This window comes from Erinaceus europaeus, chromosome 7, assembly GCF_950295315.1.
Source record: "Erinaceus europaeus chromosome 7, mEriEur2.1, whole genome shotgun sequence".
Classification (NCBI taxonomy): Eukaryota; Metazoa; Chordata; class Mammalia; order Eulipotyphla; family Erinaceidae; genus Erinaceus; species Erinaceus europaeus.
Window position 1 is genome coordinate 103,390,340 of NC_080168.1, and position 72,089 is coordinate 103,462,428.

A 72,089-nucleotide genomic window follows, 5' to 3' on the forward strand; every position below is an offset into this window, starting at 1 on the left:
CTGTTTAAAATCAGTAGGGCTGTTTTAAATCTCAAGTTCAAATTAAAAAAGAGAGAAAGAGTGAAAGAGATAAAACATAAACTCAGAATTTCTGATACTGTCTACTTTCACTAATCATCTTTCATTAATCTATATAAGGATAAATATGAAATCTTAAATATTTCAGGAAATGTTTTGCCTTTTTCTGTCACTTATACAATCCTGTACCATAAAACACATTTTAAAAGAGATACTTCTTCTTCTAGCGTTTGCCCTTCTTCCATAGCCAGTTAACAGAGTCAGGTTGAAAGCTGTCAGGAGCTGCTTGTTGCTGGCTTTGAAAGTGACTGGGGTCCATGTGGATTCAGTCGGCTAGGAAGGATCGTCAGTTTCCCCAATGAATGGGTACTCACGGGATGCACCACGAGAAGGTCGATCCAATGCATCCCAAAGAGATACTAATATAGACATGCACTACTTTGCCTTTGTTTTAATAAATTATAGCAATTCTGAATGTCAAATGATTGGCAACCATAAGAATATAAAATTATTAATTTTTATTCTTCTCAATCTACTAGGTATCTTAAAACATAATTTGCTTCTTTATTCTTATTTTTTTCTAATTTATTTAATGTATTTATCCCCTTTTGTTGCCCTTGATATTTCATTGTTGTAGTTATTATTGTTGTTCTTATTGATGCCGCTGTTGTTAGATAGGACAGAGGTAAATTGAGAGAAGAGGGGAAGACAGAGGGGGAGGAGAAAGATAGACACCTGCAGACCTGCTTCAATGCTTGTGAAGCAACTCCCCTGCAGGTGGGGAGCCGGGGGCTCGAACCAGGATCCTTACACCCGTCCTTGCACTTTTTGCCACCTGCCTGTGCTTAACCTGCTGCCCTACCACCCAATTCCCTCTTATTGTTTTCAGGCAATGTCCATGCCTGTACAGTCCCATTTCCCTAGGTCAATTTTTCATGCTTTACTGTATAAGAGGGGGAGAGAATTGAGAAGCAAAGATGAAAAGAGAAGAATCACTTCAGCACCAACCATCTCATCATCCTTAGGGCTGCCCTGGTGCTTCCATGGTGCTGGCATGTGGTATCGGGGCTCATACCCAGGGCCTCATGGAGGTAAAATATGCACTATACCAGGTGACTTATCTCCTGGTTAACATATTTCCCTTAAAACATATTTTAATAAAGATTACTTTAGCAGCTAAGGAGGTGGCACAGCAGTAAAGCACAGTACAAAACTCAGTACAAGACCCCAAGTTCAATTCCTGGCGCTATAAATGCCAGACTGATGCTCTAGTTTTCACTCTACTTCTCTCTGTTATTTCTCTTTCTCACTAACAAATAAATAAAATTTTTTTTTAATTTTATTTGATAAATAGAAAACCAGAGCATGACTCAAACATATATGATGACGGGGATTGAATTCAAACCTTAAATTTGTGCTTCTAACCATGGGCCACTGTTTTATGTATTTTTGTATTATTCCTATTAAGTACAGATGATGAGGTTAAACCTCTACATGAGCTCAGGTATTTTTAATGTTGAGATGAAGTAATATTTCTAGTACACAACTCTAATTTCACAGACTTTTAAGTTATTAATTAATCCTTTTGCCTTTTGTTCAATCCAAATGCTAGTTTGGTTCATTTTATTTCAAAAGACATTAAGATACTGGAGGCTCCGGGAGGGTGGCTCAACAGTCTCACATGCATGAGGATATATATATATATATATATATATATATATATATATATATATATTTATAGCAAACTAGATGCCCTCAAATGACAGCTATCTAGGTGACTCCTGAGAAAATATTTCCTATGCACCTGGTCTATATGAAATTTTCTAGACATTGAAATAGGAAAGCTCCCAGTTTTCCCATTTGACTTATATTTATAAATGGAAGTTGAATAATAGTCAAATTAATAATACTAATAATTTCAGAGTGTGTCAGGCATCATGTGCTGAATCATAAAGATTGATAAGTTAAGTTGATTAAATTATTCCGGTTTATGTAACCTTATATGTTATAGCTGGCTTAGTGACTTTGCCCTCGAGACTTTAGTGGGCGTACCAAGGTTTGTGAAAACAATATTAACAATTTTATTATGCTTCTGATACATATATCCTTGAATTAGAATAAATATTTATACTGGCATTTAAGTAGGTAAGTTATATTTTGGTATAAGCACTATTTTACATCAAGAAGATATTTCCTCCCAATGTCATTCTTTGAAATGGTTTGTGAGAACTAATTTTGTTTTATATTATTTATGTTGTATGGTTTTTCACTCAAGAAAGTTGTTGAACTTCTAAGTTTACTAGAGGACACTTTTTGCTAGAAACATAGAAAGTTATTTTTGCATTTAAAGTTATTGGAGTTCAACATAGTATTAGTGAGCACCTATTTTTTTCTTAACAACTATACTTTTCAAAATATTTCACTCCAGTGCACTTAGCTTGCAATATTTATAATTTGAATGACTTTAACTATCTAGTGTAACGAATGCTATTTAAGAATTAAAGATGGAACTTCTATTTGGCATTAGTACAAAATCAAATAGTGAACTACTAATGGTGAACTACTAATGGCGAAGTATCTTCCACCTGTAAAATTTTTCTTGGCTATAGGTAGATATACTCATTTTGCTCAGTAGATATACTCATTCTGCTCACTAGTCTTGACAAGAATGCACTGTATTTCTAAGTATTGTTTTTAACTATGAGATAATGCAACTTTATACTTTGGAGTCAAAGTAATAAATTTAAAAATGTAAAACCAGACTTTGGGGTAATTTAAAATGTTATTTTTTCTCTGTACTGGTTTAGCTGAAACAATAAACTCAGATATTACTATACATTTCTTCTATAATCTAACTTATTCAGACATGATCAATATATTTTATACCTTTAACTTAATAATCACTTTCTGATAGTCCTTTTCTTCTTGCTAATTTTTATCTTCTATACCTTTCTCCCTGCTTTAAGTTTGTCATTCAAACCTTCTTATCAGTCAGTCTTAACTAATTAATATCATAACATTTGTAGAATTAAAAACACAAACAGATAAAGGAAATTTAAATGTCCAGAAACAAGAAATTAGGGGATCTATTCAATGGGAAGTTTTTATTTTTCCTTCCATTTTTTAGGTTCATTCTTTTTTTTTTATTGATTTAATAAAGATCTACTAGACCACAAGATAAGAGGGGTACAATTGCACATAATTTCTTTTCTTATTCCTCAGCTTCTGTCTATGAGTGAGATCATCCTAAATTCATCCTTTTCTTTCTGGTTGATTTCGCTTAACATTATTTCTTCAAGCTCCACCCAAGATGAGGTGAAGAAGGCAATTCAACATTCTTAATAGCTGAGTAATATTCCATTGTATATATGTATGTATATATATATACCACAACTTGCTCAGCCACTCATCTGTTGTTGCACATGTGGGTTGCTTCCAGGTTCTGGATATTAGAAATTGTGTTGCTATGAGCATAGGTATACACAGATGTTTTTGGATGGGTTTGTGTAGTTCCTTAGGATATATCCCTTGGAGAGGAATTGCAAAAATCATAAGGTAGGTCCACTTACCTTCTAGCCTTTTGAGGGTTCTCTGGGCTGCTCTCCACAGGGATTGGACTAATTTACATTCCCACCAACAGTGCAGAAAGGTTCCTTTGTCTCCACAACCTGTCCAGCATTTGTTGCTACCTTTTCTGATGTATGTCATTCTCACAGGGGTAAAGTATTACCTCGTTATTCTCTTTATTTTCATTTCTCTGATAATCAGTGACTTGGAGCATTTTTTCATATGTTTGTTGGCCTTTTGTATCTCTTCTTTGGTGAATATTCTATTAAAATCCTCTTCCCATTCTTGGATGGAATAATTGGTTTTCTTGTTGCTGAGTCTGGTGAGTTATTTTTATATTTTGGTTAATAGCCTCTTGTCTGATGTATGGCATGTAAAGATCTTATCCCATTATGGAAGGGGTCTCTTTTCTTGGTTGGTGATTTCTTAGTCTGTGCAGAAGCATTTTAATTTGATGTAGTCTCATTGGTTTATTTTTGTTTTAGTCTTCTTTGTAATTGGATTCATTTCATTAAAGATGTCTTTAAAATTTATATGAAAAAGAGTTCTGCCAGTATTTTCCTCTAAGTATTTGATAGTTTCTGGTCCAACATCCAAGTCCTTGATCCATTTGGAATTTACTTTTGTGTTTGGTGACATGTAGTGGTTCAACTCCACTCTTTTATATGTTCCAACCTAATTTTTTCAGTATTATTTGTTGAAGAGACTCTCTTTTACCCATTTAACAGTCTGGGCACCTTTGACAAACATTAGATGTCCATAGATGTGGGGCTTACTTCTGGGCTCTCAGTTCTATTCTATTGGGCAATGTGTTTATTTATGTTCCAGTACCAAGCAGAATTGATTACAGTCAATCAATACTTACTGTGTCCCAAATATTTTGACGGTTTGCATCTTCATTTTCACTGGATTCTTGAAACATTTTAATTTCTTTCTTAATTTCCTCTTTGACCCAGTAATTGTTAAGTAGTGTACTGTTGAGTTTCCATATTTGGGGACTTTTACTAATTTTCTGTTTTTAATTGTTAATTTAATTCCACTGTGGTCTGGGGAGATGCTTGGGATGATTTCAATGTTCTTGAATTTGTTGACACTCTCTTTGTGGTCTAACATATGGTCTATTCTTGAGAATGTGTCGATTTTTTTTATTTATTTGTTGGTGGAATGGATTTTCTTTGTCTACCCACTTTATCTGTCCAACAAGTTTCAGATTACCCAGAGGTCTCTGAGATGAGCTAGCAATGTCTGAGGTGTGCCACACCAAGAGAAGATTGCCACACCAAGAGAAGATTGTCACACCAAGAGAAGCTTGTTAGTCACAAAATGCTCCCTGAAGTGGTTAGAGTGCTTGACGTTATTCATTAGTATACTTAGTGGGTTCTTGGTCTAGAGAGGTTGTAGAGATAGCCTTGGAACTTTCAGTGGCACAGCATCCTATCTTGGAATGAATGCTACCTGAGTGTCTCTGGGTGGGGTCCATGAGGTTTGTCAGATGCACATGAAGGCCCATCAGTTCCCAGGAGTCTTAATGCAGAAGCAGCATAACCTGGCATTCTCTGAATGAGTTTTGTGGCATCCAGGGTGGTTTCAGGGACAGTGCGGATGCACTAAGTAGTTGGGATTTGTGCTTCCCAGATCACAGTGGATCCTGGACAGTGGGGCCCAGTTCTGGCTCTGAAGGGATGCACGTGGGAATTGGGATGAGCACTCTTCAGATCACAGTGAAGCCTGTGTGGGGGGTGGGGTGGGGTGGGGGCAGTTCTGGCTCTTCTAAGATGTACATAAGTGTTTGGATTTGTGCACTCTAGATTACAATGGATGTTGGGTATGGGGGCCCCAGCTCTGGCTCTGTGGACTTCTGACTTTCAAGGGTTATTTCTATATTTGTTAGTTCCTGTATTTCCTGTAGTTGCTGCTTCTGTTGTTTCTGTTTTGCAGAAAGTAATACTGGAGCTGTTAGACTGTCACCAACTTGGATATTTTTCAGACTTCTTTTTCTAAAACATATTTCTTAATATTATTCTCAGTAGTAAACAGAATTGATTTATTTTCCTTGTCCATCCAAAAATACTTAATATTCTTATGTTAATTATGTTATAGCTAGATACTTTTTAAAATTTCAGTAGTCAAATAGTTAATTGGATTTCATTGTTTACAACATTGACTGAAGATTTTGGAAAATTTCCTCCATAAGTATATTCAATTGTGATTATCTGAAATCTCTAGTTCTTTTATAATTTGCTAATCCAAGTGTTTTTCTTGGAAATCACAACAGTTAACATATATGACATAGTTAATATCTATAATACATAATAAATATAACAGCCAATTACTCTAATTCTCAAAGTGTTCTGTCAGTTTGATATAGCAGTTTATGTTTTATAGATTAAATGATAAGTAACTTTTCAAAGTTTATAAATTAATAAAGGATAAAATAGAAAGTTAATTCCATTTATCAGTTTGTAGAGTCAGTGTTCATGTACCATAAACAATACACTCTGATTTGTATTGATTTATCTCCATAAATCGCCTGTGTTCCGTTTTTCACTGAAAAAAAAAAAAGCACATTTTTTTTTTTCACTGACCTAGTGTGGAATTACTAAAGTCCTCAGCTGGGCCTGCTTTTGAGATATTTTTTTTTTTGCCACTAGGCTTTTCCTTTGGGCTTGGTGCCTGAACAAAAAATCCATTGTTCCTGGCTGCCATATAATTTTCTCCCTTTCTTCTTTATTATATAGGATAGAAAGTAATTGAGAGGGGAGATAGAGAAAGTGAGAGAAAAACAGAGATACCTGTAGACCGGTTTTATTTGTGAAACTCCCTGCCCCCTGCAGATGGGAGCTGAGGCTTGAACCCTGATCCTTGTGTATAGTAAGGTATATGCTCTACTGGGTATGTTACTACCTGGTGCTCTTTTTTTTTTTCTTCTTTTTTGATTGATAGTTAGAGACAGAGGGAGAGGGAGATAGAGAGCCAGAGAAGAGGCACTTGCAGCACTGCTCCACTGCTTTGAAGTGTTCTCCATGCAGTTGGGGATGAGGGGCTTGGACCTGGACCTGCCAGCTCCTTAAGCATGATAGCATGTATGCTCTCCTGTGTCACCACCCAACTGGCTTTTTGAGATCTTGTAGGTAGTGTGGGTGGACAAATAGAAGAAGAGGACATTTGTCCTCAGGATTTATAGCTTCTTCAGGGAAAATCCATTTCTGGTTTGAAGCACAGAGGTAACAAAAGTATGTATTTAGAAGTAGAAAGATGGAAGGACTTCTCCATACATACTACGTTGATTCCAATCTTGGCAGCATTGGTAGGAATAGTATAGGACTATAAAAATGATCAAGCTGTCAAGTCTTGGATATAACTATAGACATCTGAGTAATTCTTCTGAATCATGGTTGTAACAGTGAGATTATTATTTTACTTACCAAGTTCCAGCCTGACTCTGTATTTATGTTAATATGATTTATTTCTCCCCTCTGGCCTCTTCTACACATTTCTCCTCCATAGTAGCAATACATCAACCAAAGAATAAAAATGGGAACACTTTCATTGATTTCTTCCATTTTCCACCAACAGCCTTTCCTATAGTTTTATGCCTCTAGCAAGAAAAGGAAAGAGAAATATTTAGGTTGTTGCATCCCACCTTTCCAAGCACACGCCACTCATAGTCTTTTTCAGATAGAAAGGTGAGACAGAAAGAAAGGGAAACACACACACACACACACATACAACACACACAACACACACACACATGTCATAGCATAGAAGCTTCCTTCAATGCAGTGGGGGTCAAGCTTAAACCTGGATCATGCACATGCCAAAGAGCCACACATTCCAAGTGAGCTCTCTTGCCTTCTTCTAGCGTTTGCCCTTCTTCCATAGCCAGTCAACAGCGTCAGGTTTAAAGCTGTCAGGAGCTGCTTGTTGCTGGCTTTGAAAGTGACTGGGATCCATGTGGATTCAGTCGGCTAGGAAGGATCGTCAGTTTCCCCAATGAAAGGGTACTCACGGGATGCACCACGAGAAGGTCGATCCAATGCATCCCCTCTCTTACCTTAATTATGATTTAATCACAGTACTGTTCAGCTGTGACTTATGGTAGGGACAATAATGGCACCTCTGATGCCACAGACATGAAAATCTCTTGCAGTACTATTGTTGCTATCTCCTTGCTCCCACCTCTCATTTTTTTTAATGAAAGTTTATATCTTCATAATGAATTTGTTAAAAGTTGAATTTAGCTGCATGTTATGATTATATTGTTAAGTAATAATTCCTCATAATATTAAAAATGGTTTTTTATTAATAAATCTGCTAGTTAATTGACATATTTGTGTATCAATGTAGTAACTGAACATCAAAGGATATTTTGGAAATGATCTACCTTATTCTACAATCTACTAAGTATAAATGCACAATTTAAGCATACAGCTATGTGATACTAATAAATATCACTGCTCCTTTAACATAAATGGGAGCAGTTACAGCCTAAAGCTCTATGTGTCTCATAATAAACTCAACTTGCACGCACTTTTAAGTATCTGTCTATTCTATTAGAGAAAGTTGCTTTTACCCATAATTACAGTAGTATTCTATTTGAGAAAAAAAGTTTTATTGGAAATTAAGTTGATAGATTCATTGAGAAGAACCTAAGAAAATGGTGATGCATTCCATATAATAGGACTGTTAGATAACCCATTCATCTTCAATCAGTTATTTTTCTTGCTTATCTATTTCTGTTTTGTATCATTTGTTGAATGTTGTATCACTATGGAAATCTATTTGAAATCAAATTAATCTTACTTTTTCCTCTTCTATAGTTTGCAAATTGACACTACAATGGATGTTCAGTAGCTGCTAACATTGATGTGCTACAACATAGTAATGTCCAAATTTTAAGATAGCCACAGTAATTAGACCAGATTTCTAACTTTTTTCTTTTTGATAGAGACAGAAAGAAATTGAGAGGGAAGGAAGAAATAAAGATATCTGTAGCACTGCTTCACTGCTTGTGAAGACGTTATCCCCCCCACCCCGCAGATTGAGACCTGATGTTTGAACCTGGATACTTGGGCATAGTATGGTGTGTATTCCACTACCCAGTTTCCAAATTTTCAGCTTTAGAATTAAAAAAAATTGTACAGGTATCTTAACAACAGTGTTCATACTATAGAAGCATAAATAGTCAAATGTATGGGAGTCAGGTGGTAGCACAGTGGGTTAAGAGCACATGGTGTGAAGTGCAAGCACCAGCTTAAGGATCCTAGTTCGAGTCCCTGCTCCCCATCTGCAGGGGAGTCGCTTCACAAGTGGTGAAGCAGGTCTGCAGGTGTCTATCTTTCTCTCTCCATCTCTGTCTTCCCCTCCTCTCTCCATTTCTCTCTGTCCTATCTAACAATGACATCAACAACAATAATAACTATGACAATAAAAAATAAGGGCAACAAAAACGAAACTAAATATAATTTAAAAAGTCAAATGTTATCTGTGGACTGAAAAGAAAAGGCAATGAATAAGGTGTAAAGAAATTTTTGTTCAGGGTCAGGTGGTGGCACACCTGGTTGAGTGCATATATTGTAGTGCACAAGGACCCAGGTTCGAGTTCCCTGTCCCCACTTGCAGGGGGAAAGCTTCATGAGTGGTGAAGCAGTACTAAAGGTGTGTCTCTGTCTCTCTCCCTCTCTATATACTTCTTCCCTCTCAGTTTCTGGCCTTGTTGTATTTTATAAAATGTATTGGATCAGTGAGATAGCTCACTTTGTTGGTGTGCTGCTTTGCAATGCATATGACCCAGGTTTGAGCCTGACCCCTGCTGCCCTGAAGGAAGCTTCAGTGCCATGGTCTCTCTGCCTCTATGTGTCCCTGTGTCTAACTGCCAAAAAAAAAAAAATTCTTCTATCATTTGGCCCTTTTTAATAAAATGCATGAGTCTAGCAAACTACTTTTCTGAAATGCTTAAGCTGTTGCTTTTTTTCTACAACTCTTGCATGCTAAGTGTCCCTACAAAATGTTGTTATTGTGCAGTAAAGTACTACATTTTAGAATTATCCCTTTAATTCAGAATTAGAGAGCTTTTCCCTCTATTCTGGCAGGATAGCCGCTTCAGGATGTCCAATGGAAAATTGTAGTCATTTATCAATGAAGGCAAGGGAGTCATCTTTTATTGTAAATTCTTAAGTATTTGAGTGATTGTAAACTATTGCAGAAAGAAAAACTCCCCATTGTAATCCTCAGGGGCTTCTTGCTTCTCAGAAAAAACAAACAGAGCTAGTAAAGTTTTTTTCTTAACCACTGTCTACCTAAACAATACAAAAATGTCCTTGTTTCAGTCTTCTAGACTTGAGGTCCTTCTGTCTCAGTGGTATTAAATTGTAGACTTCAAAGAAGTATGACTTATAATGTCACTCAGTCTGCTGTGCTCCTGGAAGCTACTAATAAATAGACTTAGTGGTTTGCTGTTGGGATACTAAAGAGAAAAAAATAAACTTTTGTTTTTATATTTTACATTTTTCTCCTTTAAGTTGTTGGACTTCTTTAGGACAACTCACCTTCTTAGCTACCTAAGAACTATACTAAAATGCATTATTTCCTCCACTTGTATAAAAGAAGATATTCACCATTTTAAGGCATTATTGTATAACAACCTGTCGTTTGGTTTCTTTAATTTGGCTGGTAAAGTAGAGAGGAATGTTATAGGTGCAGTAAGATAGTTTATCTTGATAGTGTGCCTGCTTTTTCATGCATGTTTTTCTTTAGTGTCCATATTTGTTTACGTTCTATCATCAACTCTTATGAAGTACTATAATCCCAGAATCATAAATGACCTTTCTGTTCATGAATCTGTAATCTTATTATAGAATAAAATGCTAACGGAAAGTGTGAACCTAAATTCTACCAGAAAAAGCCATTGTAATGATTTATCATGCACATGATTCATTATATCATCACTAAGATTGGAGCAGCAACCTGTATTACAAGGGCTACATGGCCTGTACTTCTCACACCATATTTTAGAAACCTTAAACTTAAATTTTGACAGGTATGTGTAAAAGCAATTGATTTAAACTCCTTTAAAATGCAAATACATTCATAACTTTAGTCTGCACAAATATTCTGCTACTGACTGGGACTTCTAAACAGTTTCAATTTTCTTCCAAACCTTTTTTTATGTAATGTTCTTACTTAATTTATACAAAGGATTCAGTTTTTCGTTGGAGACACAAATGCATCCTTGGAAAACTTAAGTATATAGCAGGAAAGATTAATATGTCACCTGTGACATATAATGAGATCCTAACAGAATGGCAATGAAAGGACAGGATATCAACATACTTTTTTTGTTTTAATCTCCTTTACATCTTTGATAAGTAATCCAAGTGCATGACTAGTTCTTTGCTTCAATTAATACATAATATGCTTACTGGAAAAACTAGGACATGGAATTCCAAAGGATTCTTGAATTTCATCATTATCCCATTACGGTATTTATATGTCACAATACCTGGTTGTAATCTAGCTATAAATTACTTCTACTTTTATAATGCTAATACTTGTTTTGAGATAATTGAACCAGGGGAAAATTTAATTGTAATTAACATTCAAAATCTTTGTTTTAGTAGTCAAAATCACTGTAATTAGTATGTATGATTATCTCCCTCTTAGTACCTTTACTTGAAAAGAGAACTTGTTGAATGTTTTTATTATTTTTTAATTTCTTTATTGGGTTTACAGTTGACATCAAAATACAATAGTTTATAAATGAACAACCAGTTTTCCCCATAGCAATTCAACCTTCATTGAATGTTTTTTAATAATCATAGGGATGTTGTGAATCATAATGAAATTAAATTAGTGACTTTATAATAGCACTTTATACTTTGTATTTAAAAAATTGGGCAATAAGTCAAATATTCTTGGATAAATGTATAGTTCTTAGGGTCACGCTATATTAAAATATACTTTAGAACATATTTACTCCTCCATTTTTCATTAAGAAACTAATTGCCAAACTTTTTTTTCATGAAAGAGGAGGTATGGAGGGAGAAAGACAATCTAACTATTCCAAAAGAACTAGATCATTAATATTTGATTGAATAAATGGATATAAAAACAATTTTAAATCTGAGAAACTTTTATATTCTCATGATTGTATGGCCATTTAATGATGATGACAATAATTAAAGCAATAATAATATCAGATTTTATCTGTTATAGTTTTAGCCAAATTATTCATACTTTATTACACTTAATAGAGAATTCAGCAGTGGCAAAATATAGCATAAAGGAATGATATTGTTGAGCTAAAAATAGAGAAAGGAATATGTAAGGTGATTTTTTTTTTTGGCTCCAAGGTTATCCCTCGGGCTTGGTGCTGTCACTATGAATCCACTGCTCCTGGTGGCCTTTTTTTTTACTGGATAGGACAGAGAGAAATTGAGAGAGGAGGAGGAGGAGACAGACACCTGTAGACCAACTTTACTGCATGGTGAAGTGTTCTCCCCTGGGCTTAAACCCATATCCTTACTTGGGTCCTTGCACTTAGTACTATATGCACTTAGCCGGTGTGTCACTGCTTCTCCCTCTGCAAGGTGACTTCCATTTTCACTTTTACTCTCTATAGAAGTCACTGATCTAAACAAGAACAGAGAACTAACTAGAAAATGTGTGAACTAGGGGTTTGAAGATTGGGGCTAATGAATCAGCTTGAATTTGCAAGATAGCCTATTACGTAGGAATTGAATAGCTAAGAACGATGGCTTGTAAAATAGCTCACTTGAATAGTGTGCTGCATTGCCATGTGTTCCACCCAGGTCCAATCCCACTCCTTACTGCATTGAAGGAAACTTTGGTTCTGTAACCTCTCTTACCTCCCTTCCTCTCCCTCTCCCTCTCTCTCTCCCTCTCCCCCCTCCTCTCCTTCTCTCTCTCTCATTTTCCATCTCTCTCTGTCTTTCTATCTGCCCCCTTGTATTAAAAAAGTAATAATAAAAGAGTATTATATACAGCCCCTTTTGAGGCTTTTCCTATATACTAACTTGTGTAAACTGAGAATGAATCTTTAAGATTTATTTATTTGTTTGTTTGTTTGTTGTAAGGGAGAGAAAAGAGGGAAGGAGAGAGAACCAGAGTATTAATCCAGTACATGTGGTTGATTCATACCCCCAGCATGTTTCTATTGTTCCCTAGTGGGGTGGCTTGGAAGTGACCAAGAAGGCCATTAAGTGAGTCTATTGTCCATAACCAACTTTTGTAGACTCTTTTTTTTTTTTTTATTTATTTATAAAAAGGAAACACTGACAAAAACCATAGGATAAGACTCTTTTCTTACCAGAAAAGCTTATACTTTTTCTATGTTGTTAAAGTATTGAGTATTATTTCTTGTATTCAAACCATTTGTAGGTTTATGGGATCAGGCTTCAAGTTAGGGAGGAAATACACCTAGGATTTTAGTGGGGTCTAAGTTAACTTTAAGTTTTACTGCATTTACTTGTTTTGTGATTGTAATAAAGGTTGTCATAGAGACAATTATTGTCCTTTAGTTAATAAATATTTTTTTTTGCCAGTGTATCTCTTGGCCAGCTATAGCAGTGTTTCTTCTAAAGATTTTCGGAGGGTGATAATTCTGATGCTGTAATTAGCTGAGTAGATAAAGTGATTGAGGGAGTGAAATAAGGAGTAGGAGAGGAGAATGGCTAAATCTAAGTAATAAATATTTAATTAGAAAAAATATATTGCCTTCTTCAGGCCTTTGAAGAATATTTTTTAAAAGAAGAACAATATAGCTCAAGTTATGAATAGATTGATCATGTTTAATGCCTAAAACCCAAGTCTAACTGGCATAATTGAGTTGCCTGTTTGACAGAAGAAAACTCAATACAATTGAGATGGATGCATCAAAATGAAAATATACTAAAAGACACAATTAAATTCATTGTACATTGACCTTGGTGAAAATAGATGCCAACATAAGAGATCCAGAAGCACTCACATGCCTCTTTTATTTTTTTTCTTCTGGGGGAGGTTAATGGTCTATAATATAGTCATTAACACATAGGCATGGCCTCTCATGTCCCCTTGATAGGTGTTTAGGAGACACACCAGGAACCCCATGTCTTCACTTTATCCCTTACTCTCCTTCCCCAGAGTCCTTTGCTTTGGTGCAATATACCACACCCAATAAAGAATTAGCCAAACTCAAAAGGACAAGCTACCCTACTGAAAAAGAAGGGGAATTATATGAGCAAAATCCTCTTCCAAGATGAGCTCTAAAGGGCCAACAGACATATGAAAAATTGTCATTTTTTGAAAAATAGAGGTGTGGAAAATGTATCATGCACCATTAGGAGAATCATTATAAGGAAATCTTTATACACTCATACATGTAAGCACACACATACACACATTAAATCACTAGCTATTTTCGGTCAGTTACACTAGAATTTTTACCGTTGGTTAAAAGAAATATGCAATTGACAACATCTTTCTTGCTCTTATGTCTAAATTTATAATGACTTAAAACAGAGACTTTGATTTTTTTTTTTCCCAACCAGGGCTTTGTGCCTGCGTGATTCCACTCTTCTGGCATACTCTCCTTTTTTTTTTTTTTTCCCCTTCCGTATAAAAGGTGACAGGGAGGGAGAGGGAGAAGGAGAAAGAAATGAGACACTGCAGTACTGTTACACCACGTATGAAGCTTCCCTTTTGGCATGGTGCTCTTATGTGATGACCAGGGGCTCAAACCTGAGTCTTTGCACTCTATAAAGTATGTATTATACCAGGAAAGCTATTGCCCTGACCCCTAAAATTTGAACTTTTTAATTTATTTTTTATTTAAGAAAGGATTAATGAACAAAAACATAAGGTAGGAGGGGTACAACTCCACATAATTCCCACAACCCAATCTCCATAGCCCACCCCCTCCCATGATAGCTTTCCCATTCTCTAGCCCTCTGGGAGCATGGACCCAGGGTCATTGAGGGTTGCAGAAGGTAGAAGGTCTGGCTTCTATAATTGCTTCCCCGCTGAACATGGGCGTTGACTGGTCGGTCCATACTCCCAGTCTGCCTCTCTCTTTCCCTAGTAAGGTGTGTCTCTGGGGAAGCTGAGCTCCAGGACACATTGGTGGAGTCATGCTTCACCTCAGACTGTGTCCAGAGACTTCACGTGTGGAATGACAACCCTTCAACTTCATTACTCGGGTGAGACCTTTCCTTTTATAGTACACTCTAATTTCATCTCAGGTAGTTCACTTTCTAACAAAGTCCCATAACCTAGATATACACCAGTTTCTGTGAGAGAGAGCTTATGTGCACACGTATCCATAAACTACTGCAAAATATATACCTGAAAGCAGTAGTACACTAGAGTTTGCAGTGAGTACCTCCCTAACACTTCCTCTCCACTATTCCAAGCTTGGGATCCATGATTGCTCAACAAATTGTTTGGCTTTGTATGTTAACTCTCTTTTCAATCACCAGGTTCCAGATGCCACCAAAATTTGAACTTTTAAATCTCTCCTTTTTTTTTTTCCAAAAGGAGTGCAGCTAAATAATAAAGAGCATTTTGTCGAAAAATGAGTGGGAAAGTTTTCAAATACATTCTTTGGGGGGTATTCTGTTTTCTTGCCTTGATATTTTGTGATAAACTATCTTATATATGTTCATTTTCTCAAGTATCTGTATTCAAACTAAAAATAAAGACCTGATAATACAATCTGTTTAACACCAATTTAAGTATACTTGGAATTTTGACATAAAATGGTGTATGTAAAAAGATACATGACCACTACTTTCAGTAGGGTCAGTCAGAAATGACTAGATAGTGCTTCTTGTGTTCTTAACTGACTGTCCTGAAGATTAGAACAAAAAAAAAATAATAATAAAGTATAGTATTTAAATATGATATTGTTCAAAAGAAAGTATTAAGCTCTATTATTTCTGATATCTTGTTTTGAAGATATGTTCAGAAAATATCAAGACCTTTGTTTGTGTTGTTCTAATTTTCATTTGTGATTTAATAATGGTTTGTAAGATTACAGGGGTATAGCTCCATACCCTAAGTGGTGGTGTCTTTAAAACATCACTGAAATTTTCTTCTTTGAACTGAAAATAATGAAGTTTAAATGAACTATCAAAGTTACTATGAACCAAGGTTTTTTTTTTTTTTTTTTACCAGAGCACTGTTCAGCTCTGGTTTATGGTGGTACTGGGGATTAAACCTGGGACTTGAGGCCTCAGGCATGAGAGTCTTGTTTGTATAACCATTATGCTATTTACCCTCCGCCCATGAACCAACTTAAAAAAAAAAACTATATTCCATTGCTCCCAGGAGACTAGGGAATATCAAACAATTCAATGTGTGTGTGTGTGTGTGTGTGTGTGTGTGTGATTTTTGTAGCTGTAAGTTTGAGTGCATGTTTGAATTTGCATTAAAGTTTAAAAAATTAGAAGAATGTATATTGGCATTGGTAAGAACTACTCTACACATAAATAGGCAAATATTACTTGCCAAGATATCTTCTTAGTCTCTTTATTCGAAGTTCTTAACTTCATAAAAAGATTGCACTTTCAGAGAATTCATTAATTAAAGATTTTAGCTCACCAGGAAGGTGCCAGCTTTGTCGCTGCAGATGTGCTAGCTTCAAGTTCAACCCCTACCTCAGCGGAGGAAACTTCTATGTTGTAGTGTTTCTCTCTCTCCTCTCTCTCTCTATCACTCCATCTCTCCTCTTTCCTCTCCCCCTTCCATATATATCTGAAAAAGTAAGCTTGGAGCATTAAAACAAACACACCAAATACATAACATGAAAGGGAACATACTATGGTGCTGATCTAAAAAAAAATATTAAAACAAACTTAGTAAGGCCCTATTATCTGTTACATATATTTTGTTTAAACAGATTTGCCTACTGGGAACAAATAAAATTTACCATAAAGTGGCTAGGGAGGTGACTCAGAGGGCAGACTACTCAGAGGTTGGGGTCCCCCAGTTGGATACCTGACACAAAATATGCCAAAGTTTATCAGTACTTTGGCCATTACCTCTTTCTCCTTTTCACTCTTTTCCTCATAAAGTGAAATTTAAAATGATTTACTGGATATAAGGTGAATATATGTTGGTGAAAAGGAAAAAGAAAAATATGATCACTGGCAGCTGTGTATTCATAATGCAGGCACTGAGCCACAGCGATAACCCTGGAAGCAAAAAAAAAATATATATATATATCCAGTATCTACCACTTATGAGATATTATGGAAAATAAAATAAATCCAGCAAACAATATAACTGACAGATTTTATAGGTATAGAGAAATTATCTTTAAATTGCTCCAAATAACATTTCCAATATTAGATTAATAATGCTAATTTGTACTCAAGTACATATTTTACTTAAAATATATAGAAGACATATGCAATATGTTTTATAGTTGTTTTATGTGAAAGTCCAAGAAATTCAATTGAAGAATTAAATTGAAGTATGTTTTGATTTATTGATAACTTTGGCTTGTAAAGTTTCACAGTGTCAAGTAAAATGCATCACAGTCTTTGCTGACTAAAAGGTGATTAATATAAAATATTTTTACAATGCTGATTAACAGTATGAGACAGTATTACTTGACGGTTACTCAAATATTTTCAAAGATGGATTTTGATCTTATTTTCTTCTTTAGTAAGTGGTCCATGTGATGGTTGTTACTAGAATTGTCTTAATTAGAGGAAATATTGTTCAAACAAATTGTAGAATATTCATGGAGAAATGAAAACAACATAGTAAATTTGTGAAAATGAGGAAATTGCGTTACTTGGATATTGATCATTCATACTTAACCTAACATGATTGTATGCCATATGCCAAATAACTAACCTAGAGATGTCAAAAATTACCATTGATCAATAGCCTGAAATTACAGCATTTGAACTGTAACCTTTAATTCTGCTGTGCTCTACATTGTGTTCCATCATTAGTTTTGTGGAATTATTCATTCTGGCAGCAGACCAATATTTTCATACCCCTGTAGAATTTTAAAAGTGAATACTTTAAGGGCTGAAGTAGAAGGTAATTACAATTTGAATTATAGTTAACATTTCTTTAATTGATGGACATTCAAGAACAAAAAAAAATGTAAAGCATATATTCATTTGTTGCATTCAGATCCTTGGATATTCAATATCCAAGAGAGTAAAAAACAAACTAAGACCCTACAGCAAATAGTTGATAGTTCTCAGCAGTGGGAAATCTCTTAAAGTGCAATGTTAAAATTAGTAAGAGAGTGGCCTGGGAGATTACACAGTACTTAAAGCATTTGACTGTCATCATGACTGAGCTTGATGCCAAGTACCACAAATATCAGATTGATGGTCTAACCTTGCCCTGACTCTTGCTCTTCCTCTCTGTTTCTCATTTGCTAAATTATATATATGTTTGAGATTAGTAAGAGCAGGGTCAGTCAGTGGAATATCTGGTTGAGTACATACATTACAGTGCACAAGGACCTGGATTCAAGTCCCTAGTCCTACCTGCAGAGGGGAAGTTTCACCAATGGTGATGCAGGGCTACAGGTGTCTTTCTCCCTCCCTCTCTCTATCTCCCGGACCTCCTCAACTTTCCTGTCTCTATCAAAAATAAATGAATAAAATTTTTAAAAAGCACAATATTTTTTTAAAAAAAGGTTAGTCAGAGCTACTTTACCAATGTTTTCTTATACATTTTCATATCTTTGAACTGATTTTGAACTTTAATTTGCTTAATTATAAATTAAATACTGGTCTGCCTTTCTTTAAAACACTTTTGAATTTTTTTAATCTTTATTTATTGATTGAATACAGATAGTCAGAAATCAAGAGGGGAGGGAGGGATAGAGAGGGTGAGAGACAGAGAGACACCTGGAGCACTGCTTCATCACTTGTGAAGCTTTCCCCCTGCAGGTGAGGACTAGGAGCTTGAACCCAGGTCCTTGTGCATTGTAACATGTGCACTCAACCAGGTGCGCCACCACCCAACCCCTCTTTAAAACACTTTTATAACTCTCAATTAGTAATTTATCTAGAGACTTGACACTGTTGAATTACTTTTTGCAAGATAAGTAATCCTTTCAGTGCACATCATTTAACTAGCAATTTAGAACAAATGTATATAAACTTCTTAGTTAACCCAATAGTAAGTAAAGTGGTAAAATGTCCGTTCTCTGTTCCTATAGTAACACATCAGATGTTATATATTGTACATATATATAACTGATTTTTCTCAAAAGTTTATAATTAAGAGACTATGGTCTAATTTTTGGAAATATTTTGAAAATTATTAAAGATGATAGCTATTATGTTGCAGTATATCCCTTGTATCCCCCAATTAATTAAAAGTTTTTTTTAATTTTTTTATATTTATTTAGTTATTTTCCCTTTTGTTGCCCTTGTTGTTTAACATTGTTGTGGTTATTGATGTCGTTGTTGTTGGATAGAGCAGAGAGAAATGGAGAGAGGAGAGGAAGACAGAGAGGGGGAGAGACACCTACAGATCTGCTTCACTGCCTGTGAAGTGACTCCCCTGCAGGTGGGGAGCCGGGGGCTCAAACTGGGATCCTTATGCAGGTCCTTGCACCGTCTGACTCCCAAGAGGTTTTTTTTATCATACTGGAAGAGGATGGGGGAAAAGATTTTTTAAAATCATACATGAGTGCTGAATCTTGTTACGTGCATATAAATATATTGATCATTGTTAATATCTTCTTGAAGAATTGATACCTTGCTACTACTTTGTATATATCTCTGTTATTTACCAACTGTTTTTACTGGAAGTCTATTCTATTAGTCATTACACAAGATGTCCCTGCCCTTTTCCATGCATTGTTGGTATGGGGCACCTTATTTCAGTCTTTTACTTTGCTCTAATATTACTCTTTATACCATATTTTAATCTCATATGCATACTTTACGTGCAATATGTATTTTAATCCGTCACTCTGTTTGTTTTGATTGCTGAATTAAGATCATTCACATTTAGAGTGACTCATAAGGGGTTTATTTCCTATCTTGATCTTTGGCTCTTATTCTATCTATTGTATCTTTTCCCATTTATTTATTTGCCTCCAGGGTTATGTCTGGGGCTTGGTGCCTGCACTATGGATCCACTGTTCTTGTGGCCATTTTTTTCTGATTTTTTTTTTTGATAGGACAATGAGAAATTGAAAAGGGAAGGGAGATAGGGAGAGAGAAAGACCTGCTTTACAGCTTGTGAAGCAACACCCCATGCAGGTGGGAAGTAGCCCGCTCAAACCCGGATCCATGTGCAGGTCCTTGCATTTTGTCATATGTGAGTTTAACCTGGTGCACCACTGTTGCCCTCCTTTCTCCATATTTTTTAATGTGTATTATTTTCCATGGTGATTCTCTATTTTTAAATTTGTTTTCTTTTAAGTGTCTGTGTTTCATATTTCTGTTTCCTACTTACTTGGAGAGTTGTATCCAGTTGCATACATCTAAAATGGTCATTTTTTGTGCTGGTCTCAACTCATGTGCTTTGACTATACAGCTTCTGTTTGTGTCTACTTTCCTTCCTACATTTTAATGTTTTCTCTGTTTTTTATATTATTTTATTTTAGCAAGAGTGCTTAAGAGAGATACCAGATCACTGCTTTTCTAGCTTATGGTGTTACTTGAGGATTGAACCTTGCACCTTATAACATCAGGCATGAAAGTCTTTTTGAATAACCATTATAATGTCTCCACAGCACTTTATTGCTTTCTTATGTTACATTTGTATATATTCCTGGCTCTCTACTACTGTTTATCAAACTGATTAGGGATTTGCAGGTTTGTTGTTGTTCTTTTCACAATTCCTTTAATACATAATTTCATTCATTCTGGTCCATTTTTCCCTTTAGGTAGAGACACAGGGAGAGATATTACAGCACCTGAGCTTTCACAGTGCATGTCAAGTTAGACACTTTACTGGATGAGCTACCTATCACTGACTCTGACCAGAAGTATTTGTATCTATGTTCTCTGGTGACCAAGTCCAGTAGTTTTTGTTTGTCTGAAAAACTTTTGTTTATTCACATTGTTTGAGGTATATAATTCTGAAGGGTATTCATGACTATAACACTTGAGTAAGTTTCGAAAACTTAGAGTTAAGTTAATGGAAGTACATTCAAAAGCCATCAAATTACTTCTATGTTTTATGGAAACAAAAATAATAAAATAAGTCAATTAAACAGACTACTGGGTCATTAAGTTTATTAAAATGCCTTTGTAACACATTTTTGGAAGGCAATGGTGGTTTGGATTTTTTTATGTGAATGTAATTTTGTCTTCCATTCTTACCAACAATTCAAGGTTTCTTGAGAAAAGAAAAAAGATAGCATCTTCTAGTAACCTTTAAATTTCTATACCTAGCATAGTTGTCAAAGAAAGGTAACAAATAATAATGACCAAAATTTCCCGAGTGCTTCCTTATGCTAAATATTGCTCTGAGAACTGATTTACTTACAACTGTGAAATCAATAGCCTTACAGTTGCTAAAGTTGTTGTTGGTATTATTATTATTATTATTATTATTATTATTATTATTATTATTATTATTATATTCCTTCTACGCACTAAAGAAATGGAAGCTGAGGCACAGATGCAAGCAGTCCTGAAGAATATGCATATAGTGAATGACAAAATAAAAAGCAGAAGCCAGTCTTTCTACAGTCATTAACTCTTAGTGTATACAAAATATGACCACTGAAATAAGCCCACTGATAATTTAATGAGTAATATAAAACTATTTTATTAAAATATTCTTGGCTAATATTTTTTTTTGTCATTTTGAGTGTCATTTTCCCCTTCACAACACCTAAGATTTCTGATGAGAAGTATGTTGAAAGCTCTATTCTATGCGATGCCTGTATGTCATTTTCTTTTCTCTCCCTAGTATTCTGTAGTAGTTATCCTTTATCTCTGACTTTAGATGATTTTATAATGATGTGTCTTTGTGTGGGTTATTTTGCATTCAGGAAAACAGTTGTTCTCTAAGGTTCCTTGTCACCTATATTTTGATTATTCCCCCAGCTTTTAGAAAATCCTAGGCTATTCTTTCTCTCATCACCTTCTGGGATTCCCATTACCCCTAGAATTATGTCTATATAGTCTGCTATGTCCAACTGCTGAATGATTTCATTTATATGTATGATCTAGAGAACTGAGAACATAGGCTTGCAAACAAACAAAAAAACTGATGTACAAGTCCCAACCAACAACAAAATACCAGAAGCAAACAAAAATGTTCCAAGACTTTGTGAGAGGGGCTAGGCAGTGACATACCTAGTTAACTACACATGCTGCCATATGAAAAGACCCATTTTTAAGCTCCCTGCTCCCACCTGAAGGGGAAAAGTTTCAACAGTGAAACAGTGTTGCACATGTCTCTGTCTCTCCTTCTCTATCACCTTTCCTTCTCAGCCTTTCTCATACATTCATACACCTTATAACACACTATTAAAAAATGAAAAATGATTTGAAATTTAAAAAATGTCTTCTGTTTTTCATAGATTACTCCATTAGTTGTAAGTCCCTCTTCCCTCTTTCATTTGAAATTATTTTCATTCAACTTTAAATTCTGTTATCTTCTCCTTAGTGAGACTGAGTTTACTTGTTAAGCTTTCCAAATTAGCATTACATTTCATTTAATGAACAGTTCATACCAGCATATCTGTCTGGAGTTTCTTTTTAATCTGCTATCTCTGTTGAGAAATGACGTGTGCATTTATGGGTGTTTTTAATATGATGAATCTGCTTTTCTATGTTTAGTTGACAGTTTTTAGCTTTTTAAAGTGTTGGTATTATGATTCTTCTAATTTCTCTGTGACAAGTCCTCCATATCTGTGTCTTTTTGATTGTCCCCTAGGAACTTGCCCTTTTTAAGGGATCCCATATTACTCTGACATGGGTTGCATATTACTTTCTTAAACTGCTGGGTAGTTTTTCTTCTTTACTTCTGGTGGCACTGAAAGTTGACTGTTGGGGTGCTCCTTTTTAATTTTATATTTATTTATTTATTTAAGAAAGGAGACATTAACAAAACCATAGGATAGGAGGGGTACAACTCCACACAATTCCCGCCACCCAATCTCCATATCCCATCCCCTCCCCTGATAGCTTTCCCATTCTCTATCCCTCTGGGAACATGGACCCAGGGACCTTGTGGGTTGCAGAAGGTGGAAGGTCTGGCTTCTGCAATTGCTTCCCTGCTGAACATGGGCATTGACAGGTAGATCCATACTCCCAGTCTGCCACTCTCTTTCCCTAGTAGGATGGGTCTCTGGGGAAGCAGAGCTCCAGGACATATTGGTGGGGTCTTCAGTCCAGGGAAGCCTGGTTGGCATCCTGATGGCATCTGGAACCTGGTGGCGTTTCCAGCAGATGTTGTCACAGCTCAAGCCAGTAGCTGCTTCCCAGTCATCATCTTGGCTCCGCTTCCCTTTAATTTCATTTTTAAATATATTTCATTAGTGATTTAATATTGGCTTACAAGATAATAAAATTACAGGGGAATAGATCCACACTATGCCCCACCCCATCAGGTTCCCTCCCTTCTCCCCTCTCAAGGTTAACCACCATAGTTTTCACAAGGTCTTAGTGAAAGTTTGATGTTTTTTTTTTTTAAAAAAAGTTTATGCATTTCAGTTTTTTATATTGCACATATGAGTGAAACCATATAGTAGTACTTTGATACAAACACAAAATTAAAGAACCTCAAGATACATATAAGAAAGATGAGAAAAACAAGTATTTCCTAAGAAAGATTAAAAACTACTAAAGAGAAAATGACATCCTTTAACAAGACATAGAGGGTTATATGCATGTAAATGTGTTATACAAAAAGTGTTATATATATAATTTGTATATAAATACATTCATTATATATAAGCACATCTAAGAGAGTTTTTCTTTAAATGCTCTTGTCTCGGAAGTCGAGCAGTAGCGCAGCGGGTTAAACGCACATGGCGCAAAGCCCAAGGACCTGCATAAGGATCCTGGTTCAAACCCCCAGCTCCCCACCTGCAGGGGAGTCGCTTCATCAGGCGGTGAAGCAGATCTACAGGTGTCTTTCTCTCCCGCTCTCTGTCTTCCCTTCCTCTCTCCATTTTTCTCTGTCCTTTCCAACTACAAAGACCTCAATAACAACAATAACTACAACAATAAAATAACAAGGGCAACAAAAGGGAAAATAAATAAAAATTTTAAAAAAACTTCTTGTCTCACCATTCTTTGCTTGAATATCTTCTATCCATTTCTTTCTTGGATCTCATACTTAAAAGTTGTTTCCTGGTTTGTATTTCTAGGTTGCTTTTACTGTGTGTCACTTTGTTGAGAGTTAATTTTCCTTGTTTCTTTGTGGCACTCTTTCAGTAATTCTTTCAGTGAAGATCTTGTAATTGAAAACTCCTTTAATTTTTGTGTGTCTGCTATTGTTTGGTTGCTCCTTCATATTTGAATTATAGTCTTTCAGAAGGGTAAAATATGTGTGGCTGGAAGTAATGTTTTTCTAAGTTTATGAAAATGCTGCTCCACTCTTTCCTGGCCTCCATAATTACTGAAAAAAAAAATCTCATGCAAATCTGACTGTACCACCTTTCTAATCTGACTGTACCACCTTTCTAAGTCACTTTCTTCTTTTTTTTGGCAACTTGTAGAATTTTTTCTTTGTGTTTGTCTTTTGACAGTTTTATAATGTCTCTTGTTGTAGATCTATTTGGGTTTAAGAATTTGGGAGTCCTTTCTGCTTCCTGAACATCTATAGACTTATCACATCACAGATTTGGGGAAAAAATCTCCTGTTATTTCTTTGAATATGGTTTCTGCTCTTTTCTTTCTCTCCTCTCCTTCTGAGACACATGTAATTCTGATTTTTTTTTCTGATGCAGTCTTCAGTCTTCAGTTACCTCATTTTTCCTAAACTTTTTTTTTTATCTCTTTCTACTTTAAAGTCAAAATGGGTGGCTACTTTGTCTTCTATTTATGATTTCTCTTCTTCACTGGTGAATCTATATCCTTGACTTGCTATTTGATTCTGGAATATATTCAAAGTGTAGTTCATACCCTATAACTCTGTTTTCAAGTTTTCCATTATCCTATCAGGTGACTCTTTGAAGTCATGGATTTCTTTCTTAACCTATTTCTCTATACTAAATTGAGAGCTTTGTATTTCTTCAAATTTTGTGGCATTGTGTCCCCTAAATTCTTTCTTTGATACCTCTTCTGGATTTACATTATTAAGTTTCTGTCCTTCATCTTGGTTTTGCAAAACCAGTGTTTTCATAGTTTTACCAAAAGTTTGGCTTATATTGTTGTCATAGGTGGGACTGGGTTCTATTTTGTATGCAAGTTGTGGAGCTAGTGGAGGAGTTTTGAAATGACTTAGTATTATGGCATCTGATGTTCCTTAAATGGACATCTAGTTGGTGGGGGAAGGGGAGGAGTCCCAGACCTCCTTCTCTTTCCAGACTGATTCTTGAAATTAAGAACTTTGCTGTAAGGTCAAAGGCACTTTTCTTGGTTGTAGGGCAGTCTGACCCTGATCACCAGGGTCTCTGTGTCAGGTAGAACACCTTCGAGTTTGATAGGCTTCCCTGATGCCACAAGGGTGCCATGTTACATTCCTCAGTTCCTTTGAATGTTTCTCTGTATGTTGCTCAGGAGCCTGTGACTTCTGTAGCTCTAAATAAATTTTTAATATTCATTTATTCTCACTTTAGGAGTACAGTTTTATACCTCTTCAATGGTGAGGGCAGTAGTATAGAGGCTTAGGATACAAGCTTTACATATATGAGGCCCAAGCTTCACATGTTGATAGATCTTATGAATGAGTGAAGTACTGTTTTATTTCTCTACTAAAAATAAATAGCTTTTAAAATATATATTTAACCTGCCACATCAACTATCAAAGTGCCAGTAGCCTTCCTTTTTAGTTCACTCTGACATTTGTCTCCCCCTTCATTCTGTGATAACCTCAATCATTAGAATTTGGTCAGAATTCATGGGTATTTTGATTTTATTTATTCTGTTTCCCTGCATTAACTCTTTGTACCCCATATATAACTGAAATCACATCCAGTATTTTTTTCTCCTTCTGAATTACTTTGTTTAGCAGAGAGCCTTCCAGTTCTATTCTTGTTATCACAAATGACAGTTTAATTCATCTTCAGAAATAGCTTAGTAGTATTCCATTGTGTGTATATAACACATATTTATCCATCCATATTTACTTGGGGACTTAGGTGGTTCCATGAGCATTAAGTGTATTACTCTGAGTGATACAGATTTTTTAAAATTATGTTTTGCTTTTCCTCATTGACCACAGAGTTATTAAATCAAATGTTATTTAGCCTCCATTTGTTTGATTTTTTTTAGCTTTCTTTGTCACTTTATTCTATTATGATCTCAAAAGTTACTTAGTTTGATTGCCACTTACATGAAATTACAGATACTTATTATTGCTTGACATCACATTAGTCTCTCAACAAGAGTATTTTGTGCACACTTGAGAAAAATGTATGGTCAGCTTTTTTTTTTTTTTAAGGGCCAGAATTGCTGAGCCTTTTACATTAAGGCTATCTGGTTAGATCAGCTTCTTTATTTAATGTTGTTTTCTTGTTGATTTTTTTTACTGGTCGGTCTGTCCATTGAGAAGAGTAGGGTGTGGCTACTTTGTGAAAACTACTCTTTAGGTCTATTAATAACTGCTTTATATGTTTTGATATCTTTAATAGTGCACTTATATTCATAAATTAAATCCACTTGATGGATTAAAATAGATTCATAATCATGGTTAAATAGCTGTTGATTTTTAACCGTCCCGATGATATAATTATCAGTTATAATTGACAGTTGTAATGTATTGTCTTTGGGTGTTGGCCTTGAATATTTTACTTTCTTTTGATGTATATGCTGAATCTTTGTCACTACATAGGACTACTGATGCCCTAAAAGTGTTAAAGGAGGTAACCTAAGAACCAAACTGACAGGGGAGTCAAGTGCAGAGTCTATTGCTATATTACGCTAATGCATCAAGGTTCCTGGGGGTATAGCTGCTTGGGATGAGGAAGTTGGTGTACTCATTGTCTTCAAAGATAGATCCTGTTAGCCATGCTTTTTCAGATGTCCTCAGGCTATATCTGACCTTTAGTGGCAATTTTCTCCGAACTCACAGACTTGGCAGGCAGAGCTTTCTCCTTCTCCCTCTCCCTCTCCCTCTCCCTCTCCCTCTCCCTCTCCCTCTCCCTCTCCCTCTCCCTCTCCCTCTCCCTCTCCCTCTCCCTCTCCCTCTCCCTCTCCCTCTCCCTCTCCCTCTCCCTCTCCCTCTCCCTCTCCCTCTCCCTCTCCCTCTCCCTCTCCCTCTCCCTCTCCCTCTCCCTCTCTCTCCCTCTCCCTCCCCTTTTCCCCCTCCCCCACCCCTCCCTGTCTCCTCCTCCCCTCCCCATCTCCTCCTCTCCCCCTCCCCTTCTTCTTTTTCTTCTCCTTCTCCTTCTCCTTCTCCTTCTCCTTCTTCTTCTTCTTTTTCTTCTCCTCCTCCTCCTCCTTCTTCTTCTTCCTCCTCCTCCTCTTCCTCCTCCTCCTCCTCTTCATCCTCCTCCGCCTTCTTTTTTGACTCAGGAAAGAGCTGGACAAGCAGGTACCAAAGAAGTTGTTAATTTTGTATTCAATGTGCTGTAATTCCCTAGAAGCCTCATGAACCCTGGCACTGATGAAGCAGGCATTTTGCAAGACACACGTTGAATATTTCCATTTGTCTCCATAAACATAATGCCTGGAATCTGAAACCCCATTATCTGGACAAACAAAATCTTGGAAACTTTAGGAGCCACATAGGGGAAAGTGCAAGAGTTTCTTGGGACCACTTGATGTTAGCAACAAATTAGTTTCCCATTAAACCTATATGTGGGATTGGCTTGGTAGGCATCTGTGGGCCACTAGTGTAATGAACCTGTCTGGTATGTATGGGATTTGGTTGCCCAGGTCTGTGTGGTAGCTGGAAAGGATGGGTCTCATGCTTATGCGTTATTGTGTGGTGATTTGAAATTAGTAGACATAAAGTAGGTATGCTGGATAGCAGAGTGTTCATGACTGCACAGTGGGCCAGTATAATGGCTGTAGAACCATGGTTATACAGGCCTGAGTGGTGACTATGAGTCAGGGTTACGGTGGCCAGTCCTAGAAGACTGATAGGGCTTCATGTCCATCAGGTTTTTAAGAAATTATGCCTAACTTCAGGACATGAGAGGGAAAGGAATCTGGCTAACTGTGGGCCAGTTTGGGAAGCACATCAGAAAATGGGGAGATCTTGCTGGTCGGCCTGCTTTGGGTGGTCTGTGGGATGCTTATTTATTCTAGTGGCGCATTTTGCTTCCTGGAAAGCATATAGGGACTAACAAGGACCTATGCCTGGCAGATATATTAAACACTCTTAATAGTTGCCTTTAAACCTCCACTTTGCTCAGATATTTTCCATGGTGATTGCAGTTCTCAATAGAGATTTGTCTAAAAGTACAGACTGCCAGTTTCTAGATGGCTCCCACTCTGCAATTGCAGGGTTGTAGAGAGGTCACCAGGATAGTGCAGTGCTGCCGTCTCTGGCCCCACTGTATTTTATTTCCTAAAGTTCTTATCTCCCAGGTTAATTTTGTAAGTTGAAACTGTGATTCCTTCTGTGAATTGGGATCTGTTTAGACTAGTGTTAATGTCTTGATCCCTACAATAAGTAAGGGAAATATATTTTCAACCACACTATCACAGGCTTAAAAATGATAACTATATGAATTATTCCATTACTTACAGTTAGAGTTCTCTGTAGATAATTATGATAAATCAGAAACTGTAATAAGATTTATAAAAAGGCTTATGTCCAAGGAAGCTATCAGTATCGAGAAAATAGTTTATTGTAGGTGTGACATCCACCTCTGTGATTTTTTGGTTTGAGCAGTATTTCAGAATTATCGATGCCATGATACTTTTCATAATAGTAATTGTGTCCTAAGAGATGGTATAATTTTTAAAGAGTGCTGTCTTCCACAGAAATGCACATGATACTATAAAAAAAAAGAAGTAATAAATTACATAACATGTTAAATGTGTAAAGTTTTATATATGAAAATTTAAATAGGTTCCATCTTATAATATACACAATACTTATACCTAGCTTAAAAGTGACATATAATATCTTGTATTTCCTACAAATGAAAATAGGAAAATAATTTATTTTACCTGTAAGGAGGTAGTTCTTCAGTAAATGATGAGAGTACCTCAGGTGAATTCATCACCAAATGCAAAAGGCTTAGTGTCTTTTACTTTTTATTACTGTTGATCTCACTCAGTTGTAGTTATCATGTAATGTGTTTAATATTCATTGTGGGATAGGCACATGCTATCATTTATATCCATCCATATGTCTTCTTCATATATAAGAAGTAAGTAGAGGATCACAGTGACAAAAATAGAGCTCTAACTCCTATAGTGACTTTTTCTAGACAAATTGTAACAGAAGAACCACAAGGATTCGTTTCAACCAGTCTGAAAACTAAGGATTCACTTCACACACATCCCGGAAGTGTTTAACCCTATTTATTATATTTAATGTTATTGTTATTATTTGTTATATGTTGGAACACACTGCCTTGCAAGTATATAATACTATTTTCAGAAAACCATAATATGATAGAGGTTAGGCAGAAGGAAATAAAATAAGAATATCTCAGGAAGAATTCTCTTAGGAAATGAATGAGGTCCCTTTATATGTATTCTTTCATTTTTATTCAGTAAAGTTCAGTATTTACAGTGGGTTGGAAGAGTTCCCAACAGAATGACTGTACCCTTGCAAAAATTTGTATCTAACTATTATAAACAACCAACCAACACTCAAGGCAGTGCTCATAAAAACAATTTATTTTTCCTTCTGTTCTCTAAGCCCCCTCATTTATGTAGTTTCCTACTTTCATAATAATAAAAATAGTCCAAGAATTTTCTGATTTCTTTTGCTTAAAAAAAGAGTTTGAATAAAGTCTTTAAATATCAAAGCAGTCTACATTTAATATTTGCTGAATTCATACCAATACTAATCAAAATTACAACATTAGGACCCAGAAATAGCTGTTCTTGTAGAGCACGCATATTACCACGCATAAGGTACTAGTCCCAGTAGCACACTGTGCCACATGGGTAGTAGAATGGTGCTCTGGTGTGTCTTCCTCTTCTCGCTCTCTCTTTAAATTAAAAAAAAAATTGGGGAGGGGATGCTGATTTACAGGACTATTTTTATTCTCATTAGACCCTCCATGGTATTCTGTTATAGCAATGTTATGTGAAGGTCCTGGGCTAGTTAAATGTGCATAGTACTAAGTGCAAGGACCCACACAAGGATCTGGCTTTGAGCCCCAGCTTCCCAGCACAGGTGGGAAGTTCACAAGCAGTGAAGCAGATCTGCAGGTGTCTATCTTTTTATCTCTCCCTCTCTATCTTCCCCTCCTCTCTCAGTTTCTCACTGTTTTATTCAATGAGAAAAAGAAAAAGAAAAAAAAAAACTGGCCACCAGGAGCAGTGGATTCCTAATGCAGGCACCAAACCCCAGTGATAACCCTAGAGGGAAAAAACAAACAAGCAAAATAACGTGAAAGCTGTCTAAATGAGACTGACCTCTTAATGGTATTTTTCCGTGTTATTATTTTTGATTTCTATATATCAGGAAGGCACCTGTACTTTCCCAAAAGGGAACGTCAAAAATAAAATACTTCAAGTCTTAGGAAGGGAGTTTAAGGGAGTCAGGTGATGGTACAATGGGTTAAGTGCACGTGGTGCAAAGCTCAAGGACCAGCTAAAGCATCCTGATTAGAGGCCCTGGCTCCCCACCTGCAGGGGAGTTGCTTCACAAGCAGTGATACAGGTCTGCAGGTGTCTATCTTTCTCTCCCCCTCTCTGTCTTCCCCTCCTCTCTCCATTTCTCTCTGTCCCATCCAACAACAATGACATCAATAACAACAATAATAATCAAAAGGGCAATAAAAGGGAAAATAAGTAAATAAGCATTAAAACAGGGAGTTTGAAATAAAAGAATATCAGGCAACCTAAAAATTAGTTAGGATTCATATTAAAGGAAAATTGCTTGATATCTCTCTAGTTTGAAACATCATAGAATAAATTAGAAAGTGAAAATTGAGTATTGTATATTTCTGGAATAGATTTTATTGTCTAAGTCCTTAAATTTAGTCAGTAGTATTTATAGAGCACCCTTATTTGTTTAGCTGACCACCCCCTCTTTTTCAGTCCAGGATATGGAAATCACAAAATACTTTACTGAATAAAAACTGAAATTAATTCCTATTACTTTTTTTACTAAGTGCTAAAATATCAGAAAATATCTTTAATCACTATTTGAAAACCTCCCTAACTGGATCTAACAAGCAAAAATTTGTAACATACATTTGTGTGTGTGAGAATCATCTATGTATCTATGTATGCATGCGTCTATCATATACTTCTTTTTTAAGATTAAAATTTAAAACGTGGTCAGCTTAAAGAGCAATACTACAGGAGTTAGGCAGTAGTGCAGGGGATTAAGCACAGGTGGCGCTTAGCGCATGGACCGGCTAAGGACCCCGGTTCGAGCCCCCGGCGCCCCACCTGCAGGGGAGTCACTTCACAGGTGGTGAAGCAGGTCTGCAGGTGTCTGTCTTCCCCCCCATCTTCCCCTCCTCTCTTCATTTCTCTCTGTCCTGTCCAACAATGACAACATCAACAACAACAACAATAACTACAACAATAATAAAAAACAACAAGGGCAACAAAAAGGAAAATAAATAAATATAAAAGAGCAATACTATACGAATATTAGAGAAAATAATACCTAGTTAAGGACTCACATTAGTGTGCAAGGAACAGGTTCAAGCCTCCTAGTTCCCACCTACAGGGGAAAGCTTTGTGAGTAGTACAGGTACCTCTCTGTGTCTCTGTCATCCCCTTCCCTCTCAATTTCAGGCTGTTCCTACCCAACAAAGAAATAAAGATAGTAATAAAAAAAGAAATTTATGTATTATAATTACAAAAAGAAATCTATTTTTCTTGAACACACTTATGCACACATATGACAATTAATGCATTTCCTTGGCTATACATATTAATATTTCAGTTGAATATAATTCTAAAATAAAATCAAAACAAAGGGAAACAATAGGTACACCATATACAAGTTTACTATATAGTTATGTCCAAATATTGCCTATAATACTAAAAACATAATGGACTATTAATTTCAAATTATTTATTCAAATTTTCAAATTCACTTTATCCTGCCATATAATGACTTACTACTCTAGTCTCTCAGCTTATTGATTTACTTATCATATGATTGATATGTAACAAATGTAACCTAATTTTATTAGAACCTATGTTGTCTACGACTAAGTGATGAACAAATAATAAGCATACTTATTTTATAAATACATCTATGATGATTATGTATTTATATTTAGGTGGTATTATATCAACATTTAACTCAATCATTATATATTTTGATTATAGTAAAATTAATTTTATTAGATATAAAATAGTAAATGATAGATGCTTGCATACATAAATACATAGATGATTCTTACATACACACACATACACATAATGTATCATTAGGAAGGAAAAACTACAATTTTTTTTCTCCCTTTGAAGCTAGAAATTGAGCTGGTTACATCATCAACCAATTACAACTTCATAAAAACTACATTCATTTTAGTAAAGATAATTGCTAGTTAAACTTGGTTGAAATAAGTGTACACCTTCTCAAAGATTTCTTGAAGTAAGAGATTCATCAGCTATGACTTGACTGTGATAAAGGTTATCTGGAACAAAGAGTTAAATAGCAGAATTTTTTTTTCAAAGATCGCCTTTAAATTGACATGTAAGGGATAATTCTTTTTCCTTGTTCTTTTTTAAAATGGAAGCATAAATAAAGACATAGGAAGAGATAAATATTCTGAGGAGAAGATAGAAGCAATGCTTTTTTCAAATATTTATTTATTCCCTTTTGTTGCCCTTGTTTTTTATTGTTGTAGTTATTGTTGTTGTTATTGATGTCATTGTTTTTGGATAGGACAGAGAGAAATGGAGAGAGGAGGGGAAGACAGAGAGGGGGAGAGAAAGATAGACCCTGCAGACCTGCTTCACCACTTGTGAAGCGACTCCCCTGCAGGTGGGGAGCTGGGGCCTCGAACTGAGACCCTTATGCCAGTCCTTGCGCTTTGCGCCACATGTGCTTAACCTGCTGCGCTACCACCTGACTCCCAGAAGCAATGCTTTTATGACATATTAAACTTACTCTAGTGAACCAAGGAAGTATATATTAGAAAGAACAAGACTTGCTTCTTTCAGTTTTTAGCCCCTATCCCTGATCTCACCCTTCCAGAATGACTGATAAAGAAATGGACTTTTCAAGGGCTTGGATGATGGCTCACATGGTTAAGTGCTCATGCTGCAGTGATTAAGGACCTGGCTTCATTCCCCAGTCCCCACCTGCAGAGGGAAAGCTTTGTGACTGGTGAAGCAGTGCTGCACTGTCTCTCTGTCTCTCTCCCTATCTGCCCCCTTCCTGTCAATTTCTGGCTGTCTCTAGCCAATAAATAAATAAAGGTAATAAAAGTTAAAATCTTCTTAAAAAGGAAATGGACTTTCCCATTTTACACAACTATAAGATTTTGTTACCTTTTATCTCTAGCTCCAGAAATAAAAGCAAAATGCATCAGCTTATAGTGAAAGAAAAATTACTTCTTGAGAAGATTCGGTTTGAAACGTCTGTTCCCCAATTGAGGAAAACTTCACAAGTGGTGGAGTAGTGTTGAAAGTGTTCCTTTTCTCTCTATCTCTCTCTATCATTCCATCTGACTCACAACTTATCAAAAGAAAAGAAAATTGACAACTGGGAACATAGATGTTTGAATCCCAGAAATAATGTTGTTGGCAAAAACAACACAGAAACAAAACTTCCTTAAACATTTTCCACGGTTCAACTTTCTCCATTTATAGTTTTAATACTTCCCCACACCCAATTTCTCTTAACTGGAGTGAATATCTTAGATATAAGCCACAATATTTCCCTCTACAAAACTTTGTTACTAAACTTTTCCTAAACTCTGGTTATTAACTCTGGTAATATTCTATAATTATACCACTTTTTTAAGTCTTTGGTACTTAGAAATGTATGGATGGAGTCACCTTTGTCTGTGCTGTGTTTCATACATATCATATTGAGAAAATAAGTAAACTGTCCTGACTCATTCTTTTAAATAGGTGTAAAATTGTACTACTCTTGACCATTTTCAACATTGCCACTCTGGTACAGCCATCACTTCTGGAGGAATAACACTCCCTATCTTCAAGCTACAATGCAATAGTAAACAAAATAGTGAGTTAGTAGAAGAAAAGTCGACACAGAGATCAATAGACTAGAACATAATATGTAGAGAGGAAATTATCTTCAATTCATGTTTAGAAAATTAGAAATACACATTCTGAAAAAGGACACTGGATCCCCACACTGTACCATGTACTGAAGTTAATTCAAAATAGATCAGACTGTTAGCCTTTTGGATCTCCTCTGTGGTCAATGTTTTGTTCATTTCCTCTGCCCATTTTTGGATGGGGTCATTTGCTTTTTTGCGGCTAAGTTTGCTGAGCTCTTTATATATTTTGGTGATTAGTTTCTTGTCTGATGTCTGGCACGTGAAGATCTTCTCCCATTCTGTGAGGGGTCTCTCTGTTTGTTTAATAGTTTCTTTGGATGTGCAGAAGCTTTTCAATTTGATGTAGTCCCATTGGTTTGTTTCTGCTTTAGTCTTCCTTACAATTGGGTTTGATTCATCAAAGATGTCCTTGAGGTGTATGTGGGAAAGTGTTTTACCAATGTTTTCCTCTAAGTATTTGATTGTTTCTGGTCTGACATCTGGGTCTTTGATCCATTTGGAGTTGATTTTTGTTTCTGGTGAGATAAAGTGGTTCACTTTCGTTCTTCTGCATGTTACAACCCAGTTTTCCCAGCACGATTTATTGAAGAGAGCCTCCTTTTTCCATTTAATCCTTTGGGCCCCCTTATCAAAGATTAGATGCCCATAGGTGTTGGGATTTACTTCTGGGCTTTCAATTCTGTTCCACTGGTCTGTGTGCCTATTTTTGTTCCAGTACCATGCTGTTTTGATGATGATGGCTTTATAATATTGTTTAAGGTCTGGGAGTGTGATGCCTCCATTTCTGTTTCTTTTCCTTAAGATGGTTTTGGCAATGCTAGGTGTTTTCAGGTTCCAGATAAATGATTGTAGTGTTTGTTCTATTCTCTTAAAGAAGCTTGGTGGAACTTTGATGGGAATTGCATTAAATTTGTATATGGCTCTGGGGAGAATATTCATTTTGATGATATTTATTCTTCCAATCCATGAGCATGGGATATCTTTCCATTTCTTGGTATCAGTTTCTATCTCCTTGAGTAGCGACTCATAGTTTTCAGTATACAAGTCTTTCACTTCTTTGGTCAACTTTATTCCTAGGTATTTGATTGATTTTACTGAAACAGTAAATGGGAGTGATGAAAAACTGCTCTAGGTCACTGATTGTCAGAGAAATGCAAATTAAGACAACACTAAGATACCACCTCACTTCTGTAAGAATGGCATACATCAAAAAGGACAGCAGCAACAAATGCTGGAGAGGATGTGGGGACAGAGGAACCCTTTTACATTGCTGGTGGGAATGTAAATTGGTACAGCCTCTGTGGAGAGCAGTCTGGAATACTCTCAGAAGGCTAGACATGGACCTTCCATATGACCCAGTAATTCCTCTCCTGGGGTTATACCCCAAGGACTCCATAACACCCAACCAAAAAGAGGTGTGTACTCCTATGTTCATAGCAGCACAATTCATAATAGCTAAAACCTGGAAGCAACCCAGGTGCCCAACAACAGATGAGTGGCTGAGAAAGCTGTGGTATATATGCACAATGGAATACTATGCAGCTTCAAGAACAATGAACCCACCTTCTCTGACCCATCTTGGACAGAGCTAGAAGGAATTATGTTAAGTGAACTAAGTCAGAAAGATAAAGATGAGTATGGGATGATCCCACTCATCAACAGAAGCTGACTAAGAAGATCTGAAAGGGAAACTAAAAGCAGGACCTGATCAAATTGTAAGTAGGGCACCAAAGTAAAAACCCAGTGGTGAGGGGTAGACATGTAGCTTCCTGGGCCAGTGGGGGGTGGGAGTGGGCGGGAGGGATGGGTCACAGTCCTTTGGTGGTGGGAATGGTGTTTATGTACACTCCTAGCAAAATGTAGACATATAAATCAGTAGTTAATTAATATGAGAGGGGGAAATCAATTGTATGTCTCAAAGTTTCTCAAAAGACAAACTGAATCTTTTTAATATATAGGCTCTGTATTTGATATGCGGACTCTCTCAAAAGCCTAGACCAAGTAGATTAGAAGCATCCAATAGCACAGCTATATACAAGATACTGGGTACTGTACAGCAAACCATAACAAAGGGACTTTTCAAAGTTAACCCAATTAACAAATAATGTGATGATAATATTAACTATCGATTGTCTTTTTGAACTCTAAGACAGCAGGAACCTCACATCTTCACTATTGAGCCCCTACTTCCCCCAGTCCTGGAACCCTTGGATAGGGCCCACTTTCCCGTATGCATCTCCCAATCCAAACCAAATAATATTGCATCCGCCGATCACAACCTAACCAAAGGAACAATTGCCACCTCAACATGCTTCACCTCAGACTGTATCCAGAGACTTCACGTGTGGAATGACAACCCTTCAACTTCATTACTCGGGTGAGACCTTTCCTTTTATAGTACACTCTAATTTCATCTCAGGTAGTTCACTTTCTAACAAAGTCCCATAACCTAGATATACACCAGTTTCTGTGAGAGAGAGCTTATGTGCACACGTATCCATAAACTACTGCAAAATATATACCTGGAAGCAGAAGTACACTTGAGTTTGCAGTGAGTACCTCCCTAACACTTCCCCTCCACTATTCCAAGCTTGGGATCCATGATTGCTCAACAAATTGTTTGGCTTCATATGTTAACTCTCTTTTCAATCACCAGGTTCCAGATGCCACCAGGATGCTGGCTAGGCTTCCCTGGATTGAAGACCCTACCAATGTGTCCTGGAGCTCAGCTTCCCCAGAGACACACCTTACTAGGGAAAGAGAGAGGCAGACTGGGAGTATGGACCGACCAGTCAACGCCCATGTTCAGCGGGGAAGCAATTACAGAAGCCAGACCTTCTACCTTCTGCAACCCTCAACGACTCTGGGTCCATGCTCCCAGAGGGCTAGAGAATGGGAAAGCTACCATGGGAGGGAGTGGGTTATGGGGATTGGGTGGTGGGAATTGTGTGGAGTTGTACCACTCCTACCTTATGTTTTTGTTCACTAATCCTTTCTTAAATAAAAAATTAAAAAAAAAATAGATCAGACTTAGATGTAAACCGCCAAGTCATTAATTCATTGAGGAAAAATACATTAAAAGTTCCTTAATGCAGGACCTGGCGGTAGCACAGCATATTAAGCATACATAATACGCACAAGGATTGGAGTAAGGATCCTGGTTTGAGCCCTGGCTCCCCACCTGCGGGGGCGGGGGATCACTTCATGGGCGGTGAAGCAAGTTTGCAGGTGTCTATCTTTCTCTCCCTCTCTCTGTCCCTCCTCTTTTGATTTCTCTGTGTCCTATCCATCAACAACAACAGCAGTGGCAACTAAAACAACAACAACAACAAGGGCAACAAAATTGTGAAAATGGCTTCCAGGAGCAGTGGATTATTCGTAGTGCTGGCACCAAGCCCCAGCGATAAACTTGGAGGCAAAAAAAAAAAAAAAAAAGGAAAAGAAAAGAAGACAGAAAGAAAGAAAGAAAGAAAGAAAGAAAGAAAGAAAGAAAGAAAGAAAATTTCCTTAATAATGGTTTCAAAGATGCTGTCAGAGACTCAACTCCAATAGCACAGAAGCAAAGGCAAAGAGGATTATATCAAATTAAAAAGTTTCTAAACAGCACAGGAAACTTGAATGAAAGCAAAGACATCTTAACTGAGTAAGAAAAAAAATCACATAATATACTCCTGGTATGTTCCTGTGGCCCAGAACTTTTTGAACAATTTGCCTAATACTGCCTTTCAGTCACTAAGTTGCAGATGTTACCATGATGTCATCCTGACCTCCCTGGACAGACAGCCTCACCAATATGTCCCACAACCACACCTCTCCAAAGCTCAACCCCACTAGAGAAAAATAAAAATAGGCTGGATCGACCTGCCAACATCCATGTTCAGCAGAGAAGCAATTACAGAAGCCAGAACTCCCACCTTTTGAAACCCTAAATGAATTTTGGTCCATATGCCCAGAGATGGGTAAAGAATAGGGAAATTTCCAATGGAGAGGATGGGACATGGAACACTGATGTTGAGAACTGTGTGGAATTGTACCCCTGTTATCTTGTTAACCATCAAATCATTAATAAAATTTTTAAAAATAAATTATATATATATATATATATATATATATATATATATATAACTGGAAAAGTGTGATGATTATAAAAAAATAAATCACTAACTATACCAACAAAAAATATTAAATTACCCCAAACGTCACCAAAAATGACATTTAGAGGCCAATAGGCATGTGAAAAACCAAGCATCATTTATACTGTTTTCAGTAGTGTTGCATCATTTTACATTTCTACCAAGCTCATACATATTTTCTGACATCTCTTTTTAAAAATAACTATCCTAGAAAGTATGAACTAGTAGATTATGACTCTATATTTTCCTGATGAATTTTGATCTTTCTATATACCTTTAGGTAATTAAAATAATCTATTCAAGTTTCTCTAGTCTATTTTATTTTCCAACAAAAATGCTCTAATCTTGGCAGTTTTAATGTAACATATTAAATCACAATGTTATGATGGCTTGACTCTTTTTCCATATGTTAAGTGAGTTCTTCAATATAAGAAGCCACATTTTAGTTACTTTTACATTTCCAACCCATTGTTCATTGTCTAAAACAAATCAGTTGGTTAATAGAAATTTACTAATGGATGAATGAATTAAACCGCTTATGGGTGTGACTTATGTCTACTTAAGGGTAGCTTGGTATTTGGAATCACTTAGACATATTATATCTCCTGAATATTTAGCATTACTTACTGATGATAGTAAGTAATAGTAATATCTTTACTTTTACTACTAAAATTGTTCATTTGCTCTCTGTTTACACTGAGTTATTATACAGTATTCGACCTGTATTTATTATATTTAAACATGCTGCTTTACTTCACAGTCTTATTTTAAATATCCACATAACTTCCCTTCAGGGATTCTTTTATTTAATCAGTGACATTAACTTTTCTGGCAAATATCCTAGATTATGTAACAAGTTAATTTTAAAGAAAGAACTGTTGATCTTTCTAAATTACTTTTAGGATCATGGAGTGCAGTGAGGGTCAATACAGTGGATTTGCTTTGAGGTAGAGGAACTGCCTATGGGGAGCTAATTAAAGTAAAGAAGTTTCCCAACCTCTTCTATCTTCTACCTGAACTCACGTTAGGCTTAGGGTATTCTCTAATCTTTTATAGATATATTGCAAGCAATATTTTGAGATATACATCTTTAGAATATCTATTGTCTGTGTGAACTTACAGTACATTCTCATTGTATTATTTTGGGAAAAGGAAGAACTTAGTTCATATAACATAGATAGCATAAAATGACACCAAAACAGAAAAGTATTTTCTAATTTTATTTGTCTAATTAAATATTTTAACATTATTTTCTTAGTGTTTTAATAATTCTTTATAGAATTATAATACAATAGGGGTATAACTGCATATCATTCCCACCACCGGAAAACTGCCATAGTTCTTCTAAGGTCATGAATATGGGTTAAATATATATATATATCACAAATATATATATATATAACAAATATATATATGCTATTCATTTTGATTCACTTCTATGGCCCTGCTCAGGTATTTTCTAGATTCTCTTTCCTTTCAGTAATGGTATAAAAACAAATAATCCTGGTCACAAACATTCTTGGTAACCATGGAATTGGGGTTCAGAGGCTTCTGGTCATCTTCCCCTAATTCTTTTTGGGATGGAGAAGGAAATGGCTTCTGTAATTGCTTCTTCATACCCAACCTGTCTTTACATTTCCCTAGTAGGGTAGGGCTCTGGAAAGGCAAGGTTCTGAGACAAGGTGGTGAGGTTATCTGCCCAGGGTGGTCAGAATGGAATTGTACTATCATTTGTAAGTTGATGGTTGAAAGGCAGTAAGATGTAAATCAGGATACATTGTTTATATAATGAAATTGTATGCATATTTCAGTGATTGCACTGTAAAGTATTAACCCTTTCAATAAAAATATAAAATAAGGGGAGCTTGGCAGTAGCTCGGTGGGTTAAGCGCACATGGCACAAAGTGCAAGTGCGGCCTTAAGGATCCCGGGTTTAGCCCCCAGCTCCCCACCTGCAGGGGGGTCGCTTCGCAAGAGGTGAAGCAGATCTGCAGGTGTCTTTCTCTCCTCCTCTAAGCACCCCCCCAACATCTCTCTGTCCTATCCAACAACAACAGCAGCTATGACAATAATAATAACTACAATAAAGGCAACAAGATGGAAAAAAAGGCCTCCTGGAGCAGTGGATTCATGGTGCAGGCATCAAGCCGCAGCGATAACACTGGAGGGGGAAAAAAAAGAAAAGAAAGAAAGAAAAAGAAAAAATATATAAAATAAAAAATAAACAGGAACCAAAAAGTAGGAATAGAATGAATGGGAATAGGCATCCCAGGGTTAAAAGAAGCTAAGATGTTTTTTATAGGTATGTTTCTAGGATCCCGGGACTTTAGTAATGTTTGTTTGAACTTTTTTGCTAACATGGAAGTAGACTATACATATTGTACTATATATTATTAATACAAAGGAGATATTATAATTCTGCCATTAGAGCTAGAGTCCTGAGTTCAAGTTAGACATATCTCAAGATAATCTTTTCAAAAATCTACAGATTTTTGTAATACTTGATACATTGTCATTTTAAAATTTACTGGGAAATCTGTCCCCAAAAATTCAGGCAAAATTAAAATAGTAGATTTTCTTTAATTCACACAAACAGGCTAATGGTTTAAAAATGAGTCTTCTTAGTCAATGTTAATTGAATTCCTACCAATTTATAGTATTTGAAAATTCTGCAAATGATTACTAGAGCTAAAAACCTTTTATCCAATGATTCTAATGTCTGGAAAATTGGTTAGTAATCTGTCTGATAGAGCTTTCCAGATAAGGTTGGTGATAGACTGCCTTGATTAGTATTCTGTTATTCTTGTTTTAAAAATAGTTTATGCTCATTCATTTTTTGAATGAAGACTATGACAATTTAATTAAAGTTTAAACTCTAGTAGCTGTTGAAGATCATACATAATCCAATTACTTTTTATTCAATTAATTTAATAGCAAACCACTTTGCAATAATTACTGTTAATTCCATATTTTTTCCCCTCAGCTATTTGTCAATGGCCTGTGAGATATCTTAGAGGAAATCATATTGGGACATAATTATCAACAGTCCTAGCTGAAATTAATGACTAAATAATATTTAATTACCATGGATTCTCTGTCTCATCAATAGTTAGAAAAAGATATAATTATACTATAGTAGAGAAAATTACATTTAGCCTGAAGTTTTTGTATGCTTCATTTTCCACACACACCACAAGCTCAGTCTCAAACCAGTGAAAATAAAATTTAGATAGCTTTTCAAGAGGAAGGTTTTATAATAGTACCCAAACCTCATATAAATTATAGACATACTGCACAGGAAAAGACAGGATATCTTCTTTCATTCACAAGATATTTTGGATTTTTATTTATATAGGATAAATTAGAGATTTACTTCATTCCTCTTTTGTTAATACACTTTATTTTTAATGCCTTACATAATGATTTTTCTGGTATCTTAGGCATGCTGAATTTAAATGTTTCTATTGTGAATTTAAATGTTTCTATTGTTCACTATTTAAATGTTTCTATTATTTAAATGTTTCTATTGTGGTATCTTAGGCAGGCTGAATTTAAATGTTTTTATTGTAAATTTAAACATTTCTATTGATTATTTAGAATAATCATTATTCTGAATGTTAGGCTTACTTATTTCTAATATATTTGTATATATTTATTATAAATTAATTGAGGTCTTGCACTGTTTATAATTCTGCCTTGCTTTTTCTCTTCATTTATGGCTTTATATATTTCTTTACAATATAAGTGAGTAGCTGCATAATACTTCACTTTATTGATGACTGTTTATTTTACCAGCATTTGAGTATTAGACCATTTCAAAATAATTATTGATAAAAACAACTATTTATCCCTAGTAGGGTGGGTCTCTGGGGAAGCGGAGTCTCTGCTTCCCCAGAGACCCACCCTACTAGGGAAAGAGAGAGGTAGACTGGGAGTATGGACCGACCAGTCAACGCCCATGTTCAGCAGGGAAGCAATTACAGAAAGCAGACCTTCTACCTTCTGCAACCCTCAATGACGTTGGGTCCATGCTCCCAGAGGGATAGAAAATGGGAAAGCTATCAGGGGAGAGAGGGTGGAGTGGAGATTGGGTGGTGGGAATTGTGTGGAATTGTACCCCTCCTACCCTATGGTTTTGTTAATTAATCCTTTCTTAAATAAAAAAAAATTATGCAAAGAAGAATATTAAAAAAAACTATATGCTTTGTCTATTTTTATCGGTTTTCCTTTAAAGCAGTATTACTATGTCAAACATTTTATCTTACTATTTTTATCATATATTAAAATATTTTGCCAATTTAGACCCCATTCTACTGTATGATACTTCAGAACTCTAAATACTGTTCATTGTGTATTTAACAGAAATTTCTGTTACTATGATACATTGCACTAGAATTAACCACAGTATTTTTGCACTGGCTGTACCCTTAATCTCTGTGTGCTTATATAACAGAAACAACTGAATTACATCTTTGTATTACAATATTTTGGGAAATATTTATCTATAAATCTTAGACTAAGCTATGCTATATAGTGGAAAAGCATTGAGTCCCAAATCTTTTTTTTTTAAGGATTTTAAAAAAATTTATTCCCTTTTGTTGCCCTTGTAGTTATTATTATTGTTGTTGTTGCTATTGATGTTGTTGTTGTTGGATAGGACAGAGAGAAATGAAGAGAGGAGGGGAAGACAAAGAGGGGAAGAGAAAGATAGACACCTGCAGCCCTGCTTCACCACCTGTGAAGTGACTCCCCTGCAGGTGGGGAGCCGGGGGCTCGAACTGGAATTCGTATGCTGGTCCTTGCGATTTGTGCCCTGTGTGCTTAGCCTGCTGCGCTACCACCCTACTCCCAGAGCCCCAGATCTTAATGTTTGTGTAGTAATGTTTTATTTCTTCTAAGACTTTGTTCTATTATCACTCCACTCAAAAAATAGAATGACAGAATTCTATATTCTGGGATATTTTGTTTCTATTTAGAATTTCAATCTTAGTCTTGCCTACAGTTGAATGCCCACTTTTAACGCTATTACCTATGACTAATATATAGTCAATGCAATTCTCCTGTTGGGAAGGTCCTCATAAAAGAAATATTAAAAATATTGACAGCAGTATAATCTAGCTCATGTACTTAATGGTACTTCATGGCAGATGAAGAAAAATTTCAGCACCACTGTTTACTTTTATATGCAGATTATTTAAATCAGCACATTTTTGTTGATGGGGATTTAGGTCAGGAACAGAGTGAAGTATTTCCAAATGTGGTGTCCTGAGTTCAATCCCTGCCATCAAGTATGCAAGATGCAGAAGTACTCTGGTGGCTCTCTCTCTCTCTCTCTCTCTCTCTCTCTTTCTCAAGTAAATATTTTTAAAAAATTTGAACACAGACACATTTTGTAGAAATATGTAAGAAATATAATATGTTAGAAATACATGAGAAACAATATAAAGTAATAAAGTATGTAGATTATTTTCCAAAATTTTAAGAAAATTTATAAGGTCCTAAAGATTCAAATTTGAGTGAAGTATTTATGCTAGTCTTGTCAGGCTATTCTAACAAAACTCCACAGAAATGATGGTTTACTAGAAAAGAAATTTATTTTTCACAGTTCGTAAGACTGAAGGCTGCACTCAGATTGCGAGCTCATTCAGAGGAAGTCTCTCCTCTGATATTTAATCATGTAATTATTTATGTATCTTCACGAAGCAGCAATGGTGAGATATTTCTCTAGAACACATTTTTATTTGTACAAAACACCGCAAATTTATTTATTTATTTACTTATTTATTTAATATAGTCATCACAAGGGCTTAAAAGAGACTACACACACACTACACACACACCCCTTCCCCCAGTTAAAGACAGAGTCCTATAAAGACACAAATAAAAAAGACACCATCCAAGGGGAAAAAAAATAAAAAGATAATACAAGGTGAAAGGCTGGACAGTGCAGGTTAGGGTTCTTGACTAGAGAACTGATTAGAGTAGGTTTTTTGCAGGTACTTCTTAAAGGCTATGGGGTTTTTACAGAGCTCAGCAGCATGTGTGTTCAAATGGCTGTTGATGTTGGACTCTCCTAGAAGGCTCTGGTTGGAGAGCAGGATAGTCCTGACATCATACAGGGCAGACTACTTGTCTTTCAAGATGTCCAGGCAGATGTTGCCCTGGGTGTTCACGCTGGGGTGGTAGCAGGGTGTGAGGAACTTTACAGTGGGTACGTTGTTTGGGTTCATCAGTTCTTGCTGTAGCCTCTTGCCCACGAGCCTCTTGTGGCTACCCCGCTGGCCTCGGCTGCTTTGTAGGCAGAGGTGACTGCGAGGCCATCCCCACAGCGCTGGGGAAAACACGGGAACAATGCGACAGCAACTGCCCAGAACACCTTTTATAAGGAAACTAGTCTCATTAATGAGGGTCCAATACTCATGGCCAACATAGCATTACGTATAGTTACTATATAAGTCATATAAAATAAAATGAGATACAGTGTGATCATCAGGCTGTACCCTAACCTGCTTATGGTCAGTTGAGTTTCAAAATTACCTTAAAACGGATAATGAGCATTCTGAAAGAGAAAATCAAATTGATAAGCTCATAGAATTAAAGGTAGGCAAGCCTTATAATTATAGGGATCGTAACAGGTAAATGGGATGGAAAAATGTCATAAATGTATTATTATGCTTAGATTGATTTACTGCTGCTTCCTTGGGGAGAATTATTTGTATTCATCCCAATGGCTCTGGAATACATGAAATAACTTACCTCTTCCAGTGAAACAGTTGTGAGAGCAACTTGTATATTGAGAAAACTTAAAAGCCTACTCACAGCTCACCACAGTTTAGGTTTCTTCACCAACAGTCTACAAGATTATAGAATGATTCCATTTAGCTATAATCAAGGTGAAAAAACTTACTCCAGCTAATTATATCTGTCATGAAATATTTGTTGTGTTTTAATACTTTAAAGTTGTTACTATATTACTGTCTAATCTATTATAACTGAAAAATTTGATAGTAATTAGTGTAACATATAAAGTTAGTGTAGAATATAAAACAATTTAAATAATGAAATTTAGGTATTATTAAACATTTATCAGATATGCCTACTAAAATAGATCAAATTGTATATAGAGAACCTTGAGGGTATCTGCTTAAATAAATAATACTACATATGTAGGCTGTAAAATTTTAATAACAATAATTTCTAAAGCACTCGAGGCTAGTTGAAACCTATTATTATAAGGAATAAAAATGTAATTCTTAGGATCATGCATTACTTAACTAGTAAATTCTTTACTATGGGATAATTCAATGATTGTTTTCTCAACATTTTGTATGAGTTACTGAAACTGTTAAATCAAGTTTAGATACATTACTCATAAATACGTATTTCTATTTATCTCACTCTAATACACTCACTTTTACAAAAAACATAGTAATTTCCATATGTTCAATTTCTGGACATGGTTATCAGTTGTTTAATATTGTAAAATTTGTTTATTAGTTAATTTCCTTAACAAAGCCAATTTATTTCAGTAGAATTTGTGAGTTCTTATAGTTCTGGCATTGTACTAAGTTTTGAATAATCAATAGTAAATCAAATTCTATTATTGACCAAACAGCTTTTAGATTGAAGTAGATAAAGGAAACTAATAATAAAGAAATAAGTAAATAACTTATATAACTAATTTTTTTTGAGGAGATGCATTTTAAGTCAAAACCTACTGGACAGTGGATATGAGAAGAAAAGTAAAGTCTGGTATTTCAAGGAGATGAAATAACAATTGAAAAGAGTTTATGAATAAACAAAAAATTGGGGGGTGGAGGGTTGGGAGGTAGGCAGATGGTAGTGCACCTGGCTAGGCACATACATTGCCATGTGCAAGGACCCAGGTTCTAGCCTCTGCTCTCCATTTGCATGGGGAAAGCTTCATAGATAGTAAAGCAGGTCTACAGATGTGTGTCTCTCTCTTCCCCTCCACTCAATTTACTTCTTTCCTATCAAATAAAATAAGAGGAATAGAAGGAGTGGGTGAGAGGGAGGAGAAGAAGGAGGAGGAACGAAATAGGAAAAAAGAGTCACTGAGAGCAGGGGATTCATTGTGTAGGCAGTGAGCCCTATGGATAACCTTGGTGGCAATTAAAAAAAAAAAAAGACAAAGAAAATGCCATGTTCTAAAAAAAAAAAAAAAAGGAAAAATATCTAAGGACTGGGAATGTGGCTGCTCAGACAGAACATCTTTCTCTCATGTGTGACACTGTGTTCAATTCCTGGTCACATGAAAGCACCAAGGAGCAAAACATGAAGGGCTCCATAGGTGGTGGATTTCTGCTCATGGATGGAATGTCTTTCCCCTCACCCTACCCTCTCCCTCTCTGTCTCTTTGTCCCTGTCTCTCTCTTTAAAAATATAAAAGAACAAATTGAACCAGTGACATGTCCCAGTGGCAGAGTGCACAGTGTCTGGCACTACATAAAAAAAGAAAGCAAAAATGATGCAAGTGGATTGTCTGTAAAAACACATACACACACACACACACATTATACACACATGCATATATCAAATAATTATTAAATAGTTGCAAATATTATTAAGCTATGGCATGACTTGAATTTCAGTCTAAATGTCATAGCATGCATAGAGGATAAACAGGGAAAATGCTATTACTTGATTTATGTTTCCTAAAATACACCCTAAGAAATAAATGGAAGAGTTTGAGGAAAGATGTATGTTGCTCTGGGTTGGATGCACTGTTAAGATGACTAAACAACTACTGAGAACAAACAATAAGCATTTATCCATTGATAGAACTGTGTATTAGAAAGCTGGAGTGGCTCCACATTTGAGATGTGACATATATATACCTGAATTCAATATACAGGAAAATGTGGAGCCACTCCAGCTTTCCAACATACAGATCTATTAATCTTAAGGTCTATTTATAGGGGTATCAATGCTCTGGGTGAGTGTATTCTTTTGATAGTGGAGGGGTAGAAGAGTTTTATCTATTGACCTGTTCTGGTTGAGTATAAAGTCATTTTCATATTGAGTGGGTAACTCATGCTCCACAGTAGAGAAAAATATGAACAATACTGAATCCAGCAATCAAGTTAGAAGTGATAACTTGAAAACAATATTATATTTAATAATAATATAGGTAAGATTTATTTATTTTATTTTGATTCATTTTCTCTCAACTACCTATGATAATTGAGGTTCAGTGAGGCTGAGTATTTTTTTTAAGTTTTATAGCTTGTATACAAAAGTGGTGAGGATAGGCTATATAGATAAATACTATACAAAAATATATTATGCTAAGGTAGAAAATGGTGCTATGTAACTGAATATGGATTTCTTTGAGTCCTTAGAACTGAAGATAATATTTTTTAGTTTCAAACTCGTGAAAATTTTCTGATCATTTCAGTCTTCAGACATATTACAGACTATTTGTTACTTTATATGTATCATTGAGATGTTAAGACATATTCTTGAGATTAATTTTTCTAGAATTTATCTTTTGTAGAAAATGACAAACTGAAGAAGTGTTGATATTTTAATGTATGGATGGGTATGAGGAATAGTGCAGTTAAAGAGGGCTGATAGAAAATGTGTCATCCTATTTACAAGGATATAGCAATTATTAAAATAAATTTCTGCAAGGTTACTGGAAAATGTATGTATTATTGTTAGAAAACAATAAATGGTATATTGTTATTGTACATGACCTCATTTTAAGTTGATGCTTGATTACTCAGGATCTACACAGAATATAGACACCTTGCTTAATATCCTCCAGATCAGACACAGGGAAGCTTCTTTTCTTTCAAGGGCTATTTAGATATTTATAGCATAATTTGTGGGCTGTATAATATTATAGACTTTAAAAGTTAGCACTTATAAATAGTGCTGTGATGAACATAGTTGTCCAAAGATCACTTTGGCTAGCTTCCTAGGGGAAGAATCAGAGGTCCCTTTCAAGACTTCTGAGGAATCTCCAGATTGTTTACCATGGAAATTTGAACCAATTTACATTCCCAACACATTTTCACCAACACTTAATGTTTCTGTCCTGTATGATATATGACAGTCTTTTCTTTTATAAGATTAAAACTATTTATTTATTGAATGGATGAGAGAAATCAAGAGAGAAGGAGGAGATATAGAGGGAGGGAGACAGATGCCCCTATCACGGCTTCACCTTTTGTGAAGCTTTCCTTTTACAGATAGGGGTAAGGAGCTTGAACTTGGGTGCTTGTGCACTGTAATGTGTGCCCTTGTTGGGATGTGACATTTCTTTTTTTTAAAAAAATTTATTTATTAATGAGAATGCTAGGAAGAAAGAACCAGGCATCACACTGGTGCATGTGCTGCCAGGGCTTGAACTCAGGACCTTATGCTTGAGAGTTCAGTGCTTTATCCATTGCACCACCTCCTGGATCACAGAGTGTGCCATTTCCAGGCTCTCTGATGTATAATGTTCTCACAGGTATGACTTTATTTGCATTTTCCTGATAGTGCCTTTGGTGTAATGACACATATCATGAAAAGATGAAATTTTACTCATATGACAACTGCCATGTAAATTATTGTTTTCTTAATAATATAGTAAACATTAATACTTGATATTACTGTGGAAAAAAAAGGCTCCCAGATTTATTGACAAACATTTATTATTATTTTGGGAATTTAGTGATTTACAGCACTATGTTGATACATGGGTAAAATTTCACATCTTCCATGGCAGATGTCTGCAAAAAAATCTAGCCCCAAATTCAGGTTCATTACCACCATCATGCACCAGGACCCAACACCCATTCAACCTCTTCCCTGAGGTTGCCAAATGATCTTGTGTTGGACAGTCCCCAATCCTGCTCTAGACCAAGGCTATAGTATATACATTACAGTTAGACATCAGATACTTCCGTACTCATACCCTCAATTTGGGAACTTTATTTTTAAAAATATTTTATTTACTGTTCGATTGCATATAGAAAGAGAAGAGGGAAGGGTGTGATAGAGAGGAGGAAAGCCACATCTCCACCAGTCATGAAACGTCTCTCTGCAGGATTTAAACCCAGGCTCTTACATTTGGTAACATGTGCACTCAACTGGATGCTCTCCTACCAGCCCCAGGATGTTTTCATGAGTCTTATCAGAAGTTAGAATAGATTCTGGATTTGTGAGGTCTCAGGTTAATGCAGTGTTTTAATAATTTTTGAGAGAAAGTAAAACACCATCACTACTTGTCCTTCCTTCTCTCCTCCCTTTCTCCCCTTTCTTTCCTCCTTGCTTCCTTTCTTTTTTCTTTCTTTCCTTCTTTCCTGGCTAGAGATATAGAGACATCAAGAGGGGAATGGGAGATAGAAGGATAAAGAGACACCCGAAACACTGCTTTATTGCTTGCAAAGCTTCTTCCCAGCAGTTGTGGACTGAGGGCTTGAACCGAGATCTTTGAGCATTGTAAAATGTGTACTCACTGGATGAATCACTGCTAGCCCCTGATATATGCATTATTTATGATAAAAATACAATCACAGAAAATTATACATATTTACCTTTTTTTACAAGCACAGATGAGCATTTGTATGTTTTCTTGTTTTTTACATATGTGTACGCTTTCTCATCTCCCATAACAGCCTGCAAAATACTCTCATTAACAACTTAATCCTCTTCCACCATTCTTCTTCTTCTAGCGTTTGCCCTTCTTCCGTAGCCAGTCAACAGCGTCAGGTTGAGCCTGATGTAAAGTTTCGAGACCTCCTTTGAATCTAGAGAGGTGGCAGTCGTTGATGATGTGGTTCATAGTCTGTCTGTAGCCGTAGGGGCAGTTCGGGTCGTCTCTGGCTCCCCAGCAATGGAACATAGTGGCACACCGGCCATGGCCTGTTCGATAGTGATTGAGGAGGGCCCAATCATAACGTGCTAGGTCAAAGCCGGGTTGACGCTTGCAGGGGTCTGTGATGAGGTGTTTGTTCTTTACCTCAGCTGACTGCCAACTCTGTTTCCAAGAGTCTGGAACAGAGAAGTTCAGTGTAGGCGTAGGGGACCAGATTGGGTGACGAGACATCAAGCATTGAACAGGGTGGGCGAAGATATCCGCGTATATTGGCAGGTCCGGTCGAGCGTAGACGTGGGAAATGAACTTAGATGACGCCGCATCCCGACGAATATCTGGCGGGGCGATGTTGCTAAGAACTGGCAGCCATGGAACCGGGGTGGAATGGATGGTTCCAGAAATTATCCTCATGGAGGAATATAATTTGGAGTCGACCAAGTGGACATACTCTACTTCTCCTTCCCCAGAGTACTTTGTACAGAGGCAATACACCATATCAGGTCCAAGTTTCAGTTTGTGCTTTCCCTTTCTAAGGTACTTGTTTCTTAAGTTCCACCTGTGAGAACATTGAAGTATTCATTATTATCTTTCTGTCTTAACTAATTTAACATTATTCCTTCAAGTCCCATACAAGATGAGGTAAAGAACAGGACTTCATCATTTTGCACAGTTGAGTAATATATCATTGTATGCACATACCACAACTTTTTAAATCTTTATTTATTTATTGGATTGAGACAGCCAGAAATCAAGAGGGAAGGGAGGGATAGAGAAAGAAAAAGAGACACCTGCAGCCCTGCTTTGCCACTCCCAAAGCTTTCCCCCTGCAGATGGGGATTGGGTAGGGGTGGGGTGGTCAAACCCAGATCCTTGCACATTGTAACATGTGAGCTCAACCAGATGTGCCACCACCCAGCCCCCCCACATACAACCACTTAATTTTTAGTTACTAGGCTGTCCTTGGGCCACTGAGTTGCTTCCAAGTCTGGAGTGTCATGGATTGTTCCACTGCAAACATATGTATACATAGATTGCTTTCTTTGAATCTCCAGGAGGGAAATTGCCTGGTCATAGGACAGGTCTGTTTAGTTCTGTGAAGTCTCCAGACTATTTTTTAATAAGGCTTAGGAAATTTTTGCTTTCCCACCAGCATTGTATAAGTGAGTGTACCTTTTCCCCGCATTCTCTCTCATACTTGTTACTTCTGTCCTTTATCTTTTATGACATTCTCACAGGTCTGCAGTGGTATTTTATTGTTTTATTTATTTGCATTTCTCTGATCATCAGTGACTTATATTTATCGACACTTTAAATCTCTTCTTTGATAAAGATTCTGTTCATGTCCTCTCCTTATTTAGTGATGATGTTTGTTTTGTTTCTGAGTTTAGTAAGCTCTTCATATATTTTGGTTATTAGCCCTTTGCCTGATGCATGACATGTGATGATCTTCTTCCATTTCATTAGGACTCTTACTGTTTTGGTGGTGGTTCCCTTTGCTGTGCATAAGCTTTGAGTTTGATGTAGTCTTACTAGTTTGTTTTCCTTGCAGTCAGACTTGAGTCATCAAAGATGTTTTTAAAGCTTACATAAAAAAGAGTTCTGCCAATATTTTTTTTCTAATTTGTAATTTCTAATTTGTAGGGATCTGATTTAACATCCCAATCTTTGACCCATTTAAAGTTTATTATCTCGCATGATAAAATGTGGTGGTCCAGTTTTATCCTTCTATACATTTCTTTCTTTTCTTTCTTTCTCCCTTCCTCCCCCCTCTCTCTTTCCTTCCTTCCTTCCTTCCTCCCTTCCTCCCTCCATCCCTCCCTCCTTTCTTTCTTTCTTTCTTTCTTTCTTTCTTTCTTTCTTTCTTTCTTTCTTTCTTTCTTTCTTTCTTTCCTTACCAGCTCTGGTTTATGGTGGTGCAGGGGATTGAACCTGGGACTTCAAAGCCTTAGGCAAGGCATGCCAGTCTGTTTGCATAACCATTACGTTATCTACCCCTGCCCCTTCTGTACATTTCAACACTTTATTTTTTTACTACATCATTTATTTAAAAGGCTTTCCTTTTTCCATATAGTTTTTGGGGCCCCTTTTGAAAAATTAGATGTCTATAGGACTTGTACATATATCTAGTTTTCTCTCCAAGGGCACACAAAGGGTCAATTTTTTTTTATACTTATCAAAGAAAATTAGAACATAACTCTGGAAAATGTGAAGTCAGAGACAAATTCATGACCTCTTGCTTGAAGGTTAAATGCTATATCCATTTTATCCTTGGCCACAAAGGACTTCCTTTGCTCTTTTTAAAATCCATGTCTGTAAGTAAAGACTGTACACCAATAGTGTCCAAACACACTCAACTGTTTTTGGGGTCAGGAAAATTTAGACTAGGTAAAACAGAACTGAAATTCTACAAATTGGACCAATATTCTTAAGGTTGAGAAATTTTCAGTGCCAATGAAGTGTTTACTGTCAGAACCATTCAACTAAACAGAATCAGGAAAGATATAAAGATGTGAAAATATAAGCATTGCCCTGAATGTTTTAGTAGAAGAATGTGTTTAAACAAAAAGTGTAACATCGGGAGAGGTTTATAAAGCTTTATTTCTGGCACTAATACAAGATAACTGATGTAAAAAACAGTCTTTGAATTTGTGCAGAAGCTATTGATTTGACTGTTGTCAATATACCAAACAAATCCAGAATCATTTGCATTTGAGAGTTAGTGAAGATGTAATTGTTTTTAAATCTGTTGTCACATTATTAAATATTACTCTTTGTATTTATTGCCTTACCTTCCTCTCCTTTACACCCAAGAGGCCCAGGAGAATAAATGTATATTTTACATTGATTTTGATCAAAGAGCTTTTGTTCTGGATCATATTAGAAACCTAGGTCATTGTGGCAATTGCATAGTAGTATTCCCTGAATAAACCTTTCATCTACTTGTAATATAGAATCAATAATTTCTAAATAAGGACTGAGGTGACAGCTTATTGTTTTTCAGGGAGCATCTATTCATTTAAGCTGCCTCAGAGGTGTTTTCAATATTTTTTTTTGTAATTTTGGGTAAAAAATGTACATTATCCTAATTTGGAAGTAAAATTTACTAGGTGATTAAGCAATGATTTTCTCCAACTGTATGGCTATAATCCATAGTAACATAGACTTTAAATACACTGTTGTATTTATTGCTATAAGCCTAAGATATTCTACTATTTTATAAGACAACACTCTTTTTATATAAATTCATAATTAAAAACACAAACTTTTACCAGTAATTTTGAACTGAGTTATAGCAACTAGATGCTATATTGATTAATTTTCATTTTATATGATATATTGAAAATTTTAAATGTGGAGTATATTACAAATTTAGTGATAATTTTTATAGCATCACTTTATAAGGTTATATGAGTACAAAATATTACATATTATCAGGAGGAATATATTTAATATATATTATAATTATATTTAATATAATATAATATATTTAATATATATTATAATTATAAATATAATTATATATAATTATATTTTCCATATATACATATATTATATTATATATAATATATGTATATATGGAAAAGTTTTAATTCATTTTTGAAACTTTTGTTGATGTGACATTTGTTTTCTAAAATTATTTACGTTTAAAGTGGACTTTTTATTATTTACACCAAATGATCTCACTCATAGGTGGAACTTAAAAATGTGGACAACAGTTTTTAAAAGAGGGGCAAAGGCATTGAGCTTTTATGATATCACTCCCAGCCCAACTTATTCACAAACACAGGAAAAAGAAGAAAAGATACCTTATCATTGTTTCAGGACATATAGTGTTCTCTCTTGCTCCATGTGTTGCTGGGGCTCTAGCCCAGATCTTTCTGCAAGTGAAGGTGTATGTTCTCTAGGTTAGTTATCTCTCTGCACCCATAATTTGTCTTTAGTATGACAGGGACCTGAGGAAATAAATTTCCTTTGCTATCTATATTCCTAGTTGTTTAAAAAGAATATTTTGAATAGAAACCCTTGAAATTATTTTCTTTCAAGTTGAAATAATTAAGCAACGTAAGACCTAATGATTAATATAGGTAGCAGTTTAATCACTGCTTAGCAATTTGCTTATATTATACACAAGTACTTTAAAATTTATTTTGGAATCATACTCAAAATAAGATCAGAAACTATTTCAAGCTAGTGGCCTTTCACAGAGTAGGGTTAAGTAAAATGCTTCTCCTCTGAGAAGTCATTCATTTCAGTTTGTGAAGTCAAAATGCCCAGTTAATGTCTAAATTTATGGATATTTATTTGTAAATGCTATGTAAGCAAGTCAGCTCATTCAATTAACATACCTCTGTCAAGTACATCATCACATAAAAAGTAAATATATATGAGTCAGCTGGCTATAACTCTAAGGAATTTTCTTTTTTTTCTTTTTTTTTATTTAAGAAAAGATTAATTAACAAAACCATAGGGTAGGAGGGGTACAACTCCACACAATTTTCAAATCAACTAAATTCCAGATATATCAAAAGAAAATACTTATTTCCTTTTTTATCATTTTATTGGGAATTAATAGTTCATACTGTATTTGTTGACATATACAATTTCTCATCTTTCCATTTTAGGTGTCTTCAAAACACTCTCATCCTCAACTTATGTCCTTGCACATATCATGCACTGTGACCCCAAAGCCCTTTTCACCCCTTACCTTCCACTTCTTCTCCAGAGTTCTTTATTTTGGTGTAATATACAATGCCTAGTTCAAGGTTCAAATTTTGTTTCCCTTTCTGTACTTGTTTGTTAAATTCTACCTATAAGAGAGGACTTGCAAGTATTCATCTTTTCATATGAGTATTCATCCTTCTCATCCTTACCATTGTTTCACTATATAGAGAGTTCTCTCTTGCTTCATGTGTCAGTTATTAAAGAGTTCAGTTCACAACTAATGCTTAAATATGTAAATTACTTTAAATACAATTTAACTTTTATAAAATTTAGAAGTGAATCAAGAACTCAAAAACTGTTGATGTATTGCACCAAAGTAAAAGACTGGGGTGGGGGGTGGGCTCAGGTCCTGGAACATGATAGCAGAGGAGCACCTAGTGGGGGTTGAATGGAAATGTGTAAAACAGAAATTTTACACATGTACAAACTATTGTATTTTTACTGTTGACTGTAAACCATTAATCTCCCAATAATGAAATAAAAACAAACTAAAAAACCTGAGATTGTCCACTTGTCATTAATCACTATAATAAATATTATACTTTTAAGACCAGAAACATTAATACATTAATCTGTCTAAAGATATATTGGAGTAAAAGATACTTGGAGTAGCAGAGCATAACACATAAGCTATTTTCATTTAAGCTGCCTTTGGTAAAGGCCTCATCTGGCCAGAAGACTTTGATATAATCATTCAGAGTAAAATTACTGGGGGAGAAAAGGTAGATCACATGAAGCAGAGTCTGTGCTGATTTCTTCATGTACAAGATGAATATGCTTAGAAATGTATGTCATGTATTATAAAGTATGCATAAAAGGATGCAGGTGTAGAAAACTTCTATAGAAAATTGTAACTTGTATAAAGATTTTCTTTTGGGGTAATCCATAGGTAATGTGAACCAGAGGTCATTTTAGCAGAACAAAACCATTTAGACCATTGAACTTCAGGGTCTTACTAATCAATTTTATTATGCTCTAAGGGCAACTGTTCTGAGCCAAGTTAAACTTCTTCAGTGAGAAAAGAAATAGACAGGAACCATTGACCTCTTTTATATTCTTGTCAATGTGTTATGTAGTCTCTTGACTTCTAAAGATGTTCCAAAGAGGGCAGCACTTAGAATAAAATTAAGCAACTTAATATAATTTATAAATATCTAACAGCTGTAATTTCATCAAATACCAGATAACAACAGTAATTTTGTGTGAGATCACATACGCTAATGATCTTGAGAGTATTTGGTACACCATTAAATGCTATCTAAGAATCTGCCGGATAGAAAGACAAAACAGCTCACTTAGAGAGTTTGCTGTTTTGCCATGTGCATGGCCCAGGTTTGAGCCCAGATACCATTATATTCAAGTAAATTTTAGTTCCGTAGTTCCTTTAACTCTCTCTCTCTCTCTCTCTCTCTCTCTCTCTCTGCCTCTCTGTCTCTATGTAAAAAATAATCTACAGGTTATAGTTGAAATTATAGTGATACTCTTAAGTATGAACATATTCTTCCATTTACAGTGTTTGACACAAAGTCAAATAGAAAAATATGATAATGAGGGGGTCATACGGTGGTGTATGAGTTTAAGTGCACATAGCACAAGGAACAAGGACCCACTCAAGGATCTCCCTTCTAGCTCCTGGGTCCCCACCTGCAGGAGGGTCGATTCACAACCTCAGGTCTGCAGGTAATGTCTGCCAGGAGCAACAGATTCATAGTGCTGGCACTGAGCCTCAGCAATAACCCTGGGGGCAAAAGACAGAAAGAAAGAGAAAAAGAAAGGAAGGAAGGAAGGAAGGAAGGAAGGAAGGAAGGAAGGAAGGGAGGGAGGGAGGGAGGAAGGAAGGAAGGGAGGGAGGGAGGGAGGGAGGGAGGGAGGGAGGGAGGAAGAAAGGGAGAGAGGGAGGGAGGGAGGAAGGAAGGAAGGGAGGGAGAGAGAAAGAAAGACGGAAGGAGGGAGGGAGGGAAGGGAAGGAAGAAATAAATATATGGTAATGTGACTTAATGTAGGTACATAACACTAATAAAAATAGTGAAAATTATGAATAGTGAATTTATGAAAATAGTAGTGAAATGCAAATTATATTCATGTGAAACTTGGTCCTTACAATATTATAGTTTAGGAAATAAAGGGTAAAATAAGAGTGAAGGATTGCTTTTAGTATATCTATTGAACATAGAGTGAGATTTAGCCTAGCTATATTCTTCCCAGATTTTTAATACAGCATTTCTATACTGATAGATGACTGCAATATATTTTACTTCTTAGACATATATGAGTAAATTTACGTTCCTGTCTAGTACTTTGTGGATGCATTCTTTAGGATTTATCATCTACAGATACAACAAGTGTAGGTATAGGAATGTGAACTAAGGGTCATAAAACCTCATATATATATATATATATATATATATATATATATATAGTGCCATTTTCCCCTAAAATATTTCTTGATAAACTTCTCTTTCATCCATTCTCCAAGAAAATTGTTATTGTTACTGTATTCACTCAAGTCATATGAATGATGATTATGTGCTTAATTTTCTTTAGGTATTATGTTCTTTCCTTCTCTGATGATATTTTCAATTCCATAGTATGAAGACAAGCAATAGACTTTTTCTAAAGAGAACTTTGAAATGGTTGGTGATGTTCCATGGACATTTTGTATATTAACTGAAAACCATGTTGACCAGTTTTTCAGTTGGGTATTTTTTAACAGTGCTACACATTGTGTTATTTGATAGATTATCTATAACTTACCAGTAGTTAAGTAAGGAATGGACATTGAATATATAATAGAGTTATTTACCTACTTTTAACCAGAAAGCCATGTTTTATAATAGCATAGTTGTCTTATATGGTTTCTAATACCTTGTGCCCATTTCTGAAGAGATAAACATAGAGGAGCTTTATAGAGGAAACCTTTAGGTGTTGAAACTCTAGTTGTATATGACTATATATTCACTAATGCTCATAAGGTATGTATACCACATCATGTAGCTTTCATTATATGTACAGTAAAATAACCATCCAGGATTTCAAGAAAAGTCAATAATTTGATGGAGATTATGAAAAATGGATTAAACTGTTACAAATACATGACAAATTTCATGAAGAATGGAAGGGAGAAAGTATTTTATCTAAATCACTACGGGACAGTGTTGAAACTAAAACTAAAAGACTTTGGCTGTGGCACATAATTTAATCGGCTGAGAGATGGCTTGGAGTAGGTTTAAAGGAATCAAGGTTTTATTAGGGCAGTACAATGGTATGGGACATTATTTTAGGTACTGCAAAATAAGCAGTTATCAACAGGGGTTAAGAATGTGCTAGCTCCATAAAGTGCATGAGTAGTTATCATTATTTCCGTTATGAGATAAACAATTATCAGCTGAGGTGTAGGTTGCTCATTGCTGTAGAGGAGTCTTAAGAGTTTTTCAGCTAGCTGAGTCACACGTGTTCAATTCCCAGGAGAAGTAGCCATCGCAGGCACCTCGAACACCCTCAGCTGAGATGCCTGTGACCAGAAAAGGAAGCGGCAGCCAAAGAGTGGACTCTGGCTCGCTGTGCTTTTAAGTCTGTTCAGTCTACCCACAATGCTTTGTGCATTTGCACAGACGGAATCCACCTACAGTTCATTGTGCATTTGCATAGGTCACTTTATGCTCTGTCATCAAGGATGACATCAGCTAAGCGCTGTGCCTGAACTTCCTATGGTCAGCTGGTATAATACATCACAAGAGAACAGTGTTGTTAAAGACACACAATATTTAATCTTGTTTTTTCTCATAAGTCTAGAATATAGCATTTCTGAAGATAATTTACATGTGCCTTAAAATTAAACAAATGAATAAGTATATTTAATGAGAGACAATTTCTTCTTTCTCAGATAAAGAAGTTTCAAATAAGAGATTCTAGGATGCACCCTATAATGTTTGATTAAGAATACAGATATAGGGATCTGGGTAATCGTGCACTATTGGATCGACCTTCTCATGGTGCATCCCGTGAGTATCCATTCATTGGGGAAACTGACGATCCTTCCTAGCCGACTGAATCCACATGGATCCCAGTCACTTTCAAAGCCAGCAACAAGCAGCTCCTGACAGCTTTCAACCTGACGCTGTTGACTGGCTACGGAAGAAGGGCAAACGCTAGAAGAAGAAGTGCACATAGTACAGTACGAAGCCCACTTGCATGGGGGTCACTTCACAAGAGGTGAAGGAGGTCTGCAGGTTTCTGTCTTTCTTCCTTTCTATCTTCCCCAATCCTCTCAATTTCTCTCTGTTCTATCCAATAAAATAGAAAAAAAAGACACCAGGATCAGTGGATTTATACCCTAGAGGCAAAAAAAGCAGATATAAATATAAACTTATGTGTAGATAGATGTGAATACATCAAAACATCTAGATAGATGATTAGAAATTAACTTTTATGGTTTTCCTTTAATTCATGTCCACATGATCTTTACTATATTTTATTCTGAGTTGGGGCTTAATTTTCTTCCATGTGTGTATAGCTGGATTTAGTAACCTTTCCACAGAAAATAGAAAAAAAAAAAAAAAAAGGAAAATAGTAACTTTGCATTAGAGAAACCAGACAGACTCTACTTTACCCAAATGATCAATGTTAACATCATGAGTAATTCATGTACCTCTTTATGTGGTCTCATGAGAGGATACTTTTCTTCTGTAGTATTTTCCCTAAAATATATATAATCTTCAATTTTGTGAAAATATTAGACAAGCTCAAATTGAAGGGAAGTCAACAAATTTCCTTAACCCTATTATTTAAGTGTCACAAAAGATAAGGAGACTGAGCTGGCTCACATAAGGAGACAGTGCTTCCTGAACAACAAAACGAAATTAGTGACATTTTGTCATACGTTTGTAATGTAGTTAAGTCATTTCCTATAGTCTCCAAGTCAAAACTCACTTAATATAAGTTCTATTAAATTAATATGTCCATATTAATTTCTTAAGTTTTAGAGGAATGTCATTGTTATATAAAATACCAATATTAGGTTTGTATGTATGACCAGACTACCTTAAGACTACTCTGTTGACCTAAGATATAAATATTAGAAGAAGTTGAAGGATTGAAGAGATATCCCACCAGATAAGACACGTTTTGCCCTGTACAGTTTTCCAACCCTGACACCTCATGTGACTGACACAGGAGCACCAAGAGAAGTTTCAGTGCTGTGGTGTCTCTTCCACTCTTTGCTTCTCATTCTCTCTCTAACTGAATAGAAAAGCAGCCTGGGGCAATAAAATTACACGAGCATAAGAGTGTCCCAGCTCCAAAGAAAGACAGAAAGCTTAAATAAAAAAGGACATAGAAAACATGTACAGTATTTTTGCAATTTCTCAATAAACATAATTCTCGAATTAATTTTTAAAGGTATCATGTTGTCAATAATAATAATAATGTGTCAGTTTTAAGAGAAAATAAAATCTGTCCCTTTGGTACAACATGCATAGAACTGGTTGGTCTAAATTAGATGTAAAATTCAAGCATCAAAGCAAGAGAACAATAAGGATGAAACTTGTATAAATCCTTTCCCTATGTTTGAAGATCTGGAGTCATAAGTGAATAGAGTGAAAGGGTGTAGAGGGGGAGTGGGCTCAGTACTCTGCACTGGAATGGAACTTTGTGGATAAGTTAAGGTAGCATACATTATAAGAAGATATGAGTTTGTATTCCTGAGACAACATTATTGTGAAATAGCATTTCTTCAGAAAAGTTAATTTAAAGGAATAGAAATGTGAGGAGAGAAAGAGTACTATCAAAATAACAATATCAAAGTAATAAGTGTATGTTCAAGTGTAAGAAGATCACAATGCCAAACTACCTGTTGCCACAGTAATAACAACAATGATGAGCACTTTAATTTAGTATAGAAGAGAAACTAATATTGTAGTTTAAAAAATACATGTTTCTTCAGTGTTACAGACTATTTGGTATAATGGATTTGACAAGGTCGATTCATTTATATTCATGTAATCATTACCTCTTTAAACATTGAGAAAAAGTAATATTAGATCATTGACACATGGAAAATATGTTGGCCTGTATTAACTAAATGTTAAACAGATATAAAACAGTGTCTGGAGAGGATAATAATTATAATCTTAGCCATTTTCAGTTTAAATTTTTCTCAAATGATTTTGAAACTAAAATAACTTATTTAAATTTATAAAACATTTTATTAAATATTTTTAAAACAAGACAAGATTAATAGCATTCGAATATTGAAACACTTTAATGTTTCATGTAAAGAGACTTTTGTAGGACCAGAAGTATAGTTTAAATCACAGACATATAGATATACTTTCTGAATACAACTTTCCATTTTGTATGACTACTTGCTAGGTTTGATACTGCCCATTCACGATCTTTAATGAAGCCAACCACTTTTAAAAACAACTGAGGGGGCTGGGCAGTAGTGCACTGGATTAAGTGCACATAGTGCCAAGCACAAGGACCAGTCCAAGGATCCCAGTTAGAGCCCCAGGCTCCCCAAGTACAAGGGGATCCTTTCACAAGTGGTGAAGCAGGTCTGCTGATGTCTATCTTTCTCTCTCCCTCTTTGTCTTCCTCTCCTCTTTCAATTTCTCTTTGTCCTATCCAACAACAGCAGCAACAACACCAACAAAAATAACAGAAATAATGGCAACAACAATAATGGAAAAAAGATGGCCTCCAGGAGAAGTAGATTCATAGTACAGGCACTTCTTCTTCTTCTAGCGTTTGCCCTTCTTTCGTAGCCAGTCAACAGCGTCAGGTTGAAAGCTGTCAGGAGCTGCTTGTTGCTGGCTTTGAAAGTGACTGGGATCCATGTGGATTCAGTCGGCTAGGAAGGATCATCAGTTTCCCCAATGATTGGGTACTCATGGGATGCACCACGGGAAGGTCGATCCAATGCATCCAGTACAGGCACTGAGCTCCAGCGATAGATAATCCTGGAGGAAAAAAAACTGAAAATGAAACACCTTAGTATAAGGATTTCTGTGAATGAGATCATACTGGAATAAGGTGGAGGCCTAACCCAATATAACTGAGGTCCTTATTCAAAGGAGAAAATTGGACACAGATATGCTTTAAAATTTTTTTATTATTATTTAAGAAAGGAGACATTAACAAAACCATCAGGGGTACAGTCCCACACAATTCCCACCACCCAATCTCCATATCCCATCCCCTCCCCTGATAGCTTTCCCATTCTCTATCCCTCTGAGAGCATGGACCCAGGGTTGTTGTGGGTTGCAGAAAGTGGAAGGTCTGGCTTCTGTAATTGCTTCCCCGCTGAACATGGGCATTGACTGGTCAATCCATACTCCCAGTCTGCCTCTCTCTTTCCCTAGTAGGGTGGGGCTCTGAGGAAGTGGAGCTCCAGTACACATTGGTGGGGTCGTCTGTCCAGGGAAGTCTGGTCTGCATCGTGCTGACATCCGGAACCTGGTGGCTGAAAAGAGAGTTAACATACAAAGCCAAACAAATTGTTGAACAACCATGGACCTAAAGACTGGAATAGTGCAGATGAAGTGTTGGGGGGTATTTGCTGCAGACTCGTGTACTTCTGCTTTCAGGTATATATTTTTCCCTAGTTTATGGGCACATGTGAACATATGCTCTATCTCAGGGGACCTGGACTATATCTAGGTTTGGGGACTTTATTGGGGAGTGGAATACCTGGAATGGAATTAGAGAATACTATGAAAGGAAAGGTCTCACCTGAGTGATGAAGCTGAAGAGTTGTCATTGCACACCTGAAGTTTCTGGACACAGTCTGAAGTGAAGCATGCTGGGGTGGCACTCATTGCATTGATTGGGTTGCGATGCGTATTATTTGATTTGAATTGAGAGAAGCATGCAGGAAAGTGGACCCCACCCTAAGGTTCCAGGACTGGGGGAAATATAGGCTCTATAGTGGAAATGTGAGGTTCCTGCTGTCTTAGGGTTCAAGAAGACAATGGATAGTTATTGTTATCATCACATTATTTGGTGATTGGGTTAACTTTGGAAAGTCCCTTTGTTAGGGTTTGGGGTATAATACCCAGCCTCTTGTATATAGCTGTGCTATCGGTTGCTTCTGTTCTCCCTGGTCTAGGTTTTTGAGAGAGTCAACATATCAAAGACAGCCTATGTATTAAAAAGACTCAGTCTGTGTTTTAAGAAGTTCTAGACATGTGATCAATTTTCCCCCTCTCATATTAATTAAATAGTGGTTTATATGTCTACACTTTAATAGAGTGTACATAAACACCATTCCCACCACCAAAAGACTGTATCCCATCCCAACCACCCACCCCCACCCCCTCACCCCCCACCACGCCGGGAAGCCCAATGGCCACCCTCCCCTTCACCACAGGGTTTTTACTTTGGTGCCCTGCTCTCTATTTAATCAGATCCTGCTTTTAGTTTCCCTTTCTGTTCTTCTTTCTCAACTTCTGTTGATCAGTGGGGGCATCCCATACTCATCTTTAACTTTCTGACTTAGCTCACTTAACATAATTCCTTCTAGCTCTGTCCAAGATGGGTCAGAGAAGGTGGGTTCATTGTTCTTAATAGCTGCATAGTATTCCATTGTGTATATGTACCACAGCTTTTTCAGCCACTCATCTGCTGTTGGGCATCTGGGTTGCTTCCAGGTTTTAGCTATTATGAATTGTGCTGCTATGAACATAGATGTACACATATCTTTTTGGTTGGGCATAATGGAATCCTTGGAGTGTATCCCCAGGAGAGGAATTACTGGGTCATATGGAAGGTCTATGTCTAGCCTTGTGAGAGTTCTCCAGACTGCTCTCCAGAGAGGCTGGACCAATTTACATTTCCACCAGCAATGCAGAAGGGTTCCTCTGTCCCCACAGTCTCTCCAGAATTTGTTGCTGCTGTCCTTTTTGATGTATGCCATTCTCACAGGAATGAGGTGGTATCTCAATGTTGTCTTAATTTGCATTTCTCTGAGAATCAGTGACCTGGAGCAGTTTTTCATATGTTTGTTAACCTTTTGCATCTCTTCTGAAGTGAATGTCTTATTCATATACTCTTCCCATTTTTGGATGGGGTCATTTGCTTTTTTGGTGCTAAGTTTGCTGAGTTTGTTAAGTTTGCTAAGTTTTTTTGGTGCTGAGTTCTTTGTATATTTTGGTGATTAGTCTCTTGTCTGATGTTTGGCATGTGAAGATCTTCTCCCATTCTGTGAAGGATCTCTTAGTTTGTGTGATAGTTTATTTGGCTGTGCAGAAGCTTTTCAATTTGATGTAGTCCCATTGGTTTGTTTATGCTTTAGTCTTCCTTGCAATTGGATTTAGGGCATCTTTAATGAAACAGATATGCTTTTTGAGGAGAATTCCATATGAGAATGAAGGCAGAGTTAGGCAAGTCAAGTAATGTCAAAGATTGCCAGTATAACATCCATGAAAGTCATGGAAAAGATATATTTATCGTCTTGGACTTCTGGTTTCCTGGCTCTGCAATGGTGCATTTATATTCTATGAATCACCCAATTTGTGAAGGTTTTATGTCAGCACTAACAAAATTATACAGATGTTTTCAGTTTCATACTTTTCCAGAGCCAATACTGGCCAGAGTGCAAAGCTAGCTGATCAGTATACATCAGGAGAGAGCATCCCCAAAAGGAGAATTACTTAATAGTTCCATTTCTTAAATGTCTTGAGCATCACTAAACTATAATATATATATATATATTATAAATATAACATATATAATATATATATGTCTTGAGCACCACTAAACTATAATATATGCTAAACCAGTTTGATATAGAAAGTTTTTTTTTCTCCCAGAGATGTTAAGAGGAAAATCTTCTTCGTGGAGGTAGATAGTTTTACCAGAATACCAGGCTGGACTCTTGAGAAAATTCATATCTCATTGAAAGGGAGAAACAAATTCCTGTAAGCCTCTACTTACTAGCAAAAAATCTCATTGTGGAAAAAAAATTGTAGCCCCAAATTTAACATTATGCTGGTCTCCTGCTGTTTGCTTGGGGTGTCTAATTTAATTTGGCTGTCTTGTATATAAATAGAAATTCTCCACTCCCCTTTGGATATAGTCCTGGATTCTTCTGTTTTCCAGTTAAGCTAAAACAACATATCTGTCAAACTAGCAAGTAAAGTTGAAAATTTGAAGGGAAGCTTCCAAAACAACTTAATTAGCATTACCTAATTATGGCATCTGTCTGTGTGACCATCTGTATAAAGAAGATTTTGGGGTTGCTAAGAGTGTATGTTGAACAAAGGAATGTTTCTAAGAGGCAAGGAAAACACTGCTATATGTTCCTCAATATTATTGTTATTATTCATTTTTGTCATAATTATAGGTTCACAGCTCTGAGCTGAATTAGTAAGATAGAAAGAGAGAGACTAAGAGTAAAAAAGGAAAGACATTATAGCACTGAAACTTGCTTACAGTGTGGTGAGGACCAGGCTAGAACCTGGGTTTTGTGGATGACAAAGCAAGTACACAATACAGGTGACCTAATGTATCCACTCCTCAGTATTATTTTCGATCATTTATTGAATACTTCATCTATGTGTTACATAGATGAAGTATATCTCTTTATATTTGTACCTAGATATTCAGGTTATATTACCTTCTATTATAAAGTGTTATTTCTTTTGTTTTGTCACCAGGACTTCACTGGTTCTTCACAGATGTGTCATTCTACCACTTTAAGTGGACCTCTTCTACCTCCCTGTCTCCCTTCATCCATTCCTTTCCTTTCCCCTTTTTCTTTTTCCTTTTTTTCCACTTTCCCTTTTTCCACTTCCCCCTCCCCCCCTCTTTGTTTTCCTCCTTCCCTTTCTTCCTTCCTTCCTTCCTTCCTTCCTTTTTTCTGGCAAAAGATGAATGATATGGAGAAAGGCAGAGGGAGAATAAGAAATATCATAGTACCACTCCATTAAGTTTATGAAGTTAACTTTACCCCTTTTGCATGATACACTCATGTGGTAGCTGGGTGCTCAAACCCAGATCCTTGTGTTTCCTATAGTGGGGTCTACCCAGAGAGCTACCTCTGTACCACATTTGTTTCTGTGATGTAGAATATGAAGAACTCTGATGATATTTTTAAATTAAAAATATTTTTTTCTGTTGGCAAAATAAGCAAAAGCCAGCTGGGACCACATATCAGGATTGGTAATCTATTTACCAGCATTTGCTAGATTTGGATCATTGCCTGTTTTATAATTAAAGGCTTGTTAGGAAACAGCCACACCCATTTGTTTATATATTGTCTAAGTCTGTTTTTGTGATGTAACCACAGAGGTGAATAGCTACCACAGAGACTATAGCTTGAAAAGACTAAATTATTTACTGTCTGGCTCTTTACTCGTGGAATTTCCCAACCTCTTCTACATGTTATAGCTTCAATATTGATTTTTTTCACTCCACATAGCCACTTTGACCTCTGCTTCAAACTATTGTGGTTAATAAGAGCAGACTGTGAAGCTATGTTAATTGATATATTAATGCTCATTATTCTATGTTATGTGAATCTGGTAACATTCTCTTTTTTAATTGTTTCATTTGATAATAAAGTAAAATATATTTACTTATATAGTCATTTTGAAAAGTAAAATGATTATGCAAAAGCATTACACAAGCACTTGATACTCAATAAACAATAAATATTAGTATTTATGAAAAAGTATAACTTAAATTCAGCATCCTTTATAAAAACATCAGGGCTGATGTCTATCTCTGAGGCAGATTTATAACCTTGTCTTTTCATGACCTTATTTTTTCCTAGATATTTTATTGTGTTAATGTATTATTATTATTGAAGTTTTTTGCTCCATGAAAACATGATCTATGTCTACAATAAATAAAACTTAAAATTGAGACACTCTACCAAAAATAATTAAGAGTAAGTTAAAGGTCAACAAGTGAGTTGTATTCAATATAAAATGTAGCAGGGGATCTCTTACTTTCGTTTTCTATGACTGGTTAGTATTGGATTACTGAGGTAGCATATTCACCAACCTCTATGATGAAAACTTCCAGAGATTTTAAAGAGAATAAAGAAGTTGAGTTCAAAGAAAAAGAAAGCTTACTGTGCAAAATTGATGCTCTTGGCATTGCTTGCATTGCAAAATATATTCTGAAATGCATTATTATTTTTTTTGCCTCCAGGGTTATTGCTGGGGCTCAATGCCTGCACCATGAATCCACTGCTCCTGGAGGCCATTTTTCCCCCTTTTGTTGCCTTTGTTGTTGTAGCCTTGTTGTGGTTATTATTGTTGTTGTTGATATCGTTCGTTGTTGGATAGGACAGAGAGAAATGGAGAGAGGAGGGGAAGACAGAGACGGGGAGAGAAAGACAGACACCTGCAGACCTACTTTACCCGCCAGCGAAGCGATTCCCCTGCAGGTGGGGAGCCGGGGGCTCAAACCAGGATCCCTACTCAGGTCCTTGCACTTTGCACCACATGCGCTTAACCCGCTGCACTAATGCCCTACCCCCTCTGAAATGCATTATTAAAAACACATTGTAATAAAATAATGATTATTTTCTAATTTAGTTTTAAAGTCTTTAGGCTCAAAAATCAAAGAACAATAAAAATTGAGCATATGCTCATACAGATATATTGTGATAAAAAGTGGAGGAATTTCAGATCTAGTGAACAGAGAAAATAGCTGTCTTGAGATAATTCTGGTAAAATTATCTCAAGAAAATTGCACCATAAAGAATATTCAAATAATCTATTAGGCTTCATATATTTGGTAACTTAATGTTGCTATTTAATGTTGCTAAATATACAAAAAAACATTGGATCTGGAACCTATAGATTGTATCTATAGGCATTTAAAATGACAAGCTGCAACTTCAAGTCATTCAGATCTTTTACTTTTTTTTTTTTTTTTTTTTTTACCAGAGCACTGCTCAGCTCTGGCTTATGGAGGTATGGGGGATTGAACCTGAGATGTGAGAGCCTCAGGCATGAAAGTCTCTTTGCATAACCATTATGCTATACCCCCACCTTGAGATCTTTGATACTTAATGTATTTCATTTTGCTCATAATGACAAGGGAACTTTATTTTGGTCACATTATATCTGCAACACATCTTTCTGACATTTTATTTTCTGCCTTTATAGTTTCTTTTCTTTTTTTTTTACATTGCATGCAGCAGAATTTGGCTTTTATTTTTATTTAAGAAAGTATTAATTAAAAAAACCATAGGGTAGGAGGGGTACAATTCCACACAATTCCCACCACCCAATCTCCATATCCCACCCCCTCCCCTGATAGCTTTCCCATTCTCTATCCCTCTGGGAGCATAATTTGACAGATTGACCTCTTTCATTTACACTAAAGCTTCATACCATCCATACAACACACACTAAATATAACTGAAAGGAAAAATTCAGCACTTATTTTTGTTTGTAATTTCCTTATTGGGGTATTAACGGCTTACAGTTGACAGTAAGATATAGTAGCTTGTATATGCATAACATTTCCCAGTTTCCCACATAACAGTTCAACCCCCACTAGGTCCTCTGCCATCATGTTCCAGGACCTGAATTGCTACCCCACCTATACACACACACACACACACACACACACACACACACACCAGAGTCTTTTACTTTGGTGCAATACACCAACTCCAGTCCAAGTTCTCAACACTTATTTTTCTCTCTCTCTTTAACATTACATGAAATCCACAGCATAACGATACATGGAGTTCAAAAACTCAATCCTGCTAAAAGAGGAATTATGCTATATAAGATTAGTTACATAGCTATTTTCAGATACAATGCAACAATTATGAATTGGATCTAAATGTCTCCTCCTAACTGTAGAAGTTGTTGTTTGATTCAGAGGAAAGACAAGAGGGTAGGTTATAATTTTGATAAGTTTGAAATGATATTGAAATGGTATTGAAATGATCACCCTGTCATAAGAATAAAAATAAAAATACTATGAAACGGGCCAAATATGTACAGGGACTGAATTCAGACTTTGGGCAAAACTAAGAAATTGCTACCCAAGGGAATAATTAAAAAAAAAAAAAAAAACATATATCCACACTAACTTTCTGCCTTACACATCCTTTCCACAGATCAGAGTGGAAGTAAAAGGGAGCACAAGGGAGTAAATTTATTTTTTTATTTTTATTATCTTTATTTATTGGATAGATACAGCCAGAAACTGAGTGGGAAGGGAGAGACAGAGAGGAAGAAAGAGAGACACTTGCAACTCTACATTACCATATGTAAAACTTCCCTCCTGCAGGTGGGGATTAGGGACACCAACCTGGGTTCTTTTGCATTGTAACATGAGTGCTCAACCAAGTGTGCCCACCATGTGGCCCCCATGGAAGTCAATTTATAATGAGTACTGTGTGCACTATACTTAGTTGAAGGAAATAGAAATTGGTCACTTAATGCTTAAGAGACATGAGTATTATTGAAGATATAGGCAATGTTAGAAGATAAATGGAAACTATTAAATGGTACAAAATCAAAATTCTTGGTGGAAAATGCAATACCTGAGGTAAGTTACATGAGAACTTATTAATAAACATGAAAACAGGATAACAAATTTTATCCAAGTGAAAAGCAATTTATAGCTTGTTAACTGGTATTTTACATAATTTATTTGCTATATTTTGGTTTAGAACTTCACCTGTTTAAACTACAGTTTCAATTTAGTTTTCATATGTAAAGTTAGCATATGCATAACATTAAGTGTATTGCTATGGTAAAGAAACAGATATGAAAAATAGTATTTCATTTATTTACTCAAAAGTTGAACTTATAGTAAGCAATTAAATTCTGTACTGACTTTATTTTTAATTTTTCTTCTGTAAATTTTGAGATTTTACATAAGTTTTATGAATTATTTCAATCCAAAAGTATACAATTCAAATTTTATGTAGTTTCTTAATCTCAACTTATTTATAAAAATGAAAATCTTCTATCCATAATCATCATTTACTTTGAATTGCTGTTTCTTTGCCAGGATGATTTTTTTGATAAGAAAGTGAAAATTTGGTGTATATATACTTAAGAATAATAAAAGACCTGAGAGATAACTATAATAAATAACCCGATATGCTTATGATGATAAAATAAACATAAAATAGCACATTTTGAAGGATTTTCAAGTGCCACTAAAACATTTTCTGAAGGGGACTGTGCGGTAGAGCACCACATTATGCAAAGTGCAAGGACCCAAGCAAGGATCCCCATTTGAGTACCTGCCTCCCCACCTGCAGGTGGATCACTTCACAAGTGGTGAAGCAGGTCTCCAGGTGTCTACCGTTTTTTCCCCCTCCCTCCCCCAGTTTTTCTCAGTCCTATCCAACAACAACAACAACAAATAATAGCAATGACAACAACAAAAAAACATTTTATTGAAATTTAAAAGTCAGTAAACTCCACAGTGGCTTATAGAATTATATATTACAATTACATTTTCTTTTTTTGAAATAATAACGTCATAGGTAAATACTTTTATTAGATTGTGTGATTTATTCATTTAAACGTTTTCAGAGAACCAGTTTTTAACATGAAATTTTACTATCAAGTTTATATATTGCTTTTACCTTTTTTATTTATTTCTATCATCAAACTTTAATTTCACTTTTTAAACACAATTTTGCTCTTAATAATTTGTCTTCTAACAGGAATCATTTAAAAACACTCTCCATAAGACAAGATACAGTGTTCATTTCATGCAAGCTCAAGGACCCATGTTTAAGTTTCTCTTAGTGTTGGGGTGGCAAACACTAGAAGAAGAAGTGTTGGGGTAATGCTATGGGTTTCTCTCTCATCCTTCTTCTTCTTCTTCTTCTTCTTCTTCTTCTTCTTCTTCTTCTTCTTCTTCTTCTCCTCCTCCTCCTCCTCCTCCTCCTCCTCCTCCTCCTCCTCCTCCTTCTTTTTCTTCTTCTTCTCCTCCTCCTCCTTCTCCTTCTTTTCTCCTTCTTCTCCTTCTTCTCCTTCTTCTCCTTCTCCTTCTCCTTCTCCTTCTCCTTCTCTCTCTCCTCTTTTCTCTATCTCTATAAAAAAATAAGGGGGCCGAGGGATGACTGCTTGATGGTGTGGAATTGTGCAGGCACCAAGCCTGAGTGAAAATCTCAGGTGGTAGAAAAAAAAATTTGCCCCTCTCTTCTTGAACTTAATATTTTAGGTGTATTTAGGCAGTAGTAATTATGCCTAATTACTATTACAGTTGAAATGATACTAGGATAATTCTGCTAAGAGTTCTATCACTTCATTTCCGTCTAGTACAACAAATGTACTTATGTTGGTACTAATAAATGCTGTAAAATATTTGCATAACTTTTTTCATAGTGTATTGAGTAACACTAATACATTATCAAGCTTTGTTAATTGGAGGGCTTTTACCCTAAGTCTTTGTATGTAAACAACATTAAGCAATAAATATGGCTAGTAACTCCCAAAGGCTTTCAATATTTTAATAGGGGGTTAAATTCTAAGCAAAATCTACCACACAAATCATAGAAAAATACTGTATCAGAAGAGTTTGTATTTTATAGTAAGAAAATGATTATCCATTAGTGTGAATAACTCATTTAAGATATTCTGAAAAATATAATAGGAAACAATTTCCTAGCTTCTATGAGATTTAGAAATCACTAGGTATTATTGAGTTTAATCACTCTCATTCTTCACAGAGACAACTGCAAATGACTTTGGCCATAAAATAATCCTTCTTCTTTAAAATTCCAGTTACCTTCTTGAATTTGATACTTTTCTCCATTAGTGAAACAAGATGCCAATGAAACATTATTTATTTATGTTAATTTAAATTAATGGCTACTTAATTCAAAGTTTGACTATTTTTTCTGCTTTTTTAGTATCTATCAGACAATTTTTTTGGAAAAGTGCCCATTAAAAATATAAAAAGTAAATCACACAATACGCTGAATATCAAAAACAACATTTTGATAATATAATTTGAATTACCATATGTAGGTTACCTCCCTCCTTAACTTGAAATAATTCCTTCTTTATATGTATTTTACATTGAGAAACAGAAATATAATTTTGAATATAAAAAAGGCAAATCGCTGGTTCACAGGCTGCCTCTTATGCCAAGAAGGCAATGAGAGAATGTGAAAAGAAACCGTTCCAGATAGATAGGTGATAATTTTAAAAAGTGTAGAAATTATGAATATGTCTTGGTTGCCATAAGATCAGTAAATGCTAAGTACTCATTTTCCTGTATCTTAAGAGAATAAGTAGGCCTTAAGTGTAATTCTGAATTTTAGTAGTAGTAGTAGTAGTGTCACTAGGCTGTATCTTTGAAAAGAGGCTTCATGTGGGGATGGCAAGAAAAAGGCTATTTA